The 72089-nt window shown below is 42.3% G+C and overlaps 1 protein-coding gene across 3 annotated transcripts; it reads left to right on the top strand.

The window, feature by feature from the left end:
- Window positions 1-22043: 22043 nt before the first annotated feature.
- Window positions 22044-62228, top strand: LOC135511104 (probable E3 ubiquitin-protein ligase HECTD2). 3 transcript variants are annotated; one of them, XM_064932640.1, is made up of 22 exons: window positions 22044-22530; window positions 26787-26916; window positions 28083-28221; window positions 28620-28722; window positions 30417-30506; window positions 30674-30738; window positions 31021-31066; window positions 32882-32991; window positions 33284-33432; window positions 33761-33884; window positions 34555-34651; window positions 34798-34905; window positions 37439-37571; window positions 38235-38323; window positions 42727-42885; window positions 44298-44372; window positions 50363-50450; window positions 52860-52966; window positions 58381-58496; window positions 58872-59015; window positions 59291-59448; window positions 61823-62228. In XM_064932640.1, the coding sequence occupies exons 1-21, from the start codon at window positions 22453-22455 to the stop codon at window positions 59409-59411; spliced, it is 2271 nt and encodes a 756-aa protein (XP_064788712.1). In that variant the 5' UTR covers window positions 22044-22452; the 3' UTR covers window positions 59412-59448; window positions 61823-62228. The 3 variants fall into 3 exon arrangements, 2 of the variants coding, with proteins under 2 accessions (XP_064788712.1, XP_064788711.1); XR_010451212.1 differs by lacking the exons at window positions 59291-59448; window positions 61823-62228 and adding an exon at window positions 58576-58760 and having other exon boundaries at window positions 58872-58960; XM_064932639.1 differs by lacking the exon at window positions 61823-62228 and having other exon boundaries at window positions 59291-61619.
- Window positions 62229-72089: the final 9861 nt, after the last annotated feature.

Below are 72089 nucleotides of genomic sequence, written 5' to 3'. Positions count from 1 at the left end.
CACACACGCCCACCTTACCATGAGACATCCATGTCTTCATCAGTGTAAAATATAAACTCTTGAGATTGCTATAATTTAAATGCTTACAAACAGGGTTGCCAAACTATTTATAATTTCTTGAAAATAAATTGTAAAAATTATTAGGCCTATATAAAAACTTGTAAAGTCAGATTTTCTTCATGTTAGCATATGTTGCAGTTAGACCCTATTTTACATCATCTGAGGTTTTTGTGTTGTGCCTGCTAGTGGTGCACAAGTCAGCTGTTTAAAGCCAATTTATGCTTGATCTAGAAATGTACTCGAAGGCTCCGTATGGAGGGTGTAACGCAATTGTGGAGTCTGTGCACCTACACATTTTTTATACAATGCGGAGGGCTCCGTATAACCCCGCATTGACATGATTGGTTAATGGTAGGGGAGGGGGGGGGGGTCCTGTATAAACACAAACTCACTTCCTTTACAACTTCCTTCACAACAGCTCTGCTCAACAGCTCTACGCTGCTCCGCGAAGCAAGAAGTGTGAATGCCCTGACTTCTGCAGAGGCTGTATCACCGTAAATGCTGCATGACCAATGCAGACCTCGGATTGACCATGTAGTGCCGTTTACCTGCACCTGCCCGCACTACTAGTAACCCATCTGCAACCGCCTAACTATATGTGATAAAGTGAAAATGTGAGACCTGCACCAGACCCTAAAAAGCACTGCATGGTCAAATCGACATCTGCTTTGGCCGTGCAGCCTTTACGATGATAAGGCCTCTGCAGAAGTGAGGGCATTCATAATTATTGTGCTTTGTGGAGCAGCACAGAGCTGTTGAGCAGAGCTGTTGTGAAGGAAGTTGCCAAGGACGTGAGTTTGTGTTTATACAGGACCTCCTGCCCCAACTACCATCAACCAATCATGCCAATGCTGAGCTATATGGAGCCCTCCAGATTGTTACACAATTTGGGAGGGGCACAGCGATGCGGTACAGAGGTCAATTTGGCCTCTTCGTGCCTCTGAAGGCTCCGCAATTGCGTCACACCCTCCAAATGGAGTCTCTGGCCACATTTGCAGATCAAGCATAAATTGGCTTTAACACTAATATAGAAAATACGCTGTAGTCTAGCTACAGACAGGGACAGCAGATTGATTTTCTGACAGGGGGAGCAGGATTTATTTTGTTGTTGCCTGAATTAGACCTGTTTCTGCGTATAATTTCCGACATTTCAGTAGCTTATTTATAAGTCAACTTGTCTATAATTAGATACATGCAGCTTCTCTTCTGTCAATATATATTGCCCTAGAAGACGAAATAAACGTAACCCCTTGTTCAAAATAATGATGTTATGAATCTATAGAATGAATGCTTCTATCTAGTTGACATCGGTCAATGTTTCTGTCATCTCTGCTTCTTTCGCAGAGCAAAGATGTTTAAGGACCAGGGGATAAAATGCAATAACATTTTTTTTAAATAATACCCTAAATAATGAGAAAAAAAACCTCAATGTAGCCCAGAAATATAAATTCCACAAGAATGACACATTTATGCGTTTAAGGTATTGTTTTGTCTTTATTCAACCAGCCCGCCAGCCACCAAAACTTCTTAACTGACATGGATATCTGGGGTATGCGAAATGTGTCAACTTTGAGCATATTTATCTCCTGAATGTTTCACATCCAAAAAGTCACTTCCTGACAATTTCCTCCATTGGCAAACATGTATGGAAAGTTTGGTTTATATCAAAATGGATGCTGTCAAAAAGTGATTGAATTCCAATGGATTTAGCCTACCCTATGACATCACTCACTCTTTATGATTTGATTCAACATTTTGTTATGTGCCTTTTTGAGACTTGAGTCAGCAAAAGCCTACATTATATTGGTAATGCCAGCAATAATTCAGCAGGTGTAGCTGTTTCTTAAAAAAAATGATTTACTGAGGACAATGCATAGCAGAATGGGACTGGAATGAGTCGGGTTCAGGATCTATAGTAGTCCAAGTAGATGTGAGGCTTTTTTAGTATTTCCCCCAGAAATGTCACAAAAATTGTTGAGGTTCGTTAGAATAGTTCAGTCTGGTTCTATATTTGTGCATTATTAAAAGCAACTGTTCTCAGTTTTCTTCATGATGGTGGATGTAATGCATCACATTTTCTTGTACTATGTTAGCAATAACCATTACATAATATGCCGGCTTAATTACTCAAACAGGCACAACCAGGCTATGAACTGGAGTAACCTTGTGCTTCTGTGTGCACCTCTCTGCCCTACACAATGAACAAAGTGTGCTGTAAGAAAAAGTCACAACAGGCTCTGTGAACAGACTAAGCTCCCACGCTTTTTGGGTTGCTATGAATCAAACTAAATATTACCCCTAACAACCAACCCACCCACCCACCCAGGAGTGGAGTGCACCTCCTAACCATCAATAAAAGACCGCAGAGACTAGGGTATAACTCTCACAACAGTATGATAGATTTAACTTCAGAGCTAATACTCTCCTCCACAAAACTTAACCTATTACATTCCCGTGCCTTGCTTTGTATCTGTACCACTGTCATGCTTGGACCATGTCTAATGATGTAAGCTACAAATCAGCTTGATGTCAGTGAAAGTATTCAAGAGAAAAAAATAGTATTTCTATATTTTTGTAGTTTGTACTCCAACAATAGGAGTAGAGGTGAAAGTATAGCATTTACGATCAATTTAAACAAGGTAGGGGACCTCTTCCATCTGTAGTGGGTGGATGTCCATTGATTCCTCCCCAATGTAACTATTTTACGACTAACATTTGGTATAACTATAGTATTAGTTATAGTAACTATAGTCTATTTTCAAACCACTTATCCAATTAATGTTTATATGTACTTGACTTCCATGTATGAGAGTTGCAAAAAAAAAACATTGTGACAACCTTTTTTTTGGTGAGGGGCAATTGGTGATTAACTTAGTTTATGTCAAATAAATCAACCCTAAAATGTACTAGACAAACATACACTGTACTTAAATGATTAATTCTCCCTCCATATAATCTCTCTTATTCAGCAGTATATGAACGAGGAGTAAAAAAAAAAGTATGAGAGAAAATGCTCAAACTGTGATATATTTGTAGGTATGGCCGGGGCTGCCGCTGCTGTTGATTGGTTCTATGCCTGCACTGTTTTCACACCTGGTCCGCAAACAGTGGCCCAGTCAGGAGCCAGTGTGGTTTTGGGAGGGAAGGGAGGGATGGAACGAGGGAGGAAGGATGGAGTAGGAACCCTGCCACAGACTCACCCGTTTGGACACAGTGGTTTTGGGATCTCCTTCCGGCGGCCCTTCCCTTCTCTCCACACCTGCACAGCAGAGTCAACAGGCACGACTCACGACCGGGCACATATGCAGTTATGCAACACAAGGCATAAAGGGAGACAAGAGGTCAATATGGACAGTCCACATGTCAGAGAGAGGCCAGAATCAAAAGTGTGTCCTGAAAAGTGAAATTGAAGAGTGAGAGTGAGTGAGAGAGTGAAAGGGAGATAGATACTTTTGATCATGTAGTGTATGTGGACACATTGGGCGATTAGGCCTGGTTCGCAGTCGGCGTTCCAATTCATCCCAAAGGTGTTCAATGGAATTGTGGTCAGTGCTCTCTGCAGGCCAGTCAACTTCTTTCACACCGATCTCGACAAACCATTTATGTATGGACCTCGGTTTGTGCACGGGGTCATTGTCATTTGGGCTGGCAGGGTAGCCTAGTGGTTAGAGTGTTGGTTCATACCCCCGAGCTGACAAGGTACAAATCTGTCTTTCTGCCCCTGAACAGGCAGTTAACCCACTGTCCCTAGGCCATCATTGAAAATAAGAATTTGTTCTTAACTGACTTGCCTAGTTAAAGAAAGGTAAAAAAAATAATAATAATTGTCATGCTGAAAGAGAAAAGGGCCTTCCCTAAACTGTTGCCAAAAAGTTGGAAGCACAGAATCATCTGGAATGTCATTGTATGATGTAGTGTTAAGATTTCTCTTCATTGGAACTAAGGGGCCTATCCCAACCCATGAAACAGCCCCAGACCATTATTTATCCACCAAACTTTACAGTTGGCACTATGCATTGGGGCACGTAGTGTTCTCCTGGCATCTGCCAAACCCAGATTAATCCGTGAAATTACCAGATGGTGAAGCGTGATTCATCTCTCCAGAGAAAGCGTTTCCACTGCTCCAGAGTCCAATGGCGGAGAGCTTTAGACCACTCCAGCCAATGCTTGGCATTGTGATCTTAGGATTGTGTGTGGCTGCTCAGCCATGGCAACCCATTTCATGAAGCTCCCAACGATGTTGCTTCCAGAGGCAGTTTGGAACCCTGGCTCATAGTTCGTAACAACAAAAGGAGACTGTGCATGATACATTAAAGGTAAAAGGAATACATTTATTAAACTAAGATTAAATGTCAAACATACCCAAGCCAACCTATCAAACAGTGCTTGTATACGTTGGACATACTGAGAGCAGGTGTCACTATAAATGACCACGTTATCCAAGTACACCATACATTGTTGCAGGTGCATTATGCAAACCAAAAGGCATATCTGTATAAGAATACAGTCCAATAATTTGTGATGAAAGCACAACTCTCCCTTGCTCTAGTAGACAAGAGGACCTGCCAGTACCTTTTAAGGAGATTGAACTTGCTCAGAACCCTCTTCAACACAATCAACACAATCCTCCATATGAGGTAGAGGAAAGGAATCCCCAACGCTTCTGAATTGTTCAAACTACCTTCTTCATACAAAGTATGAGGCGAAAAGGAGTCTAGGGCAACTGAGAATGCGGAAAGGGCAGAACTAAGTTAACTATCACCTGGCTTAACAGGAGTCGATGCCGATGAACGATGGTAGTGAGGTTTCAACAAATTCACATGAAAAGGTTGGGGGCCTTCCTGCTCTTAGTAGTTGCAACCAGATAGTTCTGTTCAGACACTTTGCACACCACTGTGAAAGGCCCAGTGAACGTAGCATAAAAAGAAGAACCTACAATTGGTAACAGAGCTAAAAACCTAGCACCAGGGCTAAATTGTCTCCGTTCAGTCCGACGGACATAAATATGCTTAATCTTTACTTTTGCACTTTCCAGTTTCTCTTTTTCCATTTCACCAGCTAAGAACACAATTACGAAAACCATTAACATAACCAAGTAAATTTAGTGGTGGCTCTACTGTTCCCCAGCTGTCATGCAACACAGCCAGAGGTCCACTCACTGCATGTCCAAAAAACAGATAATCTTGGCTAAATCCTACACTCTCCTGGACAACTTCTCTAGCTGCCAACTGTAACCATGGCAAACCTTCTTCCCAAGCACAATCTAGCTGTATACAGTATGCAGGCAGGAGAGACTTTAGGGTTTGATGAAAATGCTCTAACACATCCTGGGACTGTACATGACTGGTTCTGCTAGACACAAAGCTGCTGTAGCACTTGAAAGGTAAAATTAGAGCCTTGGTCACTCTGAATGACCTTAGGAATGCCAAATACAGAGATGAACTGAGATAAAGCCTTCACAACAGACTTAGTTATTGTGCGTAGTGGATATGCAGCAGGGTACCTGGTTGTGGGGCACATCACTGTAAGCAAATAGCTAATGCCAGACAGAATGGGGCAAAATACCAACACAGTCAATGATCAAATGTTCAAAAGGCTGACCAATGGCAGGAATAGGATACAGAAGAGCAGGTTTAATTGACTGATTTGGCTTACCAGTCAGCTGGCATGTGTGACATTTTTTTTTATGTAAGCAGAGATGTCACATTTCAACCTTGCCCAGAAAAAGAAATATGGTCATACGTTTTCCTAACTCCCAAATGTCCAGCAACATTATCATGGGAGATTTGAAGCACTGTCTGGCGAAACTACAATCTGCATGATAAGATCACCTTCAAAGTTTTCCCCATGAGGCACGCACCTGCGAACAAGCATACAGTTTTGAAGGCAGTAACCTTGTGCAGAGCTTTCTATCCCATCAGCTGGCAACACGTCAAATAGCTCCTTCAAAGAGGGGTCGTCCTGCTGTTCCTTCACCAAGTCATCATGAGAAACAGACAAGAGATGCTCAGGCAAAGGTGAGTAAAACGCTTCTGTAACAGACAGAATTTTGTTCAGTTACTGACACCTCCCAGCACATGTCACTGCACAGATAACTGTACTATCTGGAGAGTTCTCGCACTCCTCAGATGGAAGGAGAACAGGGATTTGAATCCTCAGGAGCAGGGGTTTGACTCCTCAGATGGAGGGAGAACAGGGATTTGAATCCTCAGGAGCAGGGGTTTGACTCCTCAGATGGAGGGAGAACAGGGATTTGAATCCTCAGGAGCAGGGGTTTGACTCCTCAGATGGAGGGAGAACAGGGATTTGAATCCTCAGATGCAGGGAGAACAGGGGGTTGACTCCTCAGGAGCAGGGGTTTGACTCTTCAGATGGAGGGAGAACGGGGATTTGAATCCTCAGGAGCAGGGGTTTGACTCCTCAGATGGAGGGAGAAGGGAGAATCCTCAGGAGCAGGGGTTTGACTCTCAGATCGGGGATTTGAATCCTCAGGAGCAGGGGTTTGACTCCTCAGATGGAGGGAGAACGGGGATTTGAATCCTCAGGAGCAGGGGTTTGACTCCTCAGATGGAGGGAGAACGGGGATTTGAATCCTCAGGAGCAGGGGTTTGACTCCTCAGATGGAGGGAGAACGGGGATTTGAATCCTCAGGAGCAGGGGTTTGACTCCTCAGATGGAGGGAGAACAGGGATTTGAATCCTCAGGAGCAGGGGTTTGACTCCTTAGATGGAGGGAGAACAGGGATTTGAATCCTCAGGAGCAGGGGTTTGACTCCTCAGATGGAGGGAGAACGGGGATTTGAACCTCAGGAGCAGGGGTTTGACTCCTCAGATGGAGGGAGAACAGGGATTTGAATCCTCAGGAGCAGGGGTTTGACTCCTCAGATGGAGGGAGAACAGGGATTTGAATCCTCAGGAGCAGGGGTTTGACTCCTCAGATGGAGGGAGAACAGGGATTTGAATCCTCAGGAGCAGGGGTTTGACTCCTCAGATGGAGGGAGAACAGGGATTTGAATCCTCAGGTAGCAGGGGTTTGACTCCTCAGATGGAGGGAGAACAGGGATTTGAATCCTCAGGAGCAGGGGTTTGACTCCTTAGATGGAGGGAGAACAGGGATTTGAATCCTCAGGAGCAGGGGTTTGACTCCTCAGATGGAGGGAGAACAGGGATTTGAATCCTCAGGAGCAGGGGTTTGACTCCTCAGATGGAGGGAGAACAGGGATTTGAATCCTCGGGAGCAGGGTTTTGACTCCACAGATGGAGGGAGAACAGGGATTTGAATCCTCAGATGCAGGGAGAACAGGGGGTTGACTCCTCAGGAGCAGGGGTTTGACTCCTCAGGAGCAGGGAGAACAGGGGTTTGCTGTGTAGCCACATAACGTGGTGGCACCGAAGCCCTGTATAATGAGATCAATACCCTCCACTGGTAGATGAGGACGCACCACAAAACACACTTTTCATAAGATCTGAGTCAAGTTGCACTGTATGCACAGGAACAGGAAAAACAAACAACTCTATCCCACGAATTAGTGTAGAATCACCTGTATCCAAGTGGCGACCCTACATTTTTTTGAAATAAATAAAATGGAAATAAATATGTACATATATATTTATTATATATTTTTTTTGCTTTTATGGAGGGGGCTTGCCTGTTATGTTGTTATTTTGGCATTAATACTTGTCACATGTCAGTTTGCAAACAATGTAAAAAAATATATATCATTGAGTTAATAAAGCCACACAAACATGGTCCCTTTTTGTTTTCTTGAGTAAGGCAGCTCCAAAATGCAGGTGTTTCAGCCAAGCTCAGTGCTTTCTGTGGTGGTGGGGCTGGTCAGCAGAAAATCGGAGCATTGCACCGTGATTGGCTCAATGTTCTGTCACTCATGAGGACACATGTCATCCGCCTTTCGTAAGGGTAGACGTCAAGAATGTGAGCCCTTTGGGTCCTGCCATAGACTTAGATTAGAAATGCCCTTCCAAGAAGGCTCAAGGTCGTTGGCCACAGATAAAATTATTTCAAATCGCATATCTACAGTAGCTTTGATTGGACTGATTTACTTTCAGAATCTTAGCTTGCAGTCATCATAAATCAAGTAGACAATCTACTGGCAAATCCTTTTTAATCATTGTTATATGAAGAGAAATAACGAAGATAAATTGTAGATAAAACATATCGGTGCTCATTGGCCATTGGACATAAAGATTACACAACAAGTTGGAAATCGCAAATTCAACAATGAGTCGTTTGGAAGGAGTCAGTGGCTAACTGCAAGAGTTGCAAAGAAACCACTAAAGTTAGCCTGCTATTCAATGGAGTGGCTGTGTTTTTTTCCCCAGAGTTCCCACCATGAATCCAGAGAAAGACATACTTAGTTGACAAAGTTTGATGACTAAATTTGCCACCTTCACAAGGTGAGTCCAAAAATGTTGCTGCATGTTGCTGCATAAGTTATGTAATAGAAGAGAAATGTATACTGTAGCTAACAAAGTAATACTAAGTGTATGTTTTGTAGTAAGCTGTTAGTAGCCCATGTACCTCACCCTAATAATTTGGTCTATTTTCACCAACGTGGTATTGTAAACACATTGTTCATGGCCCGGTGTGTGCTTGTTTGGCTACTTTTTTGTACAGTTTTGACAGTGCTACTGATAGTAGTGGTGGTGCTTGGCTTGCAAGTGCAAATTCAGCACACACAACATTCTATACTAGAAATAAAGGGAACACTAAAATAACACATCCACATCCTGAATGAATGAAATGTTCTTATTAAATACTTTTTTCTTTACATAGTTGAATGTGCTGACAACAAAATCACACAAAAATGATCAATGGAAATCAAATGTATCAACCCATGGAGGTCTAGTTTTGGAGTCACACTCAAAATTAAAGTGGAAAACCACACTACAGGCTGATCCAACTTTGATGTAATGTCCTTAAAACAAGTCAAATGAGGCTCAGTAGTGTGTGTGGCCTCCACGTGCCTGTATGACCTCACTACAACGCCTGGGCATGCTCCTGATGAGGTGATGGATGGTCTCCTGAGGGATCTCCTCCCAGACCTGGACTAAAGCATCCGCCAACTCCTGGACAGTCTGTGGTGCAACGTGGCATTGTTGGATGGAGCGAGACATGATGTCCCAGATGTGCTCAATTGGATTCAGGTCTGGGGAACGGGTGGGCCAGTCCATAGCATCAATGCCTTCCTCTTGCAGGAACTGCTGACACACTCCAGCCACATGAGGTCTAGCATTGTCTTGCATTAGGAGGAACCTAGGGCCAACCGCACCAGCATTTGGTCTCACAAAGGGTCTGAGGATCTCATCTCGGTACCTAATGGTAGTCAGGCTACCTCTGGCGAGCACATGGAGGGATGTGCGCCCCCCCAAAGAAATGCCACCCCACACCATGACTGACCCACCGCCAAACCGGTCATGCTGGAGGATGTTGCAGGCAGCAGAACATTCGCCACGGTGTCTCCAGACTCTGTCACGTCTGTCACATGTGCTCAGTGTGAACCTGCTTTCATCTGTGAAGAACACAGGGCGCCAGTGGCGAATTTGCCAATCTTGGTGTTCTCTGGCAAATGCCAAACGTCCTGCACGGTGTTGGGCTGTAAGCACAACCCCCACCTGTGGACGTCGGTCCCTCATACCACCCTCATAGAGTCTGTTTCTGACCGTTTGAGCAGACACATGCACATTTGTGGCCTGATGGAGGTCATTTAGCAGGGCTCTGGCAGTTCACCTCCTGCTCCTCCTTGCACAAAGGCGGAGGTAGCGGTCCTGCTGCTGGGTTGTTGCCCTCCTACAGCCTCCTCCACATCTCCTGATGTACTGGCCTGTCTCCTGGTAGCACCTCCATGCTCTGGACACTACGCTGAAAGACACAGTTAACCTTCTTGACACAGCTCGCATTGATGTGCCATCCTGGATGAGCTGCACTACTGGAGCCACTTGTGTGGGTTGTACACTCCGTCTCATGCTACCACTAGAGTGAAAGCACCGCCAGCATTCAAAAGTGACCAAAACATCAGCCAGGAATCATAGGAACTGAGAAGTGGTCTGTGGTCACCACCTGCAGAACCACTCCTTTATTGGGGGTGTCTTGCTAATTGCCTATAATTTCCACCATTTGCACAACAGCATGTGAAATGTATTATCAATCAGTGTTGCTTCCTAAGTGGACAGTTTGATTTCACAGAAGTGTGATTAACTTGGAGTTACATTGTGTTGTTTAAGTGTTCCCTTTATTTTTTGAGCAGTGTATTATGGTATCTTTTTTGACACGCAAAGACCCAAACGGCATTCAATGTGTACCACCCTAATAATTTGGTATATTTTCACCTCTTACTTTCACCTACTGTTCTAACTTGGTGGTGCACATTTAGCCTATAACCTGTTTTAGAGAAATGTAATCATCGAATATTGTAAGAACCTTCATTGTCTGTTTATATGCCCCCTTTACTTATCCTACGGTTCTAACTTCTACTGTAAGAATGGCCCAGGTTCTGAATTCTGTTGCTGTTCAAAAGTGCTGAACAAATAGTTATATTGACTACGTCCGTCGTCGCTTGCTCATTGTCTTAATCAAAATTATGGATTGCCTCTTATTTGTTTCTCGTCCCCCTATGCCATAGTTTGTACATCTCAATTGTCAGTAGAAACCACATTTGTTTAAGCAAGTCTACCATATCAGCTATGTTTTTTAAAGGCAGTAAATGAGGCTGAATTAACTGTTTCACTGCCAGACAAAGCTCAGCTGAAAGCCAGGTGTAATAGAGGTAAGGCTTTGGGAATCTGCTGTTGGGACAGCTTTATGTAGGCCATATTCGTTTGTGGGCACCGTTTGTCACCGTTATAGTGCAATTAACATATTGTTTAGTGTTGTGGCTTTGTTGGCATGCATCCCACATGTTTTGTTGTTTTCCCCACTAAGATTTCCATGCTAAAATAGCCACTGCCTGTATCTGATTCAAGAGAATGGCAATACAGATTCACAAACAAATGATTCCACAGAGCCTGTGTCTCACAATATTTTGACTGCCACTTTCTCATCTCATCCTACCAGGGAGAAATAACCTTCAGGAATGTAAGCAGCATAGTCATAAGCAGTGGCATTTTTATAAAAAAACTTTTATACAGTGCCTTGCGAAAGTATTCGGCCCCCTTGAACTTTGCGACCTTTTACCACATTTCAGGCTTCAAACATAAAGATATAAAACTGTATTTTTTTGTGAAGAATCAACAACAAGTGGGACACAATCATGAAGTGGAACGACATTTATTGGATATTTCAAACTTTTTTAACAAATCAAAAACTGAAAAATTGGGCGTGCAAAATTATTCATTCCTTTACTTTCAGTGCAGCAAACTCTCTCCAGAAGTTCAGTGAGGATCTCTGAATGATCCAATGTTGACCTAAATGACTAATGATGATAAATACAATCCACCTGTGTGTAATCAAGTCTCCGTATAAATGCACCTGCACTGTGATAGTCTCAGAGGTCCGTTAAAAGAGCAGAGAGCATCATGAAGAACAAGGAACACACCAGGCAGGTCCGAGATACTGTTGTGAAGAAGTTTAAAGCCGGATTTGGATACAAAAAGATTTCCCAAGCTTTAAACATCCCAAGGAGCACTGTGCAAGCAATAATATTGAAATGGAAGGAGTATCAGACCACTGCAAATCTACCAAGACCTGGCCGTCCCTCTAAACTTTCAGCTCATACAAGGAGAAGACTGATCAGAGATGCAGCCAAGAGGCCCATGATCACTCTGGATGAACTGCAGAGATCTACAGCTGAGGTGGGAGACTCTGTCCATAGGACAACAATCAGTCGTATATTGCACAAATCTGGCCTTTATGGAAGAGTGGCAAGAAGAAAGCCATTTCTTAAAGATATCCATAAAAAGTGTCATTTAAAGTTTGCCACAAGCCACCTGGGAGACACACCAAACATGTGGAAGAAGGTGCTCTGGTCAGATGAAACCAAAATTGAACTTTTTGGCAACAATGCAAAACGTTATGTTTGGCGTAAAAGCAACACAGCTCATCACCTTGAACACACCATCACCACTGTCAAACATGGTGGTGGCAGCATCATACCGTTTTATATCTTTATGTTTGAAGCCTGAAATGTGGCAAAAGGTCACAAAGTTCAAGGGGGCCGAATACTTTCACAAGGCACTGTAGATCAAGACATACTCATACTCACTAACACGCTCTGGTACTGCTCAAGTACCACTGGATCAGACAATTCCTCAAATATATCCATCTACCTCTGAGACAGAGCACCAATGATTAAACTGAAACACTAAATTTTGTGCAAATTCTACATAGGTTTGCTTGTCACCTAATTTTCAATTGTGAAAACACTGCCTACAAGCCTCTGGGACCAATTTGTAGGCTTTTAACACTGCTTGTGTCATCGTTTCATAGACAAGCGTTACCAGTTAACACACACTGTAGCAGTAAAGTACGATCTGCATCAGACCAGATTCTACTACTAGTCAAACAAAGAGAAAAATGTTTCCCGGCCCTTCTCATTAAACCGAAAAAGTAAACATTTCTTACAATGTCCTCAGTTGGATAGTTGGTTACTGGCGAAACTGATGACTAATTTGACCCTTTCTGACGAGGTCTAGCTTATACTGTTCCATCTGTCATTTTACCAACTCAGTTTGTATTAATCTGCTCTATTTCTAGTTGTAGCATTATCTCGTCGCTCAAAACTTAAACAAGCGACACATAGTGATGCAAATGGAGTAACAAACTATGGATTTCGAACAGTTAGGATTCCTTCCTCAACTAGTTTGGCTTTTAGACAGGCTTTCATACTATCCTTCAATACAATATTGTAGTGTTCAGTAATCTGTGCCATCTGCTCTTTGGTGCACTGCTCCAAAAGTGCTTCAAGTGGGCACTAAATAAACTTTCTAGATTACGAGCAATGATAAAAATTGAATTACCAATTTAGATTGAGACAAGCCTACACAACTAGGGCTGGTTCATGGTTTACACTAATGTGAAGGACAACCAACTCAAAATGGAACCTCCCCCGGGCCCCATTCGAACTAATATGCCTATCTAACTGACGAGCTAATCTCAACCCTAGTCTTCGAGCAGATACTGGCAGGGGTATTTATGCACTGGTTCCATCGGAAACAGAAAGACAACCGTAAATCCAGTGACTGATCTGAATCCAAGGTAGTGCTCCAGGGGCAATTTATCACAAATTGGCTCTACCTGCGGTCTCCACGATACTAGAGAGAAAACAAAAATGGTCACTGAAACCTACAAGGGGATATGTGGTCCTACCAACTGAAGTGGCTATCCTTACCAAGTCAATGTAACAGCACCTAAAACACTAGTGATTAGGAAATAGGTACAAACATATGGCTTTGTAGGGCAACACCCAGAGGACAAAAGCTGATTCCCTTCCAGAATCCACCAAAACAAATGTCACTCCCTGGTCGAAGTATATTGTGTTTGTCTGCATTTATTTGGTCAGGCCAGGGTGTGACATGGGTTTTTTGTGGTGTGTTTTGTCTTGGGGGTGTCTAGCATAGTCTATGGCTGCCTGAGGCAGTTCTCAATCAGAGTCAGGTGATTATCGTTGTCTCTGATTGGGAAGCATATTTAGGCAGCCATATTCTTTGAGTATTTCGTGGGTGATTGTTCCTGTCTCTGTGTTAGTGTTCACGAGATAGGCTCAGTCACTTTGGATTTTCTTTTTTTCTTGTTTTGGAAGAGAAGAGAACGAGCGCCATTCTCCTTGCGGAGATGGTGCTAAATGCATCAACACGGTCGGTCCCTGGGATTGGGCTGGCCAACACGATTCGTTTTGCTTGGAAGGAAAAGGAGTTGGAGCCTTTAGGACGGGAATCTTTTGGAAGGATAATATTGATGGGGATTCTAAAGCTGACGGTGAAGGACGTGTTTTGTTTCCAAGGCAACTCGTTGGAGGTAGCATACGACGTTGCGCTATATACAGAAGAAAAACACGATGATATCCTGAGAAGGGCAAGAGCAGTGGGAGGTGAGAGGCCGATGTGCCACTACAAAATAACAAGCCTGGCGAAGAATAACTTTAGGGTTGTAACTGTCAACATTTACAACCCTTACGTTAAGGACGAAGAGGTGAGGGCTTTTCTGGGGAGATACATGGATAACGTCTCCTCAGCTAGGCACCTCAAAGACTCCCTTGGGCTCTGGAATGGGAGGAGAGGTTTCCAGACCCTCCTCAGGGAGGACCCAAAGGGACATGGTGGCTACCTCCATCCTCCTGCTATGTTCTCCCTAGGGGCTGACAGGGGGACGTTGTTTTATGCACGTCAGCCCCCATTTTGCAGGCGCTGTATGGCCTTCGGACACATTTTCGCCTCGTGCAGAATGAGAAAATGCAGATTTTGTGGATCTGAGGATCACGAGGCGAGGGATTGTGACAAGCCTAAGACATGCCATGGGTGTGGCTCGTCAGCACACCTGTGGCGGGGGTGCCCGGCCCGTCAGAGGTCATATGCGTCTGCGGCTGGGGGGGGAGCAGGAGCGGGGGATGGGGGAAGAAGAGGAGGGGAAGGAAGCACGCCTCATGACAAGAGTACAAGTCCAGAGGGGAAGGCCACAAGGAAGGAAGAGGAGCAAGAAGCGGCGGATGGAAGAGAGAAGGAAACGGAAGGCACGGGAGTAGGAGAACCAGGAAAAGAGGCGGAAGAAGGCAACCGAGTGGAGGAGCATGAGAGAGAAGAAAGCAAGGGAGGAGTGGTGGAGAAGGAAACGGTGGAAGAGCAAGTGGACTGGGGGAAAGTGCCCTGGTGGAAGAGATGAGGGGTATGGTGGAGGAGCTGGCGGGGGGGAGGGTGGAGGGGATGTTAGTAGGTTTAAGAGGGAGTGGGACAAGGGGGAGTCGGTTTGGGGTGTTGGGAAATGCACTCATCGGGGGTAGGGATTTTGTGTGGGCACAGGGAGGTAAAAGTGGAGGATTCTTTTGTGGTAATGCAGGGGAGGGTTATAGGGGTGGATGTCACGATAAGGGATTGTAAATTTAGATTAGTGGTGGTGTATGGGCCACAGGTGGTGGCAGACAGGAGGGAGATGGTGGACTGTCTGACGCCCCTGTGTGTCACAAATAGGAAATTAGTGATAGGGGGGGATTTTAATACAGATTTAGGAAGAGGGGGGGATAGCAGTGCAGGCGCTATTGCCAGGCTAATGGCTTGCCATGGTCTGGTAGATGGTGGTCTGCACACTACTCCGAAAATGGACGGTCCTACATGGCGTAACTCCAGGGGGGTTGAGCGGAGGCTCGACAATATTTTTGTACCCAGGTCTTTGGGTAAGTTGTCTGGGCGGCTGTTGCCTGTTTTCTTTTCGGATCACGACGGGGTGCTCCTGCAGGTGGGGTCGCCAGTCTGCCTCTTTGGTAGGGGGTACTGGAAGCTAGATCGGGATGTGCTGGAGGAGCAGGCTTTTGTTGACGGGTTTTATGGTTTCTTTAGGAGGCTTGAGGGCCTCCGGTCCATGGGCGAGGGGGTGTTAGAGTGGTGGGAATTAGTTAAGGTGAGGATTAGGGCTTTTATAATAGGGTATTGCAAGAGGAAAAAAAGGGAGGAGAGGAGGGAGGTGGATCGTATCCAAAGGTTAATTGAACTCGAACACGAGGCAGGCAACCTCGGCGGGTCGTTTGACTGGGAGAGATCCGCAACCCTAAAGGTGCAGCTCAGGGAGTTGCAGGAGCGGAAGGCTCGAGCTTTCCTGGAGCGTGCTCATAGTGGCTTTCTAGAACATAATGAGACTTGTTCTGCTATGTTCTTTAAGTCGGTTAGGGCCAGACAGAGTAGGAAGATAATGCATGGCGTTAGGGAAGAAAATGGTAGTATAGTTAGAGAACCAGAGGATATGGTCAGGGCGACAACTGATAATTTCCAATGTTTATTTAAGGAAAGGGAAATAGATGGAGAGCAGGGAAATGTGTTTTTAGAACACTTGTCCAGGCGGTTGCCGGAGGACATTAGAGAAGTGATGGAGGCCCAGATTTCACTAGAAGAGGTTGCGAGCGCTCTTAGGAGGATGGGAAAAGGGAAGGTGCCTGGGATGGATGGGCTGCCGGCTGAGTTTTATCTCAAGTTTTGGGGTATACTTGGACCAGTGGTCCTCGAAGTCTTGAAGGCCATCCTTGAGACGGGGGTCCCGGGGGGATCAATGGCTGTTGGTGTGCTGTCACTTTTATATAAGAAGGGGAAAGTAACAGAACTTGGCAACTGGCGGCCGTTGACCATGCTGTGTGTAGATGACAAGCTACTTGCAAAGGTTTTAGCAGTCCGGTTGCGCACAGCCCTTCCCTACGTCGTCCATGAGGATCAGACGTGCGGGGTAGAGGGCCGCTCTATTAGATGGAACCTACAGTTAATCAGGGACTCCATCGCTTGGGTTGAAGATAGAGGACTGCCTTTAATGGTAGCAGCGCTAGATCAGGCAAAAGCTTTTGATCGCGTGAATAGATCCTTTTTATTCAGAGTGTTAGGTCGATTAGGATTTGGGGAGAAGTTCATAGGATGGATTCGTACATTATATGTCGGAGCGGGGTGCCGAGCGGGGTGACCTCTCGTCTGGGGTCAGGCAGGGGTGCCCACTCTCGGCTCTCCTCTTCGTTCTGTACATGGAGCCTCTGGGGGCTGCCATTAGGGCAGACACAGGGGTGGAAGGCTTGTTGATCCCTGGAAGTGGTGGGCTGCGTGTTAAGATGACGCAGTACGCCGACGACACTTCCTTGCTGCTGTGTAAGGACTCCATCTTTGGGGATTTCACCCGAGCATCGGGAGCAGTTCTGAACCATGCAAAGTCTTCCTTCAAGTTTTTCGGAAGATGACGCGGTAGAACGGATGTACCTGGGGGGTTATCTCTCTGTGAGGGGGCCCTGAGGATTCTCGGGGTCCATTTTGAGACCTCCGGCTCAGCGATGCTAAACTGGAACATGCGTATCGCAGTGGTACAGAGGAAGCTAGCAATGTGGAAGGCTAGGTATTTGTCATTTATGGGCAAAGTCCTGGTCCTAAAGGTGGATGTGTTGCCGTCTCTTTTGTTTTTGGCGTACATCTACCCATTGCCGGCTTGTCTGAGGAGGCCTTTAGTGAGGCTTGTGTTTCAGTTCATGTGGAGTAGCAGGTGCGAGTGGGTCGCCAGGGCACGCATGCTCTGTCTCATCGGGGAGGGAGGTAGGGGGGTACCACATTTCCCCCTCAAGCTGGACGCAATTTTTGTTTCTTTCTTGTTAACGGAGCTTGCTCATCCAGTGATACACCCGTCCGGTTACCTCCTGCGGGTGTTCTTCTCGTATCAGGCGAGAAGCGTAATGGTGTGGTCTAACACGGGTCCTCGGGCGGAACAGCTGCCGTGGCACTTTGGTCATGCCGCCAAGTGGCTGCGTGTGCACCCTGAGGTTGAAGTTGCCCGAGTAGGTTTAGATCACAGGCACCTGTACGGGGAGGTCAGAAAGGCAGGGAGTCCGGCGCCTGTAGTGGGCATCTCGGAAGTGGTCTGGGAGGGGGTGCAGGCGCGGGGTCTGGACAACAGGCTCAAGGACCTGAATTGGTTGTGCCTCCATAAGTGCTTGCCGGTACGTTCCATCATGTACCGGTATAGTTTGGTGCAATCCCCCACCTGTCCAAGATCCTCTTGTGGCAGGGAGGAGACTGTGCGCCATGTCTTTTGGGACTGTGCCTTTGCCGGAGTAGTATGGGCTAGGGCACGGGTGTTGTTAGGTTTGGTAAGGGGGGATTTTGTATTGACGTGGGCCAGGTTAGAGAGAGGTGTAGGGAGAGCGAGAGGGATGGATAGGGACAGGTTTCTCATGAGTCTCATGAGTCTGGCTTCTCATGATTCTCTTTAAAAGGGGGCTGTGGGAAGCCAGGCAGAACATGGTGAAGACAGGGAGAGATTGGGGGGTGGAAGGGATAGTGAGGAGGGTGGAAGGAGATTTGAGGGGGAAGATGAAGAGGGAGGAGAGGAAGTGGGGGCAGCAAGCTGCTCGGGAGAGGTGGAAGGGGGGTTTAGGCCTGGGTGTTATTTAGATTTGTAAGGGGATAGATTAGGGACGGGGAGATAGGGAAAGGTAGTTTGTAGGGTGACGGGGAGGGAAGATGCTCCCCTGAGGTTTTGTTTGGGGTTGTTGTATAGTTAAATTAAAATACCACTATTGGAGTATGTATGAAAATGATGAGTTGTAAAGAATGAATGGTATTGAAGGTAATAAATTATTTTTGACTTTAAAAAAAATAGGCTGTATAGGTTTTCACGTTCCGTTTGTTGTTTTTGTATTATTCGTTTTTTCATCGTCATTAAACATGTATCAAGAATACCACGCTGCATTTTGGTCCGCTTCTCCTTCACCAGACGCGAACCGTTACACCGAAAGCCTATAATTAAGGAAAAACCCTGAAAAAAGAAACTTCGGCTTTGAAACTCCCAAACTTTGGCTTTAACGAAGACTGCCAAACAAATAGCACCACATTGCACTTGAAGAACTGTAGCAACACAGCTGAACCCAATTTAGCACCAATTACTACCCCTACACGGTGCTCCAAGCTAACCATGTACAAAACAGGGAGTCCAAACCAAAACAAAAGAACCAATTTTATAAATAACGTACTACCAAAACTGCCATATATGCAAAATCTCCAATTGGTCGAGCCCCCACTGTGTTAGGACATGACTCATAGTTCATAACAAAGGGAGATTGTGCATGACTTAAATGTAAAAATGAATATATTTATTAAACTAAATATAAAAATGTAACATAAGCTGTAGACATTTGTAGGACCAGTAGTATGTGTTTTAGGGTGGAGAAAAAAAACTGCTGGAAGCCAGCCTGCCAGAGAGAGAATGTTGACTGATGTGGTCACCCTTTATAGCCTGCAGACCAAGCCTGCCCAGGTGTGCCACATCAATTGACGATCCTCACAGCTCTGCCCACTGGGCTCCTGCAACAAGTGGATTACCAGACAGGAGATCACAGCAGACATAGGTGGAGGGATGTCACAGTAGTGAGTGTTGCAACCAAGGACAGATGATGCTTATACAATTCAGCACTCGGCAGGACCGTTCTGTGAGCTTGTGTGGCCTACCACTTGGCGTCTGAGCTGTTGTTGCTCCTAGATGTTTCCACTTCACAATAACAGCAGCGGGTTGATCAGGGCAGCTCTAGCAGGGCAGAAAATTGACGAACTGACTTGTTGGAAAGGTAGCATCCTATGATGGTGCCACATTGAAAGTCTTCAGTAAGGCCATTCTACTGTCAATGTTTGTCTATGGAGTTTGCATGGCAGTGAAATGAACGAATCTACTAATTTGCTTTTGTATATACTGTATAGTGTAGATTGATAGATAGATCTTTCTCTGGAACAGGGGTGTCAAACATATACCATCATAACACATTTGCAGGGCGCCAATGGGCTAAGACCAAATGTGACCCCGGGGAAAAATGAATTTGACACCCCTGCTGTAGAATATGACAGTAGACTGGTAGCCTAATCAATATAGGTGTGTTTAGTTACAGAATTAAGGATTTTGCTGTTATAATGGTGTGTGGTAACTGTTGCCAAATAATGACATTAACATACACTGAACAAAATATAAACGCAACATGTAAAGTGTTGATCCCATGTTTCATGAGCTGAAATAAAAGACCCTAGAAAATTTCCATGCGCACAAAAAGCTTATTTATCTCAAATTTGTTTACATCCCTGTTAGTGAGGATTTCTCCTTTGCTAAGATAATCCATCCACCTGACAGGTGTGGCATATCAAGAAGCTGATTAAATAGCATGATCATTACACGGGTGCACCTTGTAGTGGGGACTATAAAAGGCCACTCTAAAATGTAGTTTTGTCACAACACAATGTCACAGATGTCTCAAGTTTTGAGGGAGGGTGCAATTGGCATGCTGACTGCAGGAGTGTCCACCAGAGCTGTTGCTATATAATTAAATGTTACTTTCTCCACCATAAACTGCCTTCAACAACATTTTAGAGAATTTGGTGGGAACGTCCAAGCTGCCTCACAACTGCAGACCACGTGTAAACACACCAGCACAAGACCTCCACATCCATCTTCACCTGCAGGATCCGGATCGTCTGAGACCAGCCACTCAGACAGCTGATGGAACTCTGGGTTTGCATAACTGAAGAATGTATGCACAAGCTGTCAGAAACCGTCTCAGGGAAGCTCATCTGGGTGCTCGTCGTCCTCGCCAGAGTATTGGCCTGACTGCAGTTCGGTGTCGTAACCGACTTCAGTAGGTAAATGTTCACTTTCGATAAACCACTGGCACACTGGAGAAGTGTGCTCTTCATGGATTAATCTCGATTTCAAATGTACCGGGCAGATGGCAGAATGATGTTGTGTGGTTGAGCGGTTTGCTGATGTCAATGTTGTGAACAGAGTGTCCCATGCTGGCGGTGGGGTTATGGTATGGGCAGGCATAAGCTACGCACAACGAACAAAATTGCATTTTATCTATAGCAATTTGAATGCACAGAGATACCATGACGAGATCCTGAAGCCCATTGTTGTGCCCTTCATCAGCCACCATCACCTCATACAAGCATTTCGCTACACTGGCTATGACATCATGTGAATGTGATCAATACATTTTTATTTGATTTGATGTTTCAGCATGATAATGCACGGCCCCATGTCGCAAGGATCTGTACAGTTCTTTGAAGCTGAAAATGTCTCAGTTCTTCCATGGCCTGTATACTCACCAGACATGTCACACGTTTATTTTACCATGTCAATGTCTATTTGTTGTCAATATTTTGTTGTCAAACTGGTGGCAGTTGCGAAACAAGTAAATAGTTGGACGAGTTGCAGAGGTAACTGAAAATAATACTTAATTAGGCTGTCTCTTGACCATATGGCCTGTCTACTAGAAACTCATAGACAATATGAACACAGATATAAAAACATGAATACTATATATGAATACAATTTTTAAAAGTTATTCAAGTATAAATGACCAAAGTTATGATAGATTGCCATAGATTTTCTGTTAATTACTGCCGATTCCAGTAACTTGGTAAATTATTGGTAGCTTTGCAACCCTAACCGTGAACAAAGAGGTTGTGAGTTCAAATCCCAGGTGTGGGGGAGAATGTTTCTTTGGGACCATCAGGCGAAGTCCTGACAACTGATACACAGAAATGTTCCTGCAACATTCCCCTGAAAGTGTCTAGAACATCAATATCTTATATATTACGAACTTGGCAACCATGTTCTGTGTATGTTGAGTGTGATGTTAATCTCTTGTGGACAGATTCCAGTGTAAACAGGAAGTGACAAATTTCACGAGAATTTTACTTCTGGGTAACAAAGATTAGTGTGATGTTGATGGTATGTTCTCCTAACCCACAGAAAACTGGAAACACAAATATTCTTGCAACGTTACCATGAAACGTGCCTAGAACATTGATATATTATATTCTGAGATCTGTGAATGTTTGGTGGGCTGTTGATGGAATGTTCTCCTAACCCACGGAAAACTGGAAAAATTAATGTTCTTGGCATGTTCCCATTGTCTTCAACAATATCTTAATATCTGAGAACTTGGTAACCACATTCTGGGTAAGTTCTATTTTAAAGGAATGGTCTCTTGGAAACAATCCTTGCACGTCACAGGAACATTCCTATGAAAACGTTAGTTGATGACCTAATGAGACTCTTAAGGGAACAGCTTTACTAAAGTTGTGGAAACGTTTGTTGTTAGCTGGGTAGGGGAGTTCTGCAAACTGCTGCGAAACTGGCATATTCAGGACTTCCCAGAGAGCCACGAATTAAATATCCCATTAATAGGGTATGACTTTTAGGGAGCAAATATCTAGGTTATTTCTCTAATTATGGATGTTAGTTAAATTGCCCCGATGACGCAGGATGTCTCATCTTGGAGACTGCCTCCGTTTCCAAGCTCGTTTCCATGCACCGCCTTCTAACAACATGGCGCCAGTTTACAGCGGTGCTGCCTTCCAAAGGGATGCCAAAAACCGCGCCGTAAGAGGAAAATATGATTATTGAAAGTAACAGTTAACTACAAAAAGGATAACGGTACCGTAGTTCTTATAAATAATACTTGTGTTCTTTTCATGTAAAATTCTGGAATTTGCGTGCAGCAACAGTTAGTTAGTGACAGGTTGCGCATGAGCCCACCTGCCGGAGAAACTGTGACGACGGTGGACCATTCTGAATCTTCTGAACCTGACAATATAGTGGGCGATATCCTTTGATAGAGACCTGCAATATTATGCATATTTTTCGACAGCGAGGTAACGCGTAAACGTCTCCGTAGACTCATTGTAGTGCAATAAATAACTTTATCTTTAAAAAAAGAACCTCACTGTAATGAATGAAGAGAATTGTGCGCAATCGGAGGTGGAAAGGGAAAAGCTCCCTCCAATATGCCATACGTCACCAACTATGGTAAGTGCAAAATTGTTTACTTTCAATCAGAAAATGCTTACAACTTGTTGCTGTAAAATATAGTTAATTATTTGAGCTCTTTTCTGTAATGTTTATTCTTACACAATATTTCCTTTATTCAACTACATCCTAAAGACATTACTGAACTGGCCCAGTCAAACAATGTGAAGTATTTATTTTGCTGTATGGGCTACTATTATAATTTGTTATTGTCAGCATCCCTACTATAAATGGCATTATAAACTGGGTGGTTCAAGCCCTGAATGCTGATTGGCTGACAACGTATACCAGGGGTATGACAAAACATGTATTTTTACTTCTCTAATTATGTTGGTAACCAGTTTATAATAGTAATGAGACATCTTGGGGGTTGTGATATATGGCCACTATACCACGGCTTAGGGCTGTGTCCAGGCACTCCGTGTTGCGTTGTGAAAAAGAACAGCCCTTAGCCGTGGTATATGGGCCATATACTACACCTCCTCAGGCATTATTGCTTAATTCCCCTGTGGAACAAGATGCTTAGTGATTTAATTCACAAAGTAAGTGGACTTAAAGTATCAGAATAGGACCTATACCAATAATCCACACAGTTTGATGAACCAGGATATTTATCATTGGAAAAAGCATTGACATTTGTTCCCCAACAGTCCCCCTCAAAAGAGGAACATTGGAAGAGTTTTTTAAATTAAAGGGGCAATCCGCAGTTGCTACATCCATTTTTGGACTTATAAATTAATTGATTCTTGAAGAATATAACTTGTAAATTCCTCATGAGCTTAGTTCAACTGTCATACCCCAACAGAACTCAAAATATAAGCTTGTTTGAATCCAATGGTTGTAAACATTGTAAATGTAAACAAACAAATGCTTAACTATAATTTTTGTATCTTGGATGGTCAGTTCTTACATCAAAAGCTTTGTCTATGAATTTAAGAGTGGTTAGATTTCTCCAGGCCAATCCCTCAACTTTTTACCGTACAGAGGCGGGTGGGACCGCTTTGTTATTGTTTTGACTGCGGATTTCCCCTTTAACTATCCAATATGGAACCCAGAATTTTTCATACTAATGAAGGCATAATGTCTGGAAATGTCATAATGCTGCTTCTTTCTTTCTTTCTTTCTCTCTCTCTCACACACACACACACACACACACACACACACACACACACACACACACACACACATTCCCACCAACACACTCATCACACGGTAGCATCATTGTAGTGATCTAGATAGTAAACGTCCTGGAAGAGCAACATGGGAAGAGATTTAGGAGTGAGGCAGACTTTTCCACAGACACAGACAGTTATTCTCTCATAAAGTGCTGCATTTTGGCACAGCCATGAATAACAGAATAGAAGGACAGGAGTGGTCGAGGAGGGAGGGGGAGGGAGGAGAAGAGGAAGGAGGAGAGTGATGTTTTTATCCAGAAGTTAGGGTTGTAATATAAAGAACAATTCTGTAATTCAGAGGAGAGGAGCCACACCAAGAATCACTTCGCCCGTGATACAATATGTGTTATTGTGTCACATCATCATTTTCAGACTAATGTAGTCCTAATATCTGGAAATGTGGTAATGCTGTTATATCTCTCTCTCTCTCACACATACACACACACACAAAGTCCATTCCAGCCTGGCCCTGTGTATCATTACACATAATGCTGAACACAGCAACTGCCTTGTGTGTCTCGCCTCACCATAAATAACACATTATTCCTATTTTTCCCTCCGTAAACAAAAACATTATTAGATCCTCTGAGTCCGCTTGGGAAAGGAAATGTTTAACTGTTTGTTTTTTTTAAATACCAAAGGCACACTAAAAGCAACACTAATAAAGTTTAAACAAACTAAGCAGTTATTCGAACGCATGGAAAGTATAACCCAGTTATAGGCATTTCTGGTTATTAATGTTGTTAGAAGATGTGTCCTTAATATGAGCAATGGGTAAACTACAACTCTAAAATCAACTGAAAGGTTTGTGTGTGTCTAATGTATGTGTGGTGTGCATGCGTGTACTGTTATTCTTTTTTCTTTAAGAGTGTGTCGCGTGAAGCTCAGTTGGTAGAGCATGACACTTACAGCGCCAGGGTTGTGGGTTTGATTCACATGGGGGACCAGTACAAAACCAATAGTCTTAACACTAGGTACTGAAAGTCGCTCTGGATAAGAGTGTCTGCTAAATGACTGGAATGTACAAATGTAAATGCATCCTTCTTTAAAAGCGTTTTAATATGAGAGATGGAGAGATAACACACACTCGGTGTATCTCTGTGTGGCAGCCTCTTTTTGTATGTTAATGGAGTGTGCTGTTTGGAGATATTGTTCCTGTCTGTGTCTCTGATGAAGAGGTTGTTTGATCTGCCCTTTTGTACACACGAATGTTGAATAGAATCCATTGGATCGAATTAGACAACGGGATACGGGGGAGGAGATATCTTTTATCCCTCTGAAATTAAGCATCTACCATATTCCACTGAGGTGCATTTTTTTATTTTTTTTTATAGATGTCAGTGTGATTAGCACAAACTGAAAATGTTTTTGAAATTGTGCTAAACAATAGTTTTTACAATATGAGGCATTGGAGACAATATTACTGTCTGTATCAGAGTAACTCCATGTGGAGTGCTAATGGCATAATCAGGGAAGATTTTTATGGATGTAATTCTAATCTCAGTGATCTCATTAGGATTGTCTGGACTTGAGAAGTTCCCTTCCCTCTCTCTCTCCCTCTCTCCATGTCATCTGTAAGACATGTGTTTTCTCCCCCTCCTCTTTGTTCGGTGGAGAGTTTTAAGGTGTCAGGACCTGCTGCTGTGCATATGGCTGTAGGCATTGGTGAGAGCAGCAGCAAGAAATAGGAAATTGACATCATATATATATTTTATAAACTGGTTGTCGGATTCACCTTGGGTGGAAAAATCACGTGGGCCACTTAACTGAATGAAATAAATGCCAATTATATGGTATTCTATCCCTATGATACATGAGTCTAATGTGTGGGCCTAATAGGGTTTCCTCTGGCAAAGTATAAAGTGCAATTATTATTTTTCTATTCACAAAATAACGGTAGCGGTAGTAGCAGTTGTTAGGATAAATAATGTTGGCAACTGTTGGGGACATTCTCCCCAACAGAGTTTACAGAACACTGGCAGAGCCAGGTAGAAATGCCTTGTGCCGCTTCCTGGGCTATAACATAGCCATAATGAGCAGTGGTGCACAACTGGTTGAAATCAATCATTTAGCCAACACGGTGGCTATAGAAAACTCTAAAAGCAGACTAACTAGTCTATCATGGCATCACATTCATAGGTGTGTGTACATTCACACGTCTGCGTGTTCAATTGGAGCTCTGAGAAGCAGCAACAAACAAGAACACACACAGTAATCAACCTAAATAAATGCACAAACTGAAGGAAAATAACTTCACTTGATTAACAAACATAGTCTAAGGACAAGAGGGAAGTTTAATAGCAACAGAGCTCATGATTCAGACATTCAATTATCAAGAAAATGGGGGCAAATCAGACTTAAAGGCACAGTGCAGTCAAAATGGTTTTTCCTGTGTTTTGTATCATATTGTACAACTGCTGATGACACTAACACTGTAAAAGTGTGACTTTTTATCAGTGTTAATTCCTGATATTTGCAGGTTTAAAATACAATTTACACTGGATCTTCTAATCAGCAGGTTTTGCATGGGTGGACATCACCAAGCGGTATAAGTTAATAGATCAATAACAAAGAGTTCTAAACCTCTCTACCAATAACAGATACTTTTCACTCCCTTAGGCCCCTCACTCAGACTACTCCCAAACAGTCCTAGAAAAATGATTGCTTGAAAAAGTGTTTTTTTGCTAAAAAAACAAAAAAACAAAAAATGGAACAATATTACAGTAAGATACCACATTACCCAGAAATTATTTCATATTAAAATACAAAATGGCTGCATTGGGCCTTTTAAGTCAAGAGCACACAAGGGAGAGGAGGGCTTGAACTTGAACACGCCTGTCACCATCACAAAGTCATTCTTGAGCAAAGTTAACCTCTAACTCCTATATGAAACGTTTCCCAACAGCACAAACTGTAGCAGGAGTTCCATTACTCCATCGCTGTTAAAGTGTAAGACTCAAAGGCCCTTTGAACTCTAAGCCCACTACAAGAACACACAAGAACACACAGGCATACATACATAATTGTACATTGTTTTCAGTTCAGTTTTCCTCCCATTATGATGTAATCTTCTTGTGACAGGATTTGGGGCGTGGTGTGAAACAGCCCTTTCCCTCCCTCAGCACGTTCATCTCCTCCCTTAACCAGCGGAGGGAGACGGGAGGCCGGTTCAGTGTGGGCACAAACCAGTGTCTACCAGGTGGACGACATGGTGAGTTAACAACACTGGGCAGATTCACACACTGTGGTGGTCTACAAAGACACTGGAGAAACATAGCCCTCGCGTATCCTACAATAATCTCTCCTCTTTCCAACCTGATTCCTGATGGGCTTCCCTATATTCACACAGAAGCTGGTCTCTCCACTGGATACAATGATATGTCACTCACCACTGTACGGCAATGGAGACATTGTTTATTTAGTTCAATGAACAAAATGACAGTATATTAAAGAACAGTTGTCAGGCCTGCAGTGCACACTAAATCTATTTAGTCGCTGCTGCTACTGATGCCAAAATAATTATGCGAACATCTCTAATTATGCGAAATGAAAGCCATATGAAGGCTTATTTTCATGGCGTATACATGTTGGTGGAGAGGAACCATGCAGCAGGAAAGCATTTTCAAGCATTTGTCATTTCAAATGTAGTTGTTTAGATTCCTTGCCTGATTTATTGTTATGCACAAACTATATGATTGCTCTGCCATTTATGCAATCAATATGTTCCATCACTTGATATTTTGTAACCTCACTGAAATTGAAACTCTGTTACCAATGTAAATTAATACATGATATTTGGCAGAAGTTTAAGATTTTCTTCCTCTGATCTTCAAATGAGATGTCTATGCATAAAAGGGTTTTGATAGGAAAACAAAAGCATGGGCAACATGAATAGGATGAGATGAGATGGGTCAGCTATCTGAGGTAATGATGGATGTCATCAATTGTTTTGACCTGGCAACAGCCAGCAGAAATAGTTTAACAACTTCATTGTGTCTTCTTGTGAGAATGCAATCATTAGTCTGAATACACTGTTGTCCTGGCCTGTTAGGTCCTGAAAAAGATTGGTAGAGGCAATAATGTGTCCATACTTAACGGAAAGTCGGTATTGGTTAACTAAGGTCATGCAGTGAATGTACTATGTGATTACAGACTGATTGGGTCGAGTTTAATTAGTGTTGTTAGTGAAGCCAGTCTGAGCAAGTCGCAATCTAAGGATCTCGCAATCAAAGCCTTGTGAATCATGTCCATTGTGGAAGCTATGTATATCGTCTTTGCAAGCAGTAACAAATATATGTACATATCTGCCACACAATAGTCATGTGTATGATACTCTGTGTAAAGGGAACTAACTATGTGGGTCTTGTAATTTCCCAGGGAGGGAGCTACCTCCTATTTGCAGTGATGTGAGGCAGAAACAGAGGATCTCCATCGACACACTTCCCCCCGAGGTGAAGGCCCCGTTCCCCTCTGAACCTGTCATCCCCCTCCGCACTAAGACCATCAAAGAGTTCCAGTGAGTAACACCTCTCCCCATGACCTCCATTTGACCCTTTAACAGTGAGTAGCATACCTTTTAACAGTGAGTAGCATACCTTTATGATCGTCACGACTTCCCACTGGGCACAGACGTCATTTCAACGTCTTGTTTTGATTTCAATTTGGTAGAGTTGTCAACTAACGTAAATTCAACATGAAATAACATCATGTCATTGGATTTAGGTTAAAAGTTGGGTGAAAATCATTGACTGTTTGCAAATCCAATCAGTTTTCCATTTTGATTCAACATCAACACATAAAAAAATGTTTGTTGAATTGACGTGGAAACAACATTGATTCAACCAGTTTTTGTTCACTGGGCTATGATTCGCTATGACAATGATTTATTGATGGATTCCTTCCACTGTGTTGCAGGGAAGACATGGATCGAGCCACAACCTCAGGGGACTGGAGGGATGTGAGGGATTTCTACCTAACCACCTTTGACTCCTTTCTAGAGATCAATGCTGCCTTCAAGGTAATGGCTCTTGAAATGGCTCATTCAGGCATTTTGTTATTATGTTGTGAGTTATGATTTCCCCAAACATACCTTATCAATTTTAGAATATTCCAAACCCTTTGGTTTAGTTCCTCGTATTAAATGATTGTTATTTGCAGCACCTCTTTCTCCATTGTGAATTCTCTTAATGAAAGCATGCAGAGCATGTGTTCTGGAAAGTGTTATTCATGAGGAAATCAACGGTACATAATGTAAGAGAAAAGCTGCACTCGAAAGTACTGACCCTGACTTCTTCCAAATGTTCATTATGTTACAGCCTTATTCTAAAAAAAAAATTTTTTAAACTCAACACACAATACCCCATAATGACAAAACAAAAACTGCTTTTTTGCAAATGTATAAAAAAGAACATCCAGAAATATCATATTTGCATAAGAAGTCAGACTGTTTACTCAGTACTTTATTTAAGCGCCTTTGGCAGCGATAACAGCCTCGAGTCGTCTTCGGTATGACGCTAAAATCTTGGCACACCTGTATTTTGGGAGTTTCACCCATTCTTTCTCTGCAAATCCTCTCAAGCTCTGTCAGGTTGGATGGGGAGCATCACTGCACAGCTATTTTCAGGTCTCTCCAGAGATGTTAGATCGGGTTCAAGTCCGGGCTCTGGCTGAGTCACTCAAGGACATTCAGTGACTTGTCCCGAAGCCACTCCTGCGTTGTCTTGACTGTGTGCTTAGGGTCGTTGTCCTGTTGAAAGGGGAACCTTCACCCCAGACTGACGTCCATTAGCACTCTGGAGCAGGTTTTCATCAAGGATCTCTGTACTTTGCTCTGTTTATCTTTCCTTCGAGGGTCTCACAGTCATTGTCACTGAAAAACATCCCCACAGCATGATGCTGCCACCACCATGCTTCACCGTAGGGATGGTGCTAGGTTTCCTCCAGACGTGACACTTGGCATTCAGGCCAAAGAGTTCAGTCTTGGTTTCTTCAGACCAGAGAATCTTGTTTCTCGTGTCTGAGAGTCCTTTAGGTGCCTTAATTAAGGGCAAACTCCAAGCGGGTTGTCATGTGTCTTTTACAGAGGAGAGCTCAACAGACAATTCCTTCAACCCCATGGCTTGGTTTTTGCTCTGACATGCACTGTCAACTGTGAGGTTTTTATATAGACAGGTGTGTGCCTTTCCAAATCATCTCCAATCAGTTGGATTTAGTCCAGATGGACTCCAATCAAGTTGTTGAAACATCTCAAGGATGATCAATGGAAACAGGATGCACCTGAGCTCAATTTCGAGTCTCATATCAAAGGGTGTTTTACATTTTTTTATATATTGGCAGAAATGTCTACATTCCTGTTGTTGCTTTGTCCTAATGGGGCATTGTGTTTAGATTGATGTGGGGGAGAAAAATTTTTTTTAATCCATTTTAGAATAAGGCTGTAACGTAACAAAATGTGGAAAAGGGGAGGCGTCTGAATACTTTCCAAATGCACTTATAAAGGTCCGAACCTTGTTTAGTTGGCATTGAGCAAGAATGGTTCAACACACACTGCCATTGTTCAACACGCACACACACACTCTATGTCTTCACTGCAGACAAGCCCAGGGTTTGGCTGTAGCAAGTGCCCGTTGTTTGAGCTGTTGTTAAAAAGGCCTGAAATAAAAACATTTTAACAATGAGAAATGTAAAATGTTCCTTTTCCTCCTTTCTTAGAGAGAAGCTAACGCCCCATTTAACACAATCGAGGATTCTGGAGTCAACTCAAAATTTTTGAATGCTGTTTATGATGCTTTACTCTGCACAGTAAGTACTGCCAATGTGACCTTTCTATGGAAGAGGATATCATATGAGAAAACAAATGAAGTCCTATTCAGATTTTTTTTACCATGAAAGTGCTTCCTGAAACTAGCAGAATTTGGGTAATTTCATCCAATTCAGAGGTTAACTCATGTTTGTTTGTTTTGTTTTAGCCCCAAGACATCCAGAAATCAGTGTTGAAGGGAATCATTAACAGCCTATTAAGAGAGTGGAAAGGGTGAGTGCTGCTTTCAATTTATACCGCTACTACCATTTACTGTTACTATGCTACCTGTTGTTACACTGCAGCAACCATTTACCATAAATAGAGCATTGCTTATGAGAACTAAATGACATTCATACAGTTTGGCATCTAATTAAACACATTTCTTTTCAAATTTGTTGCCATTTTTTTGTTGCCACATTGTGCTAGTTTGGATGATATATGATGTCTCATTAGGCTGACGGTATACATTTTGATTTTCCTCCTTTTGCTGAAAACATTGTGTTGTGTTTTCAGCCCCAGAACGAAAGATGACCTGAGGGCATACTTCATCTTAGTTCAGGTAACATTTACTTCTTAAGATAACATCTTATTAAGTACATGCACCAGTACGTTTTGTTTGTAAAAGTTTCATTTTATAAGGTATAAATTATGTTTTATTCTTTGTCTTTGTGTTGAATTCCCTTGTGAAAACTCTTGGATTGGTGTAAGTGCTTAGTAAATCCCCATGTTGTTAAACAGTTAATTTCAGGACAGAAATAAATGGCTATAATGCTCCCGTCATCAGATTCTTGGTTTCCATTAATCCCTGTCATTTCCTGTGGAAAGTGGGTTATTTTGTGCTTTCCAAACCACCACTGCCACAGGCTTAAAGGGACTGTTAGGGTCCCGTATCCCCTGTAATACTCTAGCCTCTGTAGTATTCTAGCCCCTTTAGTACTCTAGCCCCTCTGGTACTCTAGCCCCTCTGGTACTCTAGCCCCTTTGGTACTCTAGCCCCTTTGGTACTCTAGCCAGTGTAGTATTCTAGCCCTGTTGGTACTCTAGCCCCCGTGGTACTCTAGCCCCCGTGGTACTCTAGCCCCCGTGGTACTCTAGTCCCTTTAGTACTCTAGCCCATGTGGTACTTTAGCCCCTGTGGTACTCGGTACTCTAGCCCCTGTGGTACTCTAGCCCCTGTGGTACTCTAGCCCCTGTGGTACTCTAGCCCCCGTGGTACTCTAGCCCCCGTGGTACTCTAGCCCCCGTGGTACTCTAGCCCCCGTGGTACTCTAGTCCCTGTGGTATTATATCCCACTGCAGTCGCATGTGAAGTGATACAGAGGCAGCCGTTCTGGCTCATTGAATTCAGTGGCAGGACTTCTTTCTGCCCTCACGTCAGTTTTTGAAGATCGTTCTGGCTGTAGTGCAGTGAGTCTCTGTTTGCTTTGGTGGTCTAAGTGTCTGTGTTTTTCATAGAGAGACGGTAGTTATTGGTTTTGGTCTGATGTCTAGATGCTTATATCAGATGGTAGTGCTGGTTCAGTATGTCTTGTTTCAGTGTGCTGTGGCAGTGGACGTTCTTCTATTCCAACAGTACACTGTGTCTCTGTTCTTCTTACACCTGGGCACTTTTTACTGCAGCAGTAGTGTTCTGTCTGTTGGTATAATGCCTAGCTGTACAGTACAGTGGCCAGGTTAAGCAAGACCAGCTGGAATCCTTAGGCCTCCTCCCTCTCCATGCACCCCATTGACTCCAGTCGTATGTCAGGCAGTCAGTCCACAGCAGTACTGCAACAACTACTCTCTGTGCCCTGAGCTAGCTGTGTGACTAGAGTCGTGGATTTGACTTCACCTGTTTCACCTCACATAAAATCTAGTAACCCTAGTCCGTCGAGAGAAAATGCTAATGATGTCATTCATTGAAATACTCTGAGTAAGTCTGTACTTGCTGTAACTAACAGTGTAGGACAATTGTAAACAAGATTGTCTATGGCAATTCTGTTTTTTGTTTAATTTCCTCTATATAAGTGTAGGCCTATTCTCTTGTTACACGTTTGTGTAAAGAATGTGGGTGGTTGTTCGACCGGGAGATACACAGCACACGTCTGATCAGCCAGATCCCTGATGTCATGTTCCTTGTTCTCCATGGAGACTGGGTGAGGTCATCCTGGACTGCTGGAATGTCGGTTTCCTGTGTGATGCTGTTCTTTCGGAGAGGCTGAATGTTTTATGGTTTTCACTGAAGTTCAGTGCATAGAAACCAATGAAATGGACTGGACTATAGTCAGCTTTTAAAGCTTTCTCTTGCCTCTCTTTTCTCTGAATTGGTGCAAGGCAATTTTGCAGTACATTCTGGATTTTTAGAACAGATGACATGTGTTTATTTGTTTTCTAGAACCCTCAATATTCCAGCACCAGTACCTATGTGATCTATGCCCACCTACTGAGACAGATAGCTGGCCTGTCCGAGGCTGACCACCATTTCCTAGTGCACTGGTTTAAAAAGTAAGTGCAGTCTACAAAGTGTGTCTTAAAGCCTCAAACATTTATTATTATAAACCATGTGTTTGTTTCACACTAACACAGCCCGCAGTTATGAATAGGGGTTGAGTAGTGAAGTATTTGATCTTCATAGAGGTGACTAACACCCAGCCTGTATCCAGTTTGAGTAGGCATTACACAGTCTCTCCCTACATGCTGTCACACCCAAACACTACCTAACGTTCACTCTGGCCTGTGGTAACCTAAACGTAGTGTGTGTGTGTGTGTGTGCTTCCTGTTCCTCGCCCCTCCCCAGACTGTCTCCAAGGCGTTTCAGGCAGCTGGTGGAGCGTTTTCTTCACTTCATCTCCACTCGTCTGTTACCTGCTCCTCCTGATGAACTGCCCCCTCTGACCAGGTGCTCCTGGTGGATCCCTGCTGCCACCAAGGTCCTCGCCCTCTTCAGTAAGTCATGTCCACAACATCAGGAACAGGGTATTTTACCCGGTGTACCCCTGGAGCTGTTCAGTGGATTCTGGGTAACCCCACAGTGCTACAATATGAGCCCTGTGTTATCCAGTATGTGCTGTAAAACCTGATACACATACCAGAGACAAAGTGAAAGTGTCATTGTTCAAGGGAAGCTGTAGGTTCAGGTGCTGTCAGCAGGGCCGGAGGGGTGACATGGTTTTTCATGCATATAGAATCTAGGTAGAGATTCTATCTCGGGTGTAAAGTCCTTTAGACACGTGTAGATAAACTCTAATGCCCTTGTATACCCTGTCCCCACCAGATGCAGCTAACAGCATATCCACGCCTCCTATCATGTCCTTCACGGACTTCTACAACATCACCTTGGACCACATCGACATCATGGAGCAGTACCACACCTGGCAGAGCCACGGCAACTCCAACAAGTGAGTCCCCAGTTTACAGGATCAACACTCGGATCCCATATTCAGGGTCCAGTGTTTTTCCTAATCAGGACATTTTCTGAGCCCTTCTTATAGGCCATAACTTATTGGTTAAACATCTTCCAATTCTGAACATAGTTAGGAAGTCCTGCTGGGAAGATTGTAAACCACAGCATGTCGTTTTCCCATTTCCCATATCAGCCAGTGATTGACAGCACATGATACTGAGAGCAGAACACACGGCACATTAGATATTCTTCTCATAAGCTGCACATGTTTTTCCTCTCTCCCTGTGTGTCTGTTCCAAGTTTTTGATGATACAGCTCCCTCTTGTGTGCCATACATCACATGAACAGCTAAAAGTGCTAATGCAGCGCTACTGAAGGTTAGCCTTCCCCAGCTCTTCTCTCGCTGTGACAACCCTCAGTGGAACAGCTCTGTGAGTCAGAGCCGAAACTCGAAACAGAGCACATCACGCCTCCATATGGTGTGACCGTCAAGGGACACATATTATGGAGAGAGAAGGATATTGCACAATGATTCCTGTTTCTAAAGATGGAACTGATTGTGGAGCAGTCCAGAGAGTGTGGGCTACTCTCTTCCTCTTTAAGGAAATCCTAAAGGGTCCATATTTTATCATCTTCTTCCCAAGTGCATTTCTTCTCCTCCTCAGGTTCTCTTTCTGCCAGTTCCCATTTATCCTGTCAACGGTGGTGAAGAAAGCCATCATCCAGAGAGACTCAGAACAGCAGATGATAAGCATGGCCAGAGTGAGAGACAGCCTATTATCTTCTGTCAACCTTCCTCTATCAACACAGTTGTCCCTGAGCTGTGCATGAACTGAGATGCATATGATGTACAGTGACCTGCATTCATATTAAAACCTTTTCGTTATGTGTTTTTTCTCTCTCTCCAGCAAAGCCTGGTGAACAAGGTCTCTCGCAGGCAGAGAGTGGACATGAACCTGTTGTTCCTCAACATCAAGGTACGACGGGCCCAGCTACTCAGTGACTCATTGGATGAGGTAAGACCTCCTAACACACCTAGCGTTAGGTGTGGTCGAGACGTTGTGGAAACACTGTCCTCTGTGTGTGTATATATATATCTATATATATATATCAGTAGAAGTTGGAAGTTTACATACACTTAGGTTGAAGTCATTAAAACTAATTTTTCAACCACTCCACAAATTTCTTGTTAACAAACTATAGATTTGGCAAGTCGGTTAGGACATCTACTTTGTGCATGACACAAGTAATTTTTTACAGACAGATTATTTCACTTATAATTCACTATATCACAATTCCAGTGGGTCAGAAGTTTACATACACTAAATTGACTGTGTCTTTAAACAGCTTGGAAAATTCCAGAAAATTATGTCATGGCTTTAGAAGCTTCTGATAGGCTAGTTGACATCATTTGAGTCAATTGGAGGTGTACCTGTGGATGTATTTCAAGGCCTACCGTCGAACTAAGTGCCTCTTTGCTTGACATCATGGGAAAAAGAAATCAAATCAAATTTTATTTGTCACATACACAGATGTTAATGCGAGTTTAGCAAAATGCTTGTGCTTCTAGTTCCGACAATGCAGTAATAACCAACGAGTAATCTAACCTAACAATTTCACACAAGTGTAAAGGGATGAAGAATATGTACATATTGTAGCAATGAGACAAGATAGTAACTACTGACAATTGGATACCACGAAATTGGGGAGAAAGGGGGTAAAAAAAAAAATGGGAAAAAATAAATATATATGTACATAAAAATATATGAATCAGTGATGGTACAGAACGGCATAGGCAAGATTCAGCAGATGATATAGAGTACAGTATATACATATGAGATGAGTAATGTAGGGTATGTAAACATTATATTGAGTGGCATTGTTTAAAGTGGCTAGTGATACATTTTTACATCAATTGTTCCATTATTAAAGTGGCTGGAGTTGAGTCAGTATGTGGGCAGCAGCTACTCAATGTTAGTGGTGGCTGTTTAACAGTCTGATGGCCTTGATAGGAGCTGTTTTTGTCTCTCGGTCCCAGCTTTGATGCACCTGTACTGACCTCGCCTTCTGGATGATAAGCGGGGTGAACAGGCAGTGGCTCGGGTGGTTGTTGTCCTTGATGATCTTTTATGGCCTCCCTGTGACATCGGGTGGTGTAGGTGTCCTGGAGGGCAGGTAGTTTGCCCCCAGGCACTACTGGATATAAGAGCAACGTCAACTCAACAACATTACGACCAGGAATACGACTTTCCCGAAGTGGATCCTCTGTTTGGCCCACCACCCAGGACAATGGATCGGATCCCAGCCAACGAACCAAAACAATGTCGCCGTAAAAGGGGCAGACGAAGCGGTCTTCTGGTCAGGCTCCGGAGACGGGCACATTGCGCACCGCTCTCGAGCATACTACTCGCCAATGTCCAGTCTCTTGACAACAATGTTGATGAAATCCGAGCAAGGAGAGCATTCCAGAGAGACATAAGAGACTGTAAATCATCCAGGACCTCGTCAAACCCCTCAGGAAGGAGACTCATTTTGTCTCCTAGAGATGAACGTACTTTGGTATGAAAAGTGCAAATCAATCTCAGAACCACAGCAAAGGACCTCGTGCAGATGCTGGAAGAAACAGGTACAAAAGTATCTATATCCACAGTAAAACGAGTCCTATATCGACATAACCTGAAAGGCCGCTCAGCAAGGAAGAAGCCACTGCTCCAAAACCGCCATAAAAAAGCCAGAGTACGGTTTGCAACTGCACATGGGGTCAAAGATCATACTTTTTGGAGAAATGTCCTCTGGTCTGATGAAACAAAAATAGAACTGTTTGGCCATAATGACCATTGTTATGTCTGGAGGAAAATGGGGAGGATTGCAAGCCACAGAACACCATCCCAACCGTGAAGCACGGGGGTGGCAGCATCATATTGTGGGGATGCATTGCTGCAGGAGGTACTGGTGTACTTCACAAAATAGATGGCACCATGAGGAAGGAAAATTATGTGGAAATATTGAAGCAACGTTTGACCCAAGTTAAACAATTTAAAGGCAATGCTACCAAATACTAATTGAATGTATGTAAACTTCTGACCCACTGGGAATGTGATGGAAGAAAGAAAAGCTGAAAAAAAATATTCTCTCTACTATTATTCTGACATTTCACATTCTTAAAATAAAGTGGTGATCCTAACTGACCTAAGACGGAATCTTTACTAGGATTAAATGTCAGGAATTGTGAAAAACTGAGTTTTTAAATGTATTTGGCTAAGGTGTAAACTTCTGACTTCAACTGTGTGTGTGTGTGTTAAAGAAATATATTATAAAGAAATGTACACTTTATTAAGTTATCTGGTTCTAATGGTGATAGAAAGCACATAACACTACAGCACAGAGCCGTTAGTGGACCCATTGCTTCCCCCTCGAAAGCCCATCTGCTATTTTGCTCTGGAGGTTCTGTCACCATGGCTTGATTTGGAAAACCTTCCTGGCCGTAAAATGCAAGGTTTGTGTCTCTCCTCCTCCCCTCCCCCTCCACCCCTCCCTCGCCTTGTCCAGCTGAGCAGGAAGAGAGCAGACCTGAAGAAAAAGCTCAAGGTCACTTTCGTAGGAGAGGCGGGGCTCGACATGGGCGGCCTCACCAAGGAGTGGTTCCTGCTGCTGGTTCGACAGATTTTCCACATTGACTATGGTAAGACATGGAATGCAGGACAGGACATATATTGGCCTCATTTAGAAACTTTCACATAGAATCCATATATTGCTTAAAACCCATGCAAGATTCATCAAATGTTTTTCCCTCTCATTTGAGATACTGGAAGAAATGGAAAGCAAATCAGCTTTTATTAAATCTCAGCAGAAGTAGAATATTAGCCATAAAGCCATTCTCACACTCCCAATAAAAACCTAATTACTGTGAAACACTGGCGTGAGCTTGTTGCTTTTGGAGTCATTGAGTCTCTCCTTTTCTCTCAGTCCTCCAAGCCCAGTTATTCTTTCCATAGATATATTTTCAGAGATGCGGGCCGCTTGCCTAGACTGTATGAGAACTGTGCCCGCTCATTAGAAACGCGAACCAACCCATCTACACTCAAGTTTTTTTTTCTTGTCAAAAAGTTAATGTTAGGCACAATAATGTTTCATGTTTGAAGGTCAGAGTTTTTATCTGGTTAAGGAAACTGTTGAATGCACCTGTGAATGTTTTCGGTCAACTTCTAGAATACTACTATATATAATATTATTAGACTAGACATTGAACAGACGTTTGTGTTACATTAGGCCTGTGGAGGGGTTTTCCCAGTCCCATTTATGCTCCCTTCACTGGATTATATATCAAACTTGTTTGTTTTTTCAGGCATGTTCACCTACTTGAAGGATTCCCGTTGTCATTGGTTCAGCAGCTGGAAATGTGACAACTACTCAGAGTTTCAATTGGTCGGGACTGTATCCTTTCATTCCTAACCCAGGAATTACTGTGTCAACGGTTTCAGATATGCAGCAATCTGCACCACACACACAGATGAGGCAGTGCTGGAAAACCACACTGGAGAAACTGATACTTAATGTATTTGCGATGCTATAAATCAGTCTAACCATTGCAATATATGCTTATTATCTATATTTAATAGGACTTAGATGAAAATTTCACTGTATTATGTAAATCCCTTTTGCAAGACATGAACAATAACAGAATCTTCATGATATAATGTTAAGCATGAGGTTGTTTCCTGCATTCAAAAAGTAAGAGATACGAAAAAGTAACATTTCAAACCACTGAACATAACATTTCTAACACTTCTGAGATAAAGCTGATCTGGACAGCTGGTCTATCTATATATTAGGATGCCAGCGGCCACCAAATCATCAAATTGACCTAGTAATGCTATTACATTCATATGTCATGTCAATGTAAGCCAACATAATCTGACAACTTGTCCTCACTTAACCCACTGTACATTCCTATTTATCTGCGAATGTTAAACCTGTTGTGTTTTAGTTAAGATATTTATTACATATACGTATATTGTAAACAGCCTGAAGTGGGCAATATCCTTTATCTGTAGGTAGTCGTCCTTTGTCTGTAAAGACCTCATGGAGAACTCATGACTTGCAAACTTTGACCTAGGATTGTCCTCTCTTGACTTGATCTACTGGGTTGCAGTGCCTGAAGAAGACACTGTCGATACAGAAGTGGAATCCATGGGTGTGGTGGTGTTAGTGCTGTTAGGACTGATCACGAGTGACTGCAGCGCCAACACAGAAACCACTGTGCTGTGATTGGCCGGCCTATTGGGCGTCTGCCTCCTAGTGGGATGTTCCAATTAAGCAATTAAATATATTTTATAAAGCCCTTTTTATATCAGCAGTTGTCACAAAGTGCTTTACAGATACCCAGCCTAAAAACCCAAAGAATAAGCAATGCAGATGCAGAAGCACATAGGCTAGAAAAAAAACTCCCTAGAAGGCAGGAACCTAGAAAAAACTAGAGAGGAACCAGGCTCCAAGGGGTGGCTTTACCGGATGGAGATTTAAAGGGATAGTGTGAGATTTTAGGAAATTAAGCACTTTTTCTCATGGATACCATTTGTATGTCTGCATCCAGTTTGAAGGAAGTTGCTAACTAGCGTTGGCGCAATTGCTAACTGGTGTTAGCGCAACTTCCAGTCATTGTGCTAACACTAGTTAGCAGTTGCGCCAACGCTAGTTAGCAACTTCCTTCAAACTGGATGCAGAGACATACAAATGGTACCCAGAGTCAGAGGAACCCATGGATAAGTGGAAAAATCTCACTATTCATTTAATATTTTGTTAACTTTCACCTCAGTATTTGGAATCATATCAAACATTTTGAGTGAGTCTCTCACTGTAAACATTTGCCCCAGATGTTGTACAGACTGAACAAAGAAATTGTTAAAAGAACTGGAAGTAGCTATCCTCGACCAATCTTCCATCAACTTTCAGTTTTATATCTCCCTTAAATGTCCCATGCCTCTTAAACTATGTTTTTCCAAAGTTGTTTAGTCACCTTTCGTCTCATTTATGACGTTAATGAAGAAGTCGGCTTTAGATTTTCTGAGCTCGAGGACGATCTTGTTGAATATCTTTGTCAACATCTAGTCCAATTGTTACTGGTTTCTATAATGCACCATCCCTGTTTTCATTAACTGCCATAGGGTGTCAATTCATTGAAGTAAATTGAGAGGAACCAGGCTCCAAGGGATGGGCAGTCCTCTTCTGGCTGTTCCGGGTGGAGATTTAAAGGGATAGTGTGAGATTTTGGCAATTAAGCCCTTTTCTACTTGTTCAGAGTCAGATGAACTCATGGATACCATTTGTATGTCTCTGCGTGCAGAACAGGCCAAGAGTTATAGATCTGAGACTACATCTGAGGCCTCTGAATCCCTATCCTATTCAAGAGCTCAAGGCAGTAAAAGGCAGCCTGTCAAATAAAAGCCAGATGGATGAGGAAGAACCCTCTTATAGCTCACAGACTTTGATACGGATGGTGGATCACAGCCACTTACCTCTGAGATTTGTTTACACTGAAAGTGTGTTTCCATGATGTTAGAGTTGTGCTTTGCACGGTGCAGAGACAGTGCACACTGCATGCTGTTCCTACTTTGTGCATGTTGTTTGCAGTTTGTACACTTTGCAGTAGTCTTGTGCTGGAATTGAGCCTGCATATTGCTTTAACTTGCAATGGGATGGGTAGAGACACGTGTTGCAAAACGAGACTATAGGGACAGGTTCAAAGGAAGAGATTTATTTTTCAAACTGTTCCCTTGTTGCAAACGCCATGCTCTCTACCAACTGAGCCACACGGGACCACTGGCATTACCGCTCTGAGCCACACGGTTGTCTTGGCATTACCTCTCTGATTACCCCCCATTTGCCTCATGCAGTGTGACATCTCCTTCGCATAGAGTTGATCAGGCTGTGAGAAGTTGCTGGACATTGACGGGAACTGGAACACGCTGTCGTACACGTCGATCCAGAGCATCCCAAACTTGCTCAATGGGTGCCATGTCTGATGTGTATGCAGGCCATGGAAGAACTGGGACATTTTTATCTTCCAGGAATTGTGTACAGGTCCTTGCGACATGGGACTGTGCATTATCATGCTGAAACATGAGGTGATGGCTGCGGATGAATGTCACGACAATGGGCCTGAAGCCCATTGAAGATCTCGTCACAGTATCTCTGTGCATTCAAGTTTCCATCAATAAAATGCAATTGTGTTTGTTGTGCGTAGCTTATGCCTGCCTTTACCATAAATCCAGCGCCACCATGTGGCACTCTGTTCACAGCGATGATGACAGCAAACAGCTCGCCCACTTGCCTTACACACTGTCTGCCATCTGCCCGGTACAGTTGAAACCAGGATTCATCCATGAAGAGCACACTTCTCCAGCGTGCCATTTGCCCACCGAATTCAGTTACGAAAATGCAGATGAGCTTCCCTGACACTGTTTCTGACAGTTTGTGTGTGAATTCTTTGGTTGTGCAAACCCATAGTTTAATCAGCTGTCCAGGTGGCTGGTCTCAGATGATCCCACAGGTGAAGAAACTGGATGTGGAGGTCCTGGGCTGGCGTGGTTACACGTGGTCTACGGTTGTAAGGCCAGTTGGACGTACTGGCCACCCGATACTTGTTTAGTAGAGAAATTAACATTCAATTATCTGTCAACAGTTCTGGTGGACATTCCTGCAGTCAGCATGCCAATTGCATGCTCCCTCAACTTGAGACATCTGTGGCATTGTGTTGTGTGACAACTGCACATTTTAGTGGCATTTTGTCCCCAGCACAAGGTTCACCTGTGTAATGATCATGCTGTTTAATCAGCTTCTTGACATGCCACACCTGGCATGTGGATGGATTATCTTGGCAAAGAAGAAATGCTCACTAACAGGGATGTAAGCAAATCTATGCACAGAATTTGAGAGAAAATAGCTTTTTGTGCATATAGGAGATTTCTGGGATATTTTATTTCAGCTCATGAAACATGGGACCAACACTTTACATTGCATTTTATACTTTTGTTTAGTGTATTAGGTCTTTGCCCTCAAATTCCCCAAAATAACGTTGTGTGAAGCTCCTTCCCTCGGTGTTGCCTAATATTGTACGGTGAGATTTCCAACCGTTGAAGTACTTGGAAAGCCAATGACATTAGAGTTTCCGAGTAGGTGGCAGTGTATTTTCTTCACTACGGCAACCCCGTTGAATTTCTCATGGTTCTGTGAGTGTGAAAGCGTGTGCACAAAAGTGTGTATGTGTGCATGTCTTAGAGTGTTGTGCGTGTCTGTGCAGTTTGCATACATGTGTGTTTGTGTGTGTACTCTTGAATCCAGGCACCCACTCTACCTGCAGTTAACACATTATAAACTGATCTTTGTGTGGGCTTTAACTCTAAAATACATCCAGAGTAGCTTCCTCATTTGGAGGCAATATGGAGACGAGGCAGCTAGGAACGTGTTTGCGTGCGTGCGTGCGTAGGTGATGGAGAATTAATGGGATAAATGTCCTGTCCACCTGCTGGGTTTTGTGGGGAAGGGGCGGTGGCTGACGTAGTCTGAGCACACACAGTAACACAATGTAGTCATTTACTCTGTCTTGGTGTAATTTAGAAACATTCTTCGTGCAGTCTGGTCTCTGTGTGCTTTCTGGGCATCAGCCCAAACATTCACAGTCGTATGGTACTGTACGTTATGTTCAAGTTTCCTGTGTTATTGTGTTGCACTAATACATTCATTAATATAAGACACTGATCCTGCTTTGGTGAACAGTGATCACCTAAAATGGCCTGATCTGTCTGTGAATCAATGTCTGGTCCTTGACTCTGTGCCAGCTCATGGGTCTCGCTGTGTACAACAGCATTGCTCTGGATATCCACTTCCCTCCTTATTGTTACAAGAAGCTCTTGACTCCACCCATTGTGCCATGTGACCAGAATACTCCCATCGGCATGGCAACCGCCACCCTGGGCGACCTGCAGCAGGTTATGCCGGTATGTCTTCTCTGATTGGTTCATCTGAAGCACAGCATTTAGAGTAAGAAATGTACTCATTAAGGATAGACATCCTCAACAGTAGGTCAGTCAGACCAGTGAGGATCACAATACCCTTTTTAACCAGGTGGGGGAACCACAGTTTAGCTTATCTTTCTTTACTCCCAAATGTTTTCCTTTGGGCTGGATCCAATCTCTGAAACTCATATGAATTCTTAAAAATGTATCAGTATTTTACACCTTTCATTCTTTTTGTCCAATGTGAAATAACTCTACAGTCTCTTATTCTAAAATGTACACACCTATTGCTGAGATGGTGTTTCTCTGTGTAAGAATTTGCTTTTAATTGTTAAACTGTGCCAGATGTTTGCCTCCTAGTTTCTTGGGGCTTTGTTCATAGTTTCATAAGAGTGGGGCGTTGTTCTCTGCCCTGTCTGTCATACTCCCAGTGCCACAGTAATGCTGCCCTGGCTCCCTTTGGGACATGAAAGGCAGGCACAGCCATGCCACTATACCACTGATCAGAGACTGTCCCTTCATCCTATGTAACTGCTTTGCAGCTGGGCTGATTCAAGAAGACGGTTGAAAGTCGCTTTGCTGTACAGTCCCATCTGCAAAGGCAATTGACCTTTTGCTAAGCCCCACCCCCCTTGATTACTATTGCAATCTCTGACAAAAAATTTATGGGAAGCCTATTTTCCCGTATGAACTACTGGCGAAATCTCAAACCGTGTTTTTAGTATATAATGAAATTAAATACAGATTACCCCATGCTAATTAGCAAACTCTCGGGTATGTTGTGGTGGACTATCATTACAATTGCTAAATGGGAACCTGGCAAAATCGTTTGTAGTGTGTCTAGCCATTGAATGTCTCGGAATTCACTGTCCGCGTGTAGCCAAAGCTACAAACCATTTTTCGAGCTAACTAAAGCTCTCAAATCGTATCCTGATGTCGACAGCAGATGAGAGTTGTATTAATAACTTGGCTGACTTAGCTAGCTAACACACATTTTTAGAAAACTGGCTAGCTAGCTAGTGTTAGCAAATTTGGGTAGTCAATGAGAAGCTAGCAAACAATGTAACAAAAGTATAATTTCAGATTTAAAAAAATACTCCAACAGACTCTGCATTTCAGGAATCACAGTACCCCTGTTCAATTATCTAACCAATAGTTTTTTGTTGTTGTTAAACTTAATTTTTCCCACTGCCCTCACGGGCTTACATGTGTTTAATATGTGTTGAATGATTTGCTGAATACAACAGCTGATTAGCTTTAGAACAGAAGTTTGCTAACATAACATGCTTATTCATGCAGCACACACAGTAATGCATGACCCGTGTCACGCTGTGTGCAACGTACAGTCCATTTGAAAGGAAATAATAAAAGTGACAAAGTATTTGCTATTTCAGGATCTGGCTCATGGGCTTGGAGAGCTCCTCTGCTATGAGGGCAATGTGGAAGAAGACTTCTATCTGACCTTCCAGGTATGGACCTCTCCTATGTATTAACAGTGCAAGGCCAACAGTGCACTATTGAACAGGACACATTGAGCAGGACAAGTTCACCAAATTGCCCCAGTGAGAAATATGTAATTAAAAAGTTCAAATGTACATAGATCAAAAAAAGAAAAGGATCAATTAGTTTGGCTAAAGTGTTCCCCAAACCTTCAGAAGGTTTTGGCCTTACATGGTTTTAATTACAGACTCCATCAAGATGACCAGGAGTTAGGCCTCCAGGGTGGCGCAGTGGTCTAGGGCACTGCATCGCAGCGCTAGCTGTGCCACCAGAGACTCTGAGTTTGCGCCCAGGCTCTGTCGCAGCCGGCCGCGACCGGGAGGTCCGTGGGGCGACACACAATTGGCATAGCGTCGTCCGGGTTAGTGAGGGTTTGGCCGGTAGGGATATCCTTGTCTCATCTTGCACCAGCGACTCCTGTGGCGGGCCAGGCACAGTGCTCACTAACCAGGGTAGCCAGGTGCACGGTGTTTCCTCCGACACATTGGTGCGACTGGCTTCCGGGTTGTAGCCGCACTGTGTTAAGAAGCAGTGCGGCATGGTTGGGTTGTGTTTCGGAGGACGCATGGCTTTCGACCTTCTTCTCCTCCGAGCCCCGTACGGGAGTTGTAGCGATGAGACAAGATAGTAATTACTAACAACTGGATACCACGACATTGGGGAGAAAAGTGGGTAAAAAAAAAGATGACCAGGAGCTGTTTAATGATTTTAAAGAGTGACTCAGTTACATGACTTCACCTATTAACAACCATACTGTAATACTGAATTGATGGTGTGTCACTGGTAATAGAGCTACGTGTCATTGTGTGTGGGTATGGAGGGTCTGAAGGCTGTGGAGATGCATTCTCTCACGCCCTCCTCAAGACTAACACTCCAGTGTGAAAAGCAGTGACTATCACTGTGTCCGAATTGCCATTGGAAGGAGTGGGATCTGGGTAAGGCCTTGATTTTCATCATTAGTGATCATGAAACTTAGACTGAATATGCGGTAGAGATAGAAGAACGTCAGAGGTCAAAATCAATCCATCACCACTAATCATGAGTTAGGTGGTCACACCTCGGAACTATTATAAAATTGTGAGATAATTATTTTGAAAATGTGCATTTTGGCCCCTGAGTTGAGGCCCAAGGTTTCAGCCTTTTACTGAGGTCTTTCACCCTTTTACTGAGGCAGAGATATACTCGCTGACCTGTATTCAGTTCCCGACCACCACCATACATTACCCCTCTATGCTATATCTATAGACATATCACATCATATAGACATGCACTCAGTGGCCAGTTTATTAGGTACAATAGTTTATTAGGTACAATTTCAATAAAATGGTTCGCTCCTACAAACAGTGGTCGTGGCTTGCTATATAAAACAGGCAGAGGCATTCAGTTACTATTCGTTTGAACGTAAGAATGGGCAAAACGAGTGACCTAAGCCGCTGAGCGTGGGACGATCGTCGGTGACAATGTTCCAGTATCTCAGAAACGGCCTGCCTCATGGGCTTTTCACGCACGACAGAGTCTAGGGCCCTCAAACTCAACTCTTCACGTCGAAGCCAGTTCCACTGCACTTTTTCATTGTTGCCTTCTAATCAGGGACAGATTTTCGACCTGGGAACTGGGAAACCAGGTGGGCTCAAATAATTGTCAGGTAGAACAGAAAAACAGCAGGCTCCGAACCTCGTAGGGTAAAAGTTAAATATCCCTGGTCTAGGGTTTACCGAGAATGGTGCGACAAAAACATCCAGTTAGCGGCAGTACTGTGGGCAAAAACAGCTGGTTGATGAGAGGTCGGGAGTGGCAAAAATCGTGCAAGCTAACCGGCGGGCCACAAACAGGAAAACAACGGTGCAGGTACGACAGTGGTGTGCAGAACGGCATCTTGGAATGCACAACTCATCAGTCCTTGTCATGGATGGGCTATTGCAGCAGACGACCACACCGGTTTCCACTCCTATCAGCTAAAAACAAGAAGAAGCGTCTCCAGTTGGCACTTGATAACTAACACTGAACAATTAAGGAGTGGAAAAACATTTCCAGGTCCTACGAATTCCCATTTCTGTTGCTTCATAGTGATGGCAGAGTCAGGAGTTGTTTGTAAGCAGCATAAGTCCATGGCTCCATCCTGCCTGGTGTCAATGGTACAGGCTGGTATAGGTGATGTAATGGTGTGGGGAAGGTTTTCCTGGAACACATTAGGTTCCTTGATACAAATTAAGCAACAATTCCACGCCCCGAAGAATTCAGGCTATTCTGGAGGAAAAGAGGGGTCTGACCCGGTACTAAATGGGTGTACCTAATAAACTGGCCACTGAGTACATCATATAGACATACAGTGTGTTCGAAAATGATTCATACCCCTTGACTTTCCACTGTTAGACTAATTCTAAAATGGATTAAGTAAATGTTTTTCCTCATCAATGTACACACAATACCCCATAATCACAAAACAAAAACAGGTTTTTCAATTTTTTTTGCACATTTATTAAAAACCAGAAATAACTTATTTACATACAGTACCAGCCAAGTTTGGAAAAACCTACTCATTCAAGGGTTATTTATTTGTACTATTTTCTACATTGTAGAATAATAGTGAAGACATGAAAACTATGGCATTCTCTCAAACAGCTTCACCTGGAAGGCTTTTCCAACAGTCTTGAAGTAGTTTCCACATATGCGGAGCACTTGTTGGCTACTTTTCCTTCACTCTGTGGTCCAACTCATCCCAAACCATCTCAATTGGGTTGAGGTCAGGTGATTGTGGAGGACAGGTCTGATGCAGCAATCCATCAATTTTCCTTGGTCAAATAGAATACACACAGTCTGGAGGTGTGTTGGGTCATTGTCCTGTTGAAAAACAAATGATTGTCCCACCAAGCGCAAACCAGATGAGATGGCGTATCTCTGCAGAATGCAGTGGTAGCCATGCTGGTTATGTGTGCCTTGATTTCTAAATAAATCACAGACCGTGTCACCAGCAAAGCACCATCACACCTCCTCCTCCATGCTTCACGGTGGGAACCACACATGCGGAGGTCATCTGTTCACCTACTCTGCGTCTCACAAAGACATGGTAGTCTAAAATTTTGACTCATCAGACCAAAGGACAGATTTCCACCAGTCTAATGTCCGTTGCTCGTGTTTCTTGGCCCAAGCAAGTCTCTTATTATTATTGGTGTCCTTTAGTAGCCTGATTCATGCAGTCCTGAACAGTTGATGTTGAGATGTGTCTGTTCCTTGAATTCTGTGAAGCATTTATTTGGGCTGCAATTTCTGAGGTTGATAACTCTAATGAGGTTGATAACTGTAATGAACTTGTCCTCTGCAGCATAATTAACTCTGGGTCTTCCTTTCCTGTGGCAGTCCTCATGAGAGCCAGTTTCATCATAGCGCTTGAAAGTTTTTGTGTCTGCACTTGAAGAAACTTTAAAAGTTCTTGACATTTTTTGTATTGACTGTCCTTCATGTCTTAAGTTCTTACGACTGAGATCCTGTTAACGGGATCGATATGACAACAGCCAGTGAAAGTGCAGGGCGCCAAATTCAAACAACAGAAATCTCAATTAAAATTCTTGGAAACATACAAGTATTTGACACCATTTTAAAGATAAAATTGTTGTTAACGACAAAAGCACACCATCTGATTATGTTAGGTCAGTACCTAGTCACAGAAAAGCACAGCCATTTTTCCAGCCTAAGAGAGGAGTCACAAAAAGCAGAAATATAGATAAAATGAATCACTAACCTTTGATGATCTTCATCAGATGACATTCATAGGACTTCATGTTACACAATTCATGTATGTTATGTTCGATAAAGTTCATATTTATATCCAAAACCTTAGTTTACATTGGCACGTTACGTTCAATAATGTTTTGCTTCCAAAATATCCGGTGATTTTGCAGAGAGCCACATCAATTTACAGAAAACCTCAAAATAAACATTGATACAAGAGTTACGCATGGAACTTTAGATAACCTTCTCCTTAATGCTGTGTCAAATTTCGAAAAAGCTTTACCGAAAAAGCACACCATGCTATAATCTGTGTACGGCGCTCAGAGACCAAAACGAGCCATTTAGATATCCATCATGTTGTGGAGTCAACAGAAGTCAGAAATAGCATTATAAATATTCACTTAGCTTTGATGATCTTCATCAAAATGCACTCCCAGGAATTCCAGTTCCACAATAAATGTTTGTTTTGTTCGATAAAGTCCATTTATGTCCAAATACCTCCTTTTTGTTCACGCCTTTTGTTCACAAATCCAAATTCACGACGCGCAGGCCAGACGAAAAGTCAAAATTTTCCATTACAGTGTATAGAATCCATCTTTAGGATGTTTTTAACATAAATCTTTAATAATGTTTCAACCCGAGAATTCCTTTGTCTTTAGAAATGCAATGGAAAGCAGCTACCTCTCACGGGAGGACACCTGAATGCGCTCATGGCCTTCTGGCAGACCTCTTACTCAATCAGCATTCATTCTCTCCTCCTTCACAGTAGAAGCCTCAAACAAGGTTCTAAAGACTGTTGACATCTAGTGGAAGCCTTAGGAAGTGCAATCTGACCAAATTTACACTATCTTGGATAGGCAAAGAGTTGAAAAACTACAAACCTCAGATTTCCCACTTCCTGGTTGGATTTTTTTAATCAGGTTTTTGCCTGCCATATGAGTTCTGTTATACTCACAGAAATCATTCAAACAGTTTTAGAACCTTCAGAGTGTTTTCTATCTACTAAAAATATGCATATCTTAGCTTCTGGGCCTGATGAGCAGGCAGTTTACTCTGGGCACCTTATTCATCCAAGCTACTCAATACTGCCCCCAAGCCATAAGAAGTTTTAAAGTAATGATGGACTGTCATTTCTCTTTGCTTATTTAAGCTGTTCTTGCCATAATATGGACTTGGTCTTTTACCACATAGGGCTAGCTTCTATATACTACCCCTAACTTGTCACAACTGATTGGCTCAAACGCATTAAGAAGGAAAGAGAGTCTTCAAATGAACTTTTAACAAGTCACACCTTATAATTGAAATGCATTCCAGGTGACGACCTCATGAAGGTTGGTTGAGAGAATGCCAAGAGTGTGCAAAGCTGCCATCAAGGCAAAGGGTGGCTACTTTGAAGAAAAGGATGGCTACTTTGAAGAATCTCTAATATTTGTTTAACACTTTTTTTTGTTACTACATGATTCCATATGTGTTATTTCATAGTTTTGATGTCTTCACTATTATTCTACAATGTAGAAAAGAGTAAAATAAAGAAAAACCCTTGAATGAGTATGTGTGTCAACTTTTGACTGGTACTGTATGCCTTAGAATTGTTATCTCGGACAGTTCCTTGGACTTCATGGTATAGTTTTATGCCCTGAGATGCACTGTCTACTGTGGGATCTTATATAGACCGGTGTTTCTTTCTAAATCATGTCCAAACAATTGAATTGGCCACAGGTGGACTCCAATCAAGTTGTAGTGACATCTCAAGGATGATCAAAGGAAATTGGATGCACCTGCGCTAAATTTGGAGTGTTCTAGCAAAGCGGTGTGAATACTTACAGAAATCTCATTCACATACTGTATTTCGTTTTCAATATATTTGCAAAGATTGCAAGAAATGTTTCATTTTGTCATTATGGGGTATTTTGTATAGGTGGGTGAGGGGAAAAAATCGATATAATCCATTTTGAATTCAGGCTGTAACACAACAAAATGTGGAATAAGTCAAGGGGTATGAATACTTTCTGAAGGCACTGTATCATATTTTCTATATCCTTTATTCACCAGCTGAGTTCAACTCCAGAGCAAATACATTATCTATACCTCTGGTTTCTGATTACAGAGGCTATTTTTAAGCCCACATGTTTACCGTAAGTGAATGTTGACCATAAACTAATAAGCTTTGGCCTTTCCCAAGAAATCCACTCTCATCATTTTAAGTTAGTGACTGTATCATTGTATCTAGGTTTTCCAAGAGGAGCTCGGGGTGGTCAGGTCCTATAACCTGAAACCTGGAGGTGACAAGATTCCAGTCAACAAACAGAACAGAAAGGGTGAGTAGGCCTATACTGTAGATTAATATATGAAGGATAGACATACATGTACAGGACCACAGATGTGCTTTGTTTTGTTCCATCCCATCTCTAACGCAGCTGATTCAACTAGTTCTGTTCGTCAATTTAGACCACACAACAATAAAATCACACGTCGGGCCTCCGGGACCACATTTCGTTAGGAAATCGGCGATGTGCCGTTCACTTTAAGCTAATTCACCTTTCTGTGTATTTGTCTGTTCCCCATGTTATGTCACAATTCTCCTCTACCTGATGTCTAGTCAACTTACCTTTATACATACAGTGCATTCGGAAAGTATTCAGACCCCTTGAATTTTTCCCACATTTCGTTACGTTACAGCATCATTCTAAAATCGAGTAACTCGTTTTTTTCCCCCTCATCAATCAACTCACAATACCCCATGATGACAAAGCAACAAAAAAAAGCAAAAGTATAAAATATATATTTTTTTTTGAGTACTTGAGTGTGAAATTAAAATATATATACATGTATATTATACATTTGCTTTTTTTGTGGCTTTGTCATCATGTATTGTGAGTTGATTGATGAGGGGGAAAAAACGAGTTAATCAATTTTAGAATGATGCTGTAACGTAACAAAATGTGGAATAAGTCAAAGGTTTTGAATAGTTTCCGAATGCACTATATCGACCTCTATCACTCCAGTATCCCTGCACATTGTTAATAAGGTATTGGAACTGACCCTGTATATACAGTTGAAGTCGGAAGTTTACATACACTTAGGTTGGAGTCATTAAAACTCATTTTTCAACCACTCCACAAATTTCTTGTTAACAAACTCTAACTTTGGCAAGTCTGTTAGGACATCTCCTTGGTGCATGACACAAGTCATTTTTCCAACAATTGTTTACAGACAGATTTATTTCACTTATAATTCACAGTATCACAATTCCAGTGGGTCAGAAGCTTATACACTAAGTTGGCTGTGCCTTTAAACAGAAATCAGCCAAGACCTCAGAAAAAAAGTCTGGTTCATCCTTGGGAGCAATTTCCAAAAGCCTGAAGGTACCACGTTCATCTGTACAAACAATAGTATGCAAGTATAAATACCATGGGACCACGCAGCCGTCATACCTCTCAGGAAGGAGACGCGTTCCGTCTCCTAGAGATGAACGTACTTTGGTGTCGAAAAGTGCAAATCAATCCCAGAACAACAGCAAAGGACCTTGTGAAGATGCTGGAGGAAACGGGTACAAAAGTATCTATATCCAGAGTAAATCGAGTCCTATATCGACATAACCTGAAAAGCCGCTCAGCAAGGAAGAAGCCCCTGCTCCAAAACCACCATTAAAAAAAAGCCAGACCACGGTTTGCAACTGCACATGGGGACAAAGATCGTACTTTTTGGAGTAATGTCCTCTGGTCTGATGAAACAAAAATAGAACTCTTTGGCCATAATGACCATCGTTATGTTTGGAGGAAAACGGGGGATGCTTGCAAGCCGAAGAACACCATCCCAACCGTGAAGCACAGGGGTGGCAGCATCATGTTGTGGGGGTGCTTTGCTGCAGGAGGGACTGGTGCACTTCACAAAATAGATGACATCATGAAGAGGGAAAATTATGTGGATATATTGTAGCAAAATCTCAAGACATCAGTCATGAAGTTAAAGCTTGGTCGCAAATGCATACAAATGCCTACCAAGCACACTTCCAAAGTTCTGGCAAAAGTCAAGGTAATGGAGTGGCCATCACAAAGCCCTGACCTCAATCCCATAGAAAATGTGTGTGCAGAACTGAAAAAGCGTGTGCGAGCAAGGATGCCTACAAACCTGACTCCGTTACACCAGCTCTGTCAGGAGGAATGGGCCAAAATTCACCCAATTTATTGTGGGAAGCTTGTGGACGGCTACCTGAAATGTTTGACCCAAGTTAAACAATTTAAAGGCAATGCTACCAAATACTAATTGAGTGTATGTAAACATCTGACCCACTGGGAATGTGATGGAAGAAATAAAAGCTGAAATAAATCATTCTCTCGACTATTATTCTGACATTTCACATTCTTAAAATTTAGTGGTGATCTTAACTGACCTAACACTGGTCATTTTTACTGGAATTCAATGTCATAAATTGTGATACATTTAAACTCAGTTATTTGGCTAAGGTGTATGTAAAGTTCTGACTTCAACTGTAGCTTCTTACTTTCTCATGTTCTTATTTTATTTCTTGTGTGTTTTAGTTCTACCTTGTGTTTAGTGCTACATTGATATCGATTACTGGATTGTTGGTTTTGGAGCTTGAAGAAAAGCATCACACTGTGCTTCAATGTCACGTGCACAAGACTTGAAAACTGAAACTTGTTTGAGTATGTGTCTCAATTTATGGGTGCTTGAGTGATTTATTAAATTATTTTCTTTCTCTGCAGAGTATGTTCAGCTGTATGCTGGTTTCCTGCTTAATAAGTCAATCTACAAGCAGTTTGCAGCCTTCTATCGTGGATTCCACAGTGTGTGTGCGTCAGACGCTCTGATGGTGAGTCGGGACTTCTCTGGGCTTTCTGTGGGGGTGGGGTTAAGGTCGGCTCGGCTCCCAGGTTCTTGGAGGGTTACAATAAGTTATTACAATAAGTTATTCACATCCCTGTGGTCAGAACCTCCAGATGAAAGTTCTAATACAGGTTTTATAGTAAGAGGAGGAGATAAGCTAATATCAATATGTGTACCTCACTGGAGGCTGGTATATGGTATTCCATATATTCCATTCCAGCCATTACTATGAGCCTGTCCTCCCCAAGTAAGGTGCCACTAGCCACCTGTGGTGTGCATGCTTGCATCTCACACATACACAATTGTATGAAGGAGTCTCTCTTGACTGTTAATGTAAATATACACAACTTCTACCCACCTGCCACCTCCTGACCCCCTCTGCTGGGGTATATTTTGCACTGACTGACATTGCTCAGATACTGTAGCCACACTATATTGTGAAACAGGACCGTTTTAAGTGGGTCAAGAATAGAGGTGATGAGTTGATTTAGTTATTTAGACAGTCTATAGGGATTAGGGCCTCCTGGGAAGAATGTTTTTACTTATCTCGTTACAGCAGCACAAATCTAACACAGCTGACCTCCATTGAATACCGATCAGCCAGAGACACAGAACAGCTTATGTTCTCCCTGGCCCAGACTTGGCCAGCAGGGTAGCCTCATATTTATTGATTGATTGATTGATTGATTTATTAACCTTTATTTTAAGGAGAACCAAGCTGAGATCAGATCTCTTTTACAGTTGTGCCCTGTGATACAACAATTAAAAAACAACAACAATTAATAAGAATTTAAAACCAAACAAAATTAAAACATAAGTACACGATGGAGATTAAAATAAATTAACTTCTATAAGAAATACACACATTACAAAAAGTAATCACAGTTTATGATAAGTTAATGTAATGTGCATTTTAAACTGTCTTTCAGGCACCAAAACATCTAACTGGAGTTCTCTCTGAAATTCATTCCATGAGTGTGAAGCATGATATTCAAATGCCGTTTTGCCTAACTCAGTGAATCCGGGGTATCTCTCGCACTAGCCTGTCCAGTGACCGAGTCTGATAAATACTGTTTGACCACTGAATGTTTGAGTTAAGATAATTAGGACATTTCTATAAGACCGCTTTATAGACAAGTATCAACTAGTGTCTGGCCCTTCTAAGAGTCAGGGAGTCCCAGCCAACCGATGTGTACAAAAGACAATGATGTGTGCAAAAGTTTTCATTAGTAACAAAGTGCAACGCTGCATGATACAATGCATCCAATTTCTTCACTACTGATGCTGATCCATGCATATATAAAACATCACCATAATCAAGCACTGACATAAGTGGCCTGTACAATTTTCTTTCTGTGCTGTGATGACAGACAAGATTTATTTCTACAAAAACATCTTATTCTCAATTACATCTTCTTTACCAGCTCAGTTATACGAGTTTTAAAAGAGAGATTATCATCTAACCAAATTCCAAGGTATTTATAGGTGGGAACATGTTCCAAAAGACAGCCATCATGGTTAGCATTGTTCAGAGATTCAAATTGTATACTTTTGGATTGTGAAAATACCATTTACTTGAATTAAGCACCAGCCTAAGATCTACAAGTGCATCTTGAAGCAATTGAAAGTCAAATGCTTTAGTGAGTGATGGGGCTGTGGCATATAGTACTTTGTCATCAGCATAGAAATTAAAGCAGCATTTTTTTCACTGAGATAAAAGCTCAAAGCTCTTACAATATCATTTATAACCAGTGTGGTGGCTGTGATGGTACTGTGCCCTGGTCTAAACTGGACTGAAATGTGTTCAGTATGCAGTTGTCAGACAAGAAAGAGCGCTGCTGTACATTTACCAATGACTAACATTTTTACAAGACAAGACAACTTAGAGATTGGTTGATCATTATCAAGGTCACCAGTATCCTCACCTTTGTGCAGAGGCAGCACATAGGCAGTTCTCCAAATCTTAGGTATGACCCCAGAGGTCAACGTGAGGTTATAAATATGAGTAAGAGCACCAGAGATAAGTGGTGCAGCTCTAGCCAGCATCTCTGGGTCAAATTTGTCAGCCCCTATCGCTTTCTTAGTGTGTATGGCTAGCAAGACACCAATAACCTTCTTCTCTGTGAAGAGGCTTCATGAGAAACCCTGACCATCAGTATCCGCACTCATGCATATGTATCTTTTCTTCCTTCATTTGCGGTTGGCATTTTCTCAACGAGATTGCCTGCTGCAATAAAGTGATTGTTGAAGGCATTAGCATTGGCGTTCTTATCAGTAATGAGACCAGTATCCAACCCTATCTGATTTGAGAGTGTAGAGTGCATATTGTTCTTTTAATGTTTTAACTACTTTCCAGAATTTGTCTGGATTCCCATAACAGTCATTTTAAACTAGTCACATAGTAATCCGATTTTGTTCTTCTAACAAGTCTGATGCACAGGTTTCTTAGCTACCTTAAAATCAACCAGTCCGAGCTATAATAAGTTTACCTAGCCTTAGCCCATGCTACATCTCTTTTACAAATAGCATCAGAAATGTCAGACTTAAACCATGGGTTTGATCTATTCTTTACTCTAACCTTAGTGTATGGAGCGTGCTTATCGTATGTGGTCTTTTCATCCATGGCTAATGTGCCTTTCTAAAGACTTGGGCACGTCATTTGTTGCCAATTCGTCAATGATGGAATTCATCTGGGTGAAAATGGCGTCCGCCTGCTATCCACATTCTGCAATAGATGGAATTCCATCCGAAATTACTGTAATTCTACAACAGTACCAGTCAAGAGTTGATACACCTACTCATTCCAGGGTTTTTCTATATTTTAATTTTTTTCTACATTGTAGAATAATAGTGAAGACATCAAAACTATGAAATAACATAAGTGTTAAACAAATCTAAATATTTTAGATTCTTCAAAGTAACCACCCTTTTCTTTTGACAGCTGTGCACACTCTTGGCATTCTCTCAACCAGCTTCATGAGGTAGTCACCTGGAATGCATTTCAATTAACAGGTGTGCCTTGTTAAAAGTTAATGTGTGGAATTTATTTCCTCCTTAATGCGTTTGAGGTAATCAGTTGTGTTGTGACAAGGTAGGGTGGTATACAGAAGATAGCCCTATTTAGTAAAAGACCAGGTCCATATTATGGCAAGAACAGCTCAAATAAGCAAAGAGAAATGACAGTCCATCATTACTTTAAGACATGAAGGTCAGTCAATACGGAGCATTTCAAGTTTCTTCAAGTGCAGTGGCAAAAACCATCAAGCTCTATGATGAAACTGGTTCTCATGAGGACCGCCACAGGAAAGGAAGACACAGAGTTCCCTCTGCTGCAGAGGATACATTCATTAGAGTTAACTGTACCTCAGATTGCAGCCCAAATAAATGCTTCACAGAGTTGAAGTAACATATCTCGACATCAACTGTGCAGAGGAGACTGCGTGAATCAGGCCTTCATGGTTGAATTGCTGCAAAGAAACCACCAACACCAATAATAAGACGAGACTTGCTTGGGCCAACAAAAACGTTCCAACCAGCGTGTTTTTGTGAGACACAAAGTAGGTGAACAGATGATCTCCACATGTGGTTCCCACCGTGAAGCATGGAGGAGGTGTGATGGTGCTTTGCTGGTGACTCTGTCTGTGATTTATTTAGAAATCAAGGCACACTTAACCAGCATGTCTGCAGCGATACACCATCCCATCTGGTTTGCGCTTAGTGGGACTATAATTTGTTTTTCAACAGTACAAGGACCCAAAACACACTCAGGATGTGTACGGGCTATTTGGCCAAGGAGAGTGATGGAGTTCTGCATCAGATGACCTGTCCTCCACAATCATCTGACCTCAACCCAAGTGAGATGGTTTGGGATGAGTTGGACTGCAGAGTGAAGGAAAAGCAATCAAAAATGATGCTCGGCATATGTGGGAACTCCTTCAAGACTGTCAGAAAATAATTCATCATGAAGATGGTTGAGAGAATGCCAAGAGTGTGCAAAGCTGTCATCAAGGCAAAGAGTGGCTACTTTGAAGAATCTCAATTATAGAATATATATTTGTTTAACCATTTTTGTGGATTACTACATTATTCCAAATATGTTATTTCATAGTTTTTATGTCTTCACTATTATTCTACAATGTAGAAAATAGTAAAAATAAAGAAAACCCTTGGAATGAGTGTGTGTCTTAATTTCGACTGTTACTGTGTATGCTTACTCATACTGTACATTCCTGAAATACTTTAGCTAAAATACAATGGAATCGATTTTTGTTCAGATTGTGAACTCTCAATAGATTTGTCAATTTATTTATCTCCTGACAGAGAGGTAATTTATTGTTTGTTACCTGCCTGGTAATTAAATAAACAAAATACTAATGTTGGTGGTACATATCTGTTTGTCAGACACACTAAAGCGTCCTAGAATAGACATTCAGTATTGGTTGAAAACCTGCTGACACTGAAGAACTTGATGACCTACAGAATAGTTTGGAGTTACAGATGTAGGATCTTTAATTTGAGCCAGTTTGCTGCAGCAGGAAAATAATGCTCAGCAAGAGGAAATGTGAATAATTATGTGGATTGTCATTCATTTTTGTAGGGGTTCACACATGTTTCGTAAGGGAAATTACAAACTTCAGAAGTTTTTTTTAAACCTCAAAATACAGTGCAAGTTTTACAGTGCAAATTAAATTAAGATCCTTCATCTGTATTGTAACACACTGAGTTAATAAGTAAGATCGTTGTTAATATTGGTGCAACTCCAGGATCTGTGGCTGGTTGACTATGTTCAATGTTAGTCTGTCCACAAGTGTACACACACACACACTCACTGTGGGTATGGTCTGCACCATGCCAAGTTACTGTATGTCTGAGCCAATCCTAAACTAGTTAAGATCAAATATTACCACCAAGATGTATGGTCATGTAGAATATATGCTAATCACTGTGAATCACACATTGTAGGCCACAATGAATTTATGTGTATTGACTCAAACACAATACTGATAGACAAGATAAAGCACTGAACTTAAAATTATCTCATCGTATGTATTGTTGGCATTGTCAGCAAATCCCTCATGTCAGGGACCAAGTCAAAGTTCTGCGCTCAGCTGTGATATAAATCCCTCATCTAAAGCTATGTTTCAAACTAAGCACTGGATGCATAGTACAATATGTGATGTTACTGAATTACAGTAGGCACCTAAATTGAGGAGGACGGGCTCGTGGTAATGGCTGGAGCAGAATTAGTGGAATGGTATCAAATACATCAAACATATGGTTTCCATTTGTTTGATTCCATTCACTCCATTGTAGAGATTATTATGAGTCATCCTCCCTTCACCAGCCTCCTGTGGTTTACACTATAGGGCACTCCTTAGTGATGATGTTGTGGTTGTGCAGCTGCTGAGGCCAGAGGAGGTGGAGATGCTGGTGTGTGGGAGTCCAGAGCTGGACATGAGCGCCCTACAGAGAACAGCTCAGTACGAGGGCTATAGCAAAGCTGACCTCACAGTACGGTAAGGGTCATGCACACAAACACCCAGTGCACCCAATCTATACAACTCTGCATACCTTTTTCATCTTTCACCTGGCCAGCAACCCCTGATCCTGCTGTGGAGTAGAAAATATCCAATATCACAAAGCCTACAGCAACAAGCCATTATGACACACCCATGCAGTGCTATAGGGCCTTTCACTCTGTTGGAGGAATCAAGAGCTGAACTCTTCATACCTCCTCCACTCTCTGGATGCCTGCAGCCAGCCAGTGCCCCCTTACAGCTGTAAGTTACTCCGCTCCCTTCCAGGCCTGTTTACTCCAGCTGCACCCCCCACCCCCCTTTCCTTACAGAAAAGTAATGTTGGCTATGTTTTTTTCTTGTGTGTGTGTTTAGCTGTTTTTGGGATGTGGTGCTGGATTTCCCCTTGGAGTTGCAGAAGAAGCTGCTCCACTTCGCCACAGGAAGTGACCGTGTCCCCGTGGGAGGGTTGGCCGACCTCAACTTCAAGATCGCCAAGATCGACGTGTCCACTGACTGGTACTGGTATCTCATCACTCATTGCCTCTTACTCTCACATATATCCAACCATATAGAACAATATCTAAATAGACCAGCTATTATATGTTGACTTCATTAACTGGTTGACTGCAAATGCTATATGTTGAGGAGCAGCATACAGTATTGTAGAGTGTAAGTGGACAGATATTATGTGGTGTCATTGTAATCTGTTATAATGCAGCCAGGTTTAGTGCAATGGCAACAGAAGGGCCCTTACAGTAATTGTTTAGACAGGTTATCCTTGTCTGTTTCAGGTTACCCATATCTCACACCTGCTTCAACCAGATCTGCCTCCCACCTTATAAAAGCAGGAAGGAACTGAAGCAGAAGTTAACCATCGCCATCTCAAACGCAGAGGGCTTTGGCTTAGAGTGACTCAGTCTGCAGCTATGAGATTCACAGTAAGATGAGAGTAGGTGATTCCTTTCCAAATATACTTTAGAATTACATTCCTTCAAAAATAGAATTTGATATAGACTAAATGACCAAAAGTATGTGGACTCCTGCTCATTGAACATCTCATTCCAAAATCATGGGCATTAATATGGAGTTGGTCCTGCCTTTGCTGCTATAACAGCCTCCACTCCTCTGGGAGGGCTTTCCACTAGATGTTGGAACATTGCTGTTGGGACTTGCTTCCATTCAGCCACAAGAGCATTAGTGAGGTCAGGCACTGATGTTGGGCGATTAGGCCTGGTTCACAGTCGGCGTTCCAATTCATCCCAAAGGTGTTTGATGGGGTTCAGGTCAGGGCTCTGTGCAGGCCAGTCAAGTTCTTCCACACCGATCTTGACAAATCATTTCTGTATGGACCTTGCTTTGTGCACTGGGGCATTGTCATGCTGAAACAGGAAAGGTCCTTCCCCAAACTGTTGCCACAAAGTTGGAAGTACAGAATCGTATTGAATGTCATTGTATGCTGTAGCATTAAGATTTCCCCTCACTCAAACTAAGGGGCCAGAACCATGAAAAACAACCCCAGACCATTATTTATCCTCCAACAAACTTTACAGTTGCCACTATGCATTCGAGCAGGTAGTGTTCTCCTGGCATCAGCCAAACCCAGATTTGTCTGTCGGACTGCCAGATGGTGAAGTGTGATTCATCACCCCAGAGAACGTGTTTCCACTGCTTCAGAGTCCAATGGCAGCGAGCTTTACACCACTCCAGCTGACGCTTGGCATTGCGGATGGTGATCATAGTCTTGTTTTCGGCTTCTCGGCCATGGCAACCCATTTCATGAAACTCCTGACGAACAGTTCTTGCGCTGACGTTGCTTCCAGAGGCAGTTTGGACCTCGGTAGTGAGTGTTGCACGGCGGTCCCGTTCTGTGAGCTTGTGTGGCCATTCATTTGAAGGGGAGTCCACATACTTTTGTGTATAAATAGTGTATTTTTTCTGAGGTCAAAATGTGTATTTTCTTAGCTTGATTTGTATTACACTGTTATAAATATTCAAAACTAAGGCTTTGCTGGTTAAAGAATGTTACTTGTGTCATGAGATATAGATTGTCTTGTGAGGTCCAGGATGTGTATTTGCTGCCTGTTGATGGGCACAGCAGAATCTTTCACTTGTTTGGTAGTAATAAGAAATGTGAGCTCCTGTTTCTATGGTAGCAGTGGAACCATGACTGTGTCTGGTTGTGTGTTTGTTTATCTCTCTAACTATTACGGTAAGTAGCTTTGTGGCCTTATTTCTGCCTGCCTGGTAGACTGCCAATGTAAAGAGAATCCTTTGGTCAGAAACGTGCAGGATCTTTGGTTAAACAAAGCATTATCAACATAAATCTGAAAAGTAAAAGGCACACTCATTAGTGTTATCATTTAAACAAACAGAGCATCACATGTAAGTCAAACCCAGATTGGTTGGGTAATTCAGTATCTTCACACCATCCTGCCTTCAACACATTTCAGGAAGCTAATAATAGATGTTTGATACATTTATCATAGAAGTAGCCTTTGACTATGAAAGCCTCCCTTTCTAAGACTGATAGACTTGTATCTTCAACCCGTTGGCTCAAAATGATTACATCTTCTCATTAGACTGAAAACTTACCAACAATTACTGTTTATGTTTTACTACACTAATCTGCCTATAGAATTTAATCTATCACTTTCTTGTTTTACAAAGTAACTAATCATAAGTCAATGTCATAGTCTGTCACATGAATTAATAATAATGCATGTTCTATTCTGACTGTAGAGCTACACGGAATGTACAAAACATTAAGAACACCTGCTCTTTCTATCACCCAAAGGACATCTAGCCAACTTGGCACAACTCTAGGAAGCATTGGAGTCAACATGGGCCAGCATCCCTGTGGAGCGCGTTCGACACCTTGTAGAGTCCATGCCCCGACAAATTGAGGCTGTTCTGAGGGCAAAAGGGGGTGTGACTCAATATTTGGAAGGTGTTCTTAATGTTTTGTTTACTCAGTTTATAATGTATATCTTTAGAGCAAGTCTATGATGTGTAATGTAACTGACTATTGATGTTATGTTGTGTTTCTATTTATTTGTAAAAAATTACTGTCGAGTCCCAAGTAATAAACTTATCTTTGAGGTTTTTACACTCAGAAATGAAGTTGTCTGATGGTAAATATTTTATGTTGTGAATCTGAACGATCTGACAATGTGTGCAGGGCCAGGTTAAATGTCGAAGGTTGATTCCATTTGGCAGAATCTCTACGCTGTTATCAGGCGTTGCTTTGCGAAAACAGATATTGTAATTGGTTTGATGTGGCAAATGTGGCTCCATCTAACTTAATACCCATATCTATATTTCAGCCTCACACAACCATATCTGAGTTTGAACTACCACAAGTCGTAATTGAACAGGTCAAAACGGCCTGCCTGAAGAGGAGGAGCACAGAGGACTTGACACCCTAAGAGAGGGGTAGAGGAACATGCTGTAATTTTCAGAAATGGCTAATAAGTCAGGTCCCGCATTCTGACAGCTGGCTGATACACAGCCAGGGTCATAGGCCACAAAAACATCATTAAAGGCCCAGTGCAGTCAAATTTGATTTTCCTGTGTTTTAAATATATTTCCATAGTATGAGGTTGGAATAATACTGCAAAATTGTGAAAATGAGGCCCTTTTAGTGTAGGAGCGGTTTCAAAAGACTATCTTAAATGTCAGACTGTTTTGGTGGGATGGAGTTTTGACATGGCCAGGCAGTAAATTAGTACATAGAACAATAAGAAAGCCTTTCACTCAAACCTTTCACTCAGACCACTCACAGACAGTCCTAGCAAAATTCTTGCTTGAGAAATTACTCTTGGCTAAGAAGCTATTTTTGTTTCTTTTCAACCATTTTAATTGAAAACAATCACAGTAAGGTACATAATTGTTACCCAGAAATGATTTGATATTCAGATAAAAATGGCTGCATTGGATCTTTAAAGCATGTTGATGAGTGGCTTGTAAACCAGTGTCATATATAGAAAGAGAGAGTGATAGAAAGGGAGAGAGTGATGAGGAGGAGCAGCATTGTCAACACAAAGTTCACGATCCGCTGCAGAACACTTTGTCCCTGCAGCTTAAATCAAGTGTACCAGAATAGGAACCATCTGTGCTTACAGGGTGACCTGGTGTGATGACTCATTTACACGTTAGGGTGCATTGTTTAAGCAACATTTAGTACAACTTTTGAAATAACCACATACTATGCACAATAATCATAGAACAACAACTAAAAAAAAATACTTCTTAAAAAAGTACTTATTAATATGACATTATGACAATATTAACATTATATCCAACTTCAGTTGTGACTGCTCTGGGTTGTTCTCACATGATGCAGTCTAACCACAAGTTGTTGTGATAAAGCATAGACTTCAGTCCCAGGAATATGATTTCCTCTGTGCCATGGCCATGTTTTAGAACACCTTGGTGGTGAGTGTAGTATCTGACATCAAATCAGTACCCACAATTTGATTTGCAAAGGGAGGGTATATTACTGGAAACTTTCTACATTTACCAGTAAACAACCAGAAATTTGGTATCTTTCAAGAATTGTATGTAATCTATCACAAGACCCTTTTGAGAACTTCAGATTATCACAGGTGTCTGTAATTATCTCCGGCCCTCTGTGTGGACTTGCCACACAAAAATAATGAAATCAATCAAATGATTTTTAACAAAAAATTGAATGACCATGCTGTGAAACATTATCCTAAATATAAACCATGAACTAAGTGAATACCATTGGTGTTTAATATGAGGGTTTCAGCATGAAATATCCTTTATAATTTTTTAACACTTATTTGACTATGTCAGTATGTATTTGTTGTCAATATTTTTGTGTCAAACTGACTTTTTCCAGTTGTGGAAAAAATCAACAGTTGAAAGAGTTGCGGAGTTCATTGAAAATAATGCCATTGTTGATTTAGATGCTTTTTTCATTGATTAGGCTGTTTTCTCTTGAACCATATAGTTTATCTACTAGAAACAAATGGACAAGATGGACACAGATTTTTAAAATGAATAGTATATGTATATTATTCAAAGAGAAATTACCAAAATTACAATAAATGGCATAGATTATCTGAATTACTGAAATGACTGAAGATTCCAGTAAATTACCAGTAGCTTTGCAACTACCCACAATCCATGTCTGTAGAGCAATACGTTTGCTATAGCATAACACTGTTCTTCCTGCCTTGTATGCACCAAGTCTACCCAACCTGACTCCTCCCCCCTTTCTCAAACTCACACACACAAACACACACCAAAAGCAGCATAATTCCTGTCCCCACTCACCACTTTCTACCTCAGAAATATGAAGTTGACAGACAGGGAGAACTCCTACACAAGGAATATTTAACATGCTCCACCATTGCTGAGAGTTTTACATGGATGAGGAAGTAAATAGTGTCTACAAGATGCATTATTAGGTTCCACTTGAGTTTTGCAGGGTGCAGAGGCATTGTCATTTAATCAATCTCCTGATTACTCAATTTGATTAGGTATAATACAGACTATGGTATGATTCAGATTATACCAAATCCCCTTCTGAAACAAAAGTATGTGTCTATAAAAACAAGAAGGGAATATCCCCAAAGCTGTGCTTACTATGCTGTTCATTGCCCCAGAATAGCCAACTGACCCTTGTTCGGGTTCATGAGGACATCACAACATCACAAACAAACATGCAACCCCTTTGGTCATGTCATCTCCTGCCAGACAGAAATGTGATTTCACATATATGCTCACCAGTGAAATAGAAACATAATTAGCTACCACACCCTGGTCTGTATGAGCATCTCAAGCACCATATGTCCATCAGATCATTGATTGTCCTGCCCTCTCACATTATCATCCTACTTGTTTTATCAAAGGTCCACTTGACTGTTGCACAACCCCAAATGGCCCACTTCAGTCAACTAGTTTGAGAACACCACAACATCATCATACATTTTTTTGTTGTTTTTTTACATCATTTAACAGATACTCTTACAGGAGCAATTGGGGTTAAGGGCCTTGCTCAAGGGTACAGACCTATTTTTTCCATGTAATCTGCTCAAGGATTTGAACCAGCAACCTTTCAGTTACTGTCCCAACATGCTTAACCACTAGGCTACCTGCCTCCCCTAAACAAACATTATCCAGCCATTGTATGGCCTTGTCATCGTCTATCTCCTGCCAAACCAAATTGACGTTTAGAGGAGCTCGGTGTAACACACTATGCACCCATGATGTTCCTCATATATAGGCATACGATTGAAGTAAAAACGAATAGTCTGCTCTCTCATTAATGTAATTGCACCACAGTTGATCACACTTGTTTTGTAATTTCACAGCACTGAGATTAAGATTGGCCTTCACACTGGGGCATATACGGTATTTCTATTAATTTATTATTCTACACTCCCCTTCATATTTATTTGGACAGTGAAGCTACAATTAAAAATGTGTCTCAATACTTCAGTACTTCAGCATTTTGGCGCAGCAGGCAATAGAAATGTAAAGTCAATATTCCTGCGTTCACGGTAAACGCTGCATATGTCGGCTAAATAGGAAATGACCTTTACATTTTAATCGCTGCAGTGCGGATCTTCAACGATACGGATTAAATCAAGCCCCAAATTATTCATGATGCGACGGTACAGAATGTCATCTTTCAATTGAGGGTTTTTACTTTTTTTTATGAGGGCACTTTGTGTCTAGTCGCCCAATGTAAAGAAGTTATAACTATTTGGACAAATTCACTTGTAGTCAAAAGTTGAGTATTTGGTTCCATATTCTTTGCAAGAAATGACTAGATGACTGGAGTAATTTAACTTCTAAGTGAGTAGAACATATATTTCTGAACATTTCTAAATGAATCCTGATAATGCCATGATCAAAAGGGAATTACACCGTGGCTCTGACACAGTATATAGTCATTACTATATTAACAGCGTTACGTTTTTATCATAAACATCACAATTATCCAAACCACAAGCTAGAAACTTTAATTTCACTGGTAGAATCAGGAAGTTTTGACTTCCTGTGTATTTGTCTGCTCAAAGTGAACCACAAATTCCAGCATTCATAGCGAATGCACTCCTGCCCGCTAAGGTAGATGGGGCGTGCCCACAAAGTTTGATGATGGCTTGTACTTTGAACAAACAGCACACAGCAATCTCTAAAATATGGGTTATCTTTCACCTTTTTATCAACCAGAGATTTACCCCAATGCTGCCAATGGTTTGTGGCTATCAAGACTGATGCAGTGACCAAAGATTATCAGAGGGATTTTCTGGCTGAACTGATGGGGAATACATTTTGATGACAGCTGATTTTACCATTGATTTATTATTATTATTTATTTTATTCACAACAAAATGTATGATTCTCAATTAGTCACAAGCTAGCCTAGTGTAACAGTGTTGCTTCCGTCCCTCTCCTCACCCCTACCTGGACTTGAACCAGGGACCCTCTTAAAACATCAACAACTGCCTCCCACAAGGCATTGTTAGCCGTAGCATTTGTGGAGCGATAGGTAACGATGCTTTGTGGGAGGCAGTTGTTGATGTGTTCAGAGGGTCCCTGGTTTGACCCCATGTTGGGTAAAGGAGAGGGACAGAAGCAACACTATTACTGGAATTTATTATTTTTTTACCTTTATTTTACTAGGCAAGTCAGTTAAGAACAAATTCTTATTTTCAATGATGGCCTAGGAACAGTGGGTTAACTGCCTGTTCAGGGGCAGAACGACAGATTTTGTGCCTTGTCAGCTCGGGGATTTGAACTTGCAACCTTTTGGTTAGTAGTCCAATGCTCTAACCACTAGGCTACACTGCCGCCCCAGAATAGCTAGGTAAATTACCTAGCAGTCCTGTATTGAACTCTGAAAGCCATCAGCGAAATCATTTACAGTGCATTCAGAAAGTATTCTGACACCTTGACATTTTTACAATTTGTTACTTTACAGCCTTATTCCAAAATGTATTAAATAGTTTATTCACCTCATCAATCTACACACCATAATGACAAAGCAAAAACAGGTTTACATTTTTTTTGTTGCAAATTTATTAAAAATAAAAAACTGTAATATCACATCTACACAGGTATTCAGACCCCTTACTCAGTACTTTGTTTAAGCACCTTACAGTTCAGTCGTCTTAGGTATGACTCTACAAGCCTGGCACACCTGTATTTGGGAGTTTCTCCCATTCTTCCCTGCAGATCCTAACAGGCCCTGTCAGGTTGGAAAGGGGAGCGTCACTGCACAGCTATGTTCAGGTCTCTCCAGAGATGTTAGATCAGGTTCAAGTCCGGGCTCTGGCTGGGCCACTCATGGACATTCAGAGACTTGTGCCGACGCCACTCCTGCATTGTCTTGGCTGACTCCTGTGTTGTCTTGGCTGTGTGCTTAGGGTCATTGTCCTGTTAGATGGTTAACCTTCGCCCCAGTCTGAGGTCCTGAGCGCACTGGATCAGGTTTTCATCAAGGAACTCTCTATACTTTGCTATGTTCATCTTTCCCTCGATCCTGACTTGTCTCCCAGTCCCTGCCGCTGAAAAACATCCCCACAGCATGATGCTGCTACCACCATGCTTCACCGTAGGGATGGTGCCTGGTTTCCTCCAGATGTGAAGCTTGGCATTCAGGCCAAAGAGTTCAATCTTGGTTACATTCTCATGGTCTGAGAGTCCTTTATGTGCCTTTTGGCAAACTCCAATCGAGCTGCCATGTCCCTTTTACTGAGGAGTGGCTTCTGTCTGGAAACTCTACCATAAAGGCCTGATTGGTGAAGTGCTGCAGAGATGGTTACGTTTCATCTTCAATGCCCTTGCTGTTGGAAGGAGGTTTTAACTCAAAATCTCACGATACATGGCCCCATTCATTCTTTCCTTTACACAGATCAGTCGTCCTGGTCCCTTTGCAGAAAAACAGCTCCAAAGCATGATGTTTCCACCCCCATGCTTCACAGTAGGTATGGTGTTCTTTGGATGCAACTCAGCAATCTTTGTCCTCCAAACACGACGAGTTTAGTTATTACCAAAAAGTTATATTTTGGTTTCATCTGACCATATGACATTCTCCCAATCTTCTTCTGGATCATCCAAATGCTCTCTAGCAAACTTCAGACGGGCCTGGACATGTACTGGCTTAAGCAGGGGGACACGTCTGGCACTGCAGGATTTGAGTCCCTGGCGGCGTAGTGTGTTACTGATGGTATGCTTTGTTACTTTGGTCCCAGCTCTCTGCAGGTCATTCACTAGGTCCCCCCGTGTGGTTCTGGGATTTTTGCTCACCGTTCTTGTGATCATTTTGATCATTGGGGTGAGATCTTGCATGGAGCCCCAGATCGAGGGAGATTATCAGTGGTCTTGTATGTCTTCCATTTCCTAATAATTGCTCCCACAGTTGATTTCTTCAAACCAAGCTGCTCACCTATTGCAGATTCAGTCTTCCCAGCCTGGTGCAGGTCTACAATATTGTTTCTGGTGTCCTTTGACAGCTCTTTGGTCTTGGCCATAGTGGAGTTTGGAGTGTGACTGTTTGAGGTTGTGGACAGGTGTCTTTTATACTGGTAACAAGTTCAAACAGGTGCCATTAATACAGGTAACGAGTGGAGGACAGAGGAGCCTCTTAAAGAAGAAGTTACAGGTCTGTGAGAGCCAGAAATCTTGCTTTTTTGTAGGTGACCAAATACTTATTTTCCACCATAATTTGCAATTTGCAATTTATTTGCAAATAAATTCATTAAAAATCCTACAATGTGATTTTCTGGAGAAAAAAATCTCATTTTGTCTGTCATAGTTGAAGTGTACCTATGATGAAAATTACAGGCCTCTCTCATCTTTTTAAGTGGGAGAACTTGCACAATTGGTGGCTGACTAAATACCTTTTTGCCCCACTGTATAACACTCCAGCTTCAGTGATTTTTGCAATTCATTCCAGTCATTGGCAGCAGAGAACTGGAATGAAAAGTGAACAAATGAGCCTGCTGGAGCGAGTGCTATGGGTGGGTGCTACTATGATGATAAGGTGGGGCTTTACCTTATAGATGACCTGTGGGTTTGATGACGAATATGAAGCGAGGGCCAGCCAATGAGAGCATACAGGTCACAGTGGTGGGTAGTAGATGGGGCTTTGGTGATGAAACGGATGGCACTGTGATAGATTGCATCCAATTTGTTGAGTAGAGTGTTGGAGGCTATTTTGTAAATGACATCGTCAAAGTCAAGGATCGGTAGGATAGTCAGTTTTACGAGGGTATGTTTGGCAGCATAAGTGAAGGATGCTTTGTTGTGAAATAGGAAGGCGATTCTAGATTAAATTTTGGATTGGAGATACTTAGTATGGAAGGAGAGTTTACAGCCTAACCAGTATTTGTAGTTGTCCACATATTCTAAATCAGAACCATCCAATGTAGTGATGCTAGATGGGCGGGCAGGTGCGGGCGATCGGTTGAAGAGCATGCATTTAGTTTTACTTGCATTTAATAGCAGTTGGAGGCCACGGAAGGAGAGTTGTATGGCATTGAAGCTTGTCTGGAGGTTAGTTAACACAGTGTTCAAAGAATAGCCAGAAGTATACAGAATGGTGTCGTCTGCGTACATGTGGATCAGAGAATTACCAGACGCAAGAGCGACATAATTGATATATACAGGAAAAAGAGTCTGCCCGAGAATTGAACCCTGTGGCACCCCCATAGAGACTGCCAGAGGTCTTCCAGCTACAAATGACTATTGTAGCTGGAAACTGCAGATTTTTTATGGAATATCTGCATAGGCATAGAGAGGCCCATTATCAGCAACCATCACTCCTGTGTTCCAATGGCACGTTGTGTTAGCTAATCCAAGTTTATCATTTTAAAAGGCTAATTTACCATTAGAAAACCCTTTTGCAATTATGTTAGCACAGCTGAAAAATGTTGTTCTGATTAAAGAAGCAATAAAACTGGCCTTCTTTAGACTAGTTGAGTATCTGGAGCATCAGCATTTGTGGGTTTGATTACAAGCTCAAAATGGCCAGAAACAAAGAACTTTCTTCTGAAACTCATCAGTCTATTCTTGTTCTGAAAAATGAAGGCTATTCCATGCGAGAAATTGTCAAGAAACTGAAGGGCTCGTACAACGCTGTGTAATACTCCCTTCACAGAACAGTGCAAACCGGCTTTAACCAGAATAGAAAGAGGAGTGGGAGGCCCCGGTGCACAACTGAGCAAGAGGACAAGTACATTAGAGTGTCTAGTTTGAGAACAGGCATTATTCACGGTTCATCAAAGATTATCCATAATCATGGTAGCATCCGTATGAATGTTGAAGTGTTCAGAAACATATATTCTTACTTACAATAAAAGTGACTCCAAAATGGCACAAGAAATTATTCACCATTCAGTTTCTATTGGACAGAACATAATCCAAAACACAACCAAAACATACCACAAATGCATCCAATAAGTTTGTAGAAATGTGCCAGGAATATAGGACTAAATACTAAACGTTGACAACTTTAATACACTATAAGTGAATTTTTACAAATACATTACTTTTTCAAATGGGGGACTTGACACATTGTGTTTTTATTTCTAAACAGTAAAATAGATATGTATGAAAGTACTCTCCTTCTGTTCTGCTGCCTAATATTAAAAAGAATATCTCAAATGCTGAAGAATAGAGCCAAATGTGTTGTTAAATTGCTTCACTGTCCAAATACAATACATAGAACACAGAACCTGTATAACAGAACCAGGCCTTGGGCTAGGGACACAAATCTGGGGAGGGTGTGGTTGGTGATAAAGTTATTTAAATTGCCCTTGGGGGTGCGAACAAAGGATCCAATTTGGGTAAGTTGCATTGATAGCCACAAACGTTTTTTCTGTCTGATGTAATAACTCAAAAAAACGTTCTGGGCTAAGAGTGTAAGAAATAACACACAGAAGAAAAAAGGTAAGCATATCTGTGAGGAACATCACGGGTGCATACTGTTTCACCACACACACACACACACACACACGCACACAGGCACACACAGGCACACAGAGAGAGAGAGAAAGATCACCTACAGAGAAGTAAACCTGGAGAAGAGCCCCCTAAGCAAGCTGTTCCTGGGGCTGTGTTCACAAACAGACCTCACAGAGCCCCAGGACAGCAACACAATTAGACCCAACCAAAACATGAGAAAACAAAAAGATAATTATTTGACTTTAATGTCTTCATTCTTTTGGAACTTTTGGAAGTGTAATGTTTTCTGTAAACATATTACTGTTTATTTCATTTTTTATGTATTTTGCTTGCTTTGGCAATGTGAACACATTTTTCCATTTTATATATATATATGAGAGTGAGTGAGAGAGAGAGTGAGAGAGAGAGAGAACAAAAATATGCCTGGATATATTTGGATTGGTGAGAATGTCATACTGTTTAGTATAAAGCTGTTGTTATCAAGGTATCATTCAGACCCCAGGAAGCTATTTTTGAAGCTGAACCCATCCTGTGAGGGATACACTGATTCTAGCTGCAGCAGCAAACATACCGAATGAAGCAGTTCATCACACTACAGAGGTCCTATCTGCAGCACCTAAATGTATAGGCTGTGAAACATCCCCACAACTCCTTATATTTTAGCACTGTGTTTCTGTAGGTCTACACTATTATATAAGCCTGCCCTGGACACACTCATATTGCCAAAACAGGTGCCTATCTCTGGAAACCAGAGAAACCTGCATTTTATCAAATGCCTGATATAACCATATGAATCAAATCACCTGGAACATTGTTATATCACAGCTTGCGATACGTACCAAAATGGTAAATGTGGTTCCTTTTGGATTGAGAGAAAACATTTTGCCATGTCAGTTGGCACTGTATTGGTCTCGTTTTCAGCCTCGTGTCTTTAACACACAGCTTACTTCCGGCGCCGACAGAGATGGCCGCCTCGCTTCGCGTTCCTAGGAAACTATGCAGTTTTTTGTTTTTTTACGTGTTATTTCTTACATTAGTACCCCAGGTCATCTTAGGTTTCATTACATACAGTCGAGAAGAACTACTGAATATAAGAGCAGCGTCAACTCACCATCAGTACGACCAGGAAGATGACTTTCGCGAAGCGGATCCTGTGTTCTGCCTTTCACCCAGGACAACGGAATGGATCCCAGCCGGCGACCCCAAAAAAATGACTTCGTAAAAGAGGGAAATGAGGCGGTCTTCTGGTCAGACTCCGGAGACGGGCACATCGTGCACCACTCCCTAGTATACTTCTCGCCAATGTCCAGTCTCTTGACAACAAGGTTGATGAAATCCGAGCAAGGGTAGCATTCCAGAGGGACATCAGAGACTGTAACGTTCTTTGCTTCACGGAAACATGGCTCACTGGAGAGACGCTATCGGAGTCAGTGCAGCCAGCTGGTTTCTCCATGCATCGCGCCGACAGAAACAAACATCTTTCTGGTAAGAAGAGGGGTGGGGGCGTATGACTTATGGCTAACGAGACATGGTGTGATCACAAAAACATACAGGAACTCAAATCCTTCTGTTCACCGGATTTAGAATTCCTCACAATCAAATGTCGACCGCATTATCCGCATTATCTGCCAAGGGAATTCTCTTCGA

Source organism: Oncorhynchus masou, chromosome 23 (genome assembly GCF_036934945.1).
Source record: "Oncorhynchus masou masou isolate Uvic2021 chromosome 23, UVic_Omas_1.1, whole genome shotgun sequence".
Lineage (NCBI taxonomy): Eukaryota > Metazoa > Chordata > Actinopteri > Salmoniformes > Salmonidae > Oncorhynchus > Oncorhynchus masou.
This window is presented reverse-complemented; position numbering and strand designations above follow the sequence as displayed.

What these genes read in the sequence shown, in the direction of transcription:
- LOC135511104 (XM_064932640.1), top strand. Translation starts at nt 22,453, where the DNA reads ATGAATGAAGAGAATTGTGCGCAATCGGAGGTGGAAAGGGAAAAGCTC. An exon ending in CATACTTCATCTTAGTTCAG is followed by an intron (nt 31,067 to 32,881) that starts GTAACATTTACT and finishes TTTGTTTTCTAG; the next exon opens with AACCCTCAATATTCCAGCAC. An exon ending in TCAGTGACTCATTGGATGAG is followed by an intron (nt 34,906 to 37,438) that starts GTAAGACCTCCT and finishes CGCCTTGTCCAG; the next exon opens with CTGAGCAGGAAGAGAGCAGA.